Below are 71,436 nucleotides of genomic sequence, written 5' to 3' on the forward strand. Positions count from 1 at the left end.
CAACTCCTAGCCATGAATTTTCAAAAGGTGAATCCCAAAACCTAATTAAGAATGGCAAAACATTATTATAGCGCTGACACACATGAGTTGATACAAAAAAAAGAATGTGATTCATTTACATGCAAAGTCATGTCCTGAAAGTTAGAACTTATACTGGAAAATAACATGAATATTATACAAAACCCTGAATGTTTAGAAAATCTATTGAATGAATCCAGCTTTAACTCTAGCAGGGGGTTGTTTCCACTCTTGCTTTATTGATTATATATGGTAATTCGGGTTTTTCAATGTCACTGTTATTCTGAAAAAAAATTCTATATATAAAAACCCCTCTAAAAAATTTGATAAACACAACCCCCCCCATTAAGTCATAAACTTTGATGTATGTAGTACTGGGAAAAAAGTTACTAGAATTGTCCAATTGGTGTCAGGTTGCATGCAACTATACATTACAATCTTCCCTCCCAAGATGACAATCATTTCTGTCTTTATGTGGAAGTGAAGAAACTTCACATAGACTACAAGATTGACATTTCTTTTTGCAATGCATAACCAAACTTAGAAAGATAATTGATGCAAAGTGTAGTAAAACCTAACAACATATTCAAAAACCAATAAGCAAAATATATCTTAGAAATATTGACTTCTCAAGAGGATAATAGCAAAATGGCAAGGAAAAGGAAGTTAAAACAGTAGCACTTCCATGTTATGAAACATAATTTTCAACTTGCCAAATTTCTCTTCAATAACAGAGCTCATACTATAGTTACAAAGATCTATTACCCCAAAAAAGAAAAATAAATGATTAATAGTATTACCAAAGCAACATTTTGGTTGTCAATGATCATTTCGACTTTCCATAAGGTATATTATAGAAAAACTTTTTTTTTTCTATTGTAGCCATAACAAAGGCAAAACATTATTATTTGCATTGGCATGCATGGGGAGATACAAAATACAGAATGTGATTCATTTACATGCATAAGTCATGTATTGAAAGTTAAAACTTATACGGGAAAGTAGCATGAATATTATACAATAGGTATTATGAACTGCAGTGAAACATGTATTGATGTACTAAATGTTTGAAAATCTATTGAATAAATCATTTTCTTATGATTCAACTCTGATAGGGGGTGTTTCTACTATTGTTTTATTCATTATACTTGGTAATTCGGGTTTTTCAATGTCACTGTGATTTTGGGAAAAATTCTTGATATTCTAAACCCTCTGTATAAGTTGTTAGAATCAAAACTCTCTATAAAAGTATGTAAACTTCGAAATGTAATGTAAGTTCTATTTTCTGCAGCTTATCCCTTAGATAACTGGGTTTACCATTTAAGTTCTCAGACTTCAGACAAGTTATTCAAAATCTTTCACTGATCAACTCTAAAGGATCAATATTCTCCTTAAAATATGTATTCAAAATTTAGCGTATTAGTTTCTTATGTCAGTTGTAAGGAATCCAAAATACTATGTCTATTCTTTATGAATGTTTATAGAAAATAAGTTTATAACTGTGAACCTATTGGACAATTAATATTTCAAGATCCTTATCCATAGATTTTAGTTGATTGTAAAAAGTTACTAGAACGTTGAATATTTTATTCCAGTTAATGTTCATTCCATAGTCATTAAAATTAATATTTAAGTTTTGATTAGGAATTGATTCCAAAAGAATCAGTAAGCATAACAAATTCTAACCCATTTGAGCTCACAAAACTGATTCTCCTTGATCCCCCTCTGAAACTAGTAGGCCTAATAAAAATATTTAAAATAAAAAAATGTTGTATGCAATAAATCACTATGGTGACCAATAAATCATATATTGACATCCTTGTGTCACATAGAAAATGGTCAATGAAATAAGATGACATAGTGGAGAAGGAATGATAGCTTCTTAGTAATATCCCCTAATATTAAAGGGTTCATAACACAATCATATAAATGACAGTTTCTAGGCTCATAAGGAGAGAAAACATCATCTAGAGCAGCAACAACGCAAAGATCATGGTGGCATTGTAAAACAACATTCAATTGGTGAGTGGTAAAATAACATTCATTCATTCAATGTTAATAAGTCATAGTGCATGGTAGAATGGTCATGGGTTTGTGTCTCAAACAACATCTCCATGAAGCTGATGTCAGGTTACGTGCAACTATACATTATACATTACAACCCTCCCAAGACCAACATTGGTCGAAGCATTGTGCATTGAAAACCTCCCCTATCTATGGTGGATGATTAAAAATCCATAGTTAAAACTCACAAAACAAGATAGTAGTAAAAAAACCCAAGCAAAATCGAATTTTACATTACAACTATGTAGCTGCCTAAAGGAAAACACCATACATACTTTTGATTGTTCACCTTGCACAAAAAACCACCCTACATTTACTTCAAAGGTCCTTGAATTGAAAGTGATAGGCACAAGAAGTCAGTGAATTAGTTTGAGCCAAATAGATCCAACTTATCCTCAAAACAAATATTAATTAATAAATAGTAGGAAAAAATCTCAATTGCTTCACACTGCATTGTCATGGTGTAAAATTCTGATGCAGAAAACTATAAAAGTAAAATTTAATAAGCTAACAAAGTTTGATGTTTATTTGTCAATTCAACCTCCAAGAAACATAGTCTTAGCAAAAATGTTAGTAATAAACAATAGTCTTCACCATTATAGAGCATGATTCAAACAAATATCTATAAGCTACCAAATAGGCAAAGATCCAAGAACAAGAACTAATAGTGTTCAGAGAGGAGCTGAGCACCATTATTTGCAAAATGTTAGAACTGAAGAGGAAAGAAATCATGCTTATAAAAATGGAGCACCCATTTCCCTTGATGTCACTCTCGCTGCCTTTAAACAACTTATTTGAAACAGTGAATATGGTAAAGCAACCACTTATAGACACTAAAAAAATCCAATGGTTGCTTCATATAATGTTCGGATCTACCTCTCTCCACCAATAAAATTTATAGTGATGTTCTTAGAAAAATGATACTTTCTAAACTGCAAGAAGCTGCATAATATGTGATACAAAAGAAAAATTTTCTAGCAGCCAAGAGTTGTATAACTTCTTAACTTTTCGTGAGGTTATGGAACTCAACCCATTTGGGATTCTATCCTCTTGCTTCCTCTTTAAACTTTAATAGAGTTGCCATCTTCTGAAGTTGCCTTACAACTATTAAAGGATTACAAAACATTTCCTAGAAATGTCCAAGTAGATGAAGAGCATAAACAATGGCGATAACCCTAATTCCGTCAAGCTGAAATAGAAAAAGTGAGAAACAAAAATAGAAGGTAAGAAATGTAAAAAACAACCAAACCCTAACCGCAAGGGATTTTGAGGGGGAAACGAGGGAGACTTGATGATGGAAGACAAGTCATGATAAAGAAACATTTATTAGATAATAGATGGGTTAATTGTATCTTATAACCCATATTTCTTGATAATATATGATTGCCATATAAATGTAGAGATATGTTACGAGTTGAAAATAGTAAAATATCTCTATAAGTATGTATACAAAGGGCATGATCGTGTTGCAATTTTTCTAGCATATAACACTAAGGAATATTTAATGGATGAAATAAAAAAATATATAGATGCAAGGTGAGTATCAACACAAGAAGCAATGTGGAGAATCTTCAAATACAATTTAAATGAGATGTTCACTTATGTGATAAACCTTCAATTGCATCTACCAAACAAACAACTCATTTGATACTGGAAGAATAGAGATCTAATTAATGTCATTCAGTCTGATAACATGACAAAAACAATGTTGACTGAATTCTTCATAATGAACACAACATGTGAAGATGCCAAAAATTATTTATACAAAGAATTCCCGGAGAATTTTGTATGGAATAATCAAACAAAATGTTGGACATGAAGAAAAATTAAAGAGATAGGCAATTGGAATAATCAACTTGGCTAACCCAATTGAAGGAGAGTCGATTTTATTTGAAACCATTACTGAACAATAACAAAGGCCCAACATCATTTGAGAATCTTACATATATAAATGAAGAACAATGCAATATTTTTCAAAAAGCAACAAGAAGGATATGACTACCTAAAAGTGACAATGCAATCTCTAAATGCTTAAGAGATGGAGCATTGTTCAACATGCCAATAATGGTCTAAAAGCTTTTTGCAACAATAATATTGGTTTATTGTGAACCGGTAGATGTTCGAAAGCTATGAGAAGAACACTTAGAAGCTTTATTTAAAAAAAAAAAAAAAAACTACATTCATAAGAGAGAAAACTAATGAAACATTGAAAAATGTTAATAACTTCTTACACTCAATGGGCCACATCATAGACCAATATGACCTCCCAAAGCTTGACGAACAAATGAATGAAACAACTGCAAATCGTCATAAGAAAATTCAAGATGAATATGCAATCCGAATTCCCAATGAAGACTATAAAGAACCAACTAGAATGAATGTTGAACAAAAAAACACATTCGACATGATTCTAGAAGTAGTTAAAGCAAACATAGGTGGTACATTTTTCATTGATGGACCAGGAGGAATTGGAAAAACATTTTTATACAAGGCAATACTGGCAACAATAACAGCAAAAAACCAAATTTCCATTGCAACAACATCTAGAGTTGCGGCTTCAATATTACTAGGAGGGAGAACAACACATTCAAGATTTTAAATTCCAGTTAATTAACATTGAAGATTCAAGTATTTGTAATTTCTCCAATCAAAGTGTGACAACAAAATTGATTCGAAAAACAAAGTTAATTATATGGGATGAAACACCAATAGCTAAAAGACAAGCAATTGAGGCAGTTGACATGACATTTCAATATATAATAGGTAATACAACAACCATTCGTAGGGAAATTTGTTGTCTTTGAGGGAAACGTCAAGCAAGTATTACCTATTGTACCTAGTAGAACTATAACCCAAACTCAGTGAAACCCAATTAGATGAGATCATACTTATGGCCAACCATACAAAAAATACAGCTAACAACAAATATGAGGGCCATAAATGATTCTAAATTCAACGAATACTTATTGAAGGTTGGAAATGGAGAAGAACCCCAGAAGAAGATGATATAATAAAAATACCAAATGAAATATTAATCAAAATGGAAGATGAAAAAAGAGGAAAAATAAGAATTAATAAATGAAATATTTCTAAAATAACAACAAGATGTCTATTCAGCAAAGAATATCATAGAAAGAGCAATTTTAACAACTAAAAATGAAATAGTTGACAATATAAATGAGATAATGATAGATCAATCCCAGGTGAATGTGTGACATATTAAAGCTAAGATTCAACAACAAATGATGCATATTCACAATATCCTGAGGAATTTCTTAATTCATTGGCACCAAATGGATTGTCACCTCACCAATTGATATTAAAAAGAATTGTCTTGTGATGCTCCTAAGAAACTTAAATCTTGCACAAGGAGAATGCAACAGAATAAGATTGGTTTGTTAACAACTTCAAAATAATGTCATCCTAGCTGAAATTGTAGTTGGTCAGTTTGGAGAAATTTAGTTCCAATACCAAGAATACCATTATGCCTAGCAAAGAATGAAGGATATCCCTTTTGTCTAAAAAGAAAGTAGTTCCCAATTCGATTGAGCTTTGCAATGACGATTAACAAATCACAAGGACAAACGATACCAAAAGTCAATATCTATTTGTCAGAACTAGTATTCTCACATGGACAACTATATGTTGCATTATCAAGAGGAATCTCAATGTCAACCACAAAAGTACTGATAAAAAAGAGAAACAAAACAACTAAAATAGAAAAGTACAAAAAGAATGTGGTCTACAAAGAAGTTCTCATTCAAAGGTAATACAAAGCATGGAATTTATATACAATACTAAAAATGTACCTACATATTACTCATGACATTCATCAAACAATTTATTACAGAATTACAAACCACTAATCAACACCGAATGAGTGAAAGAAGCAACAGAAAAATCCAAAACTACAACACTATTGCTACCTCAAAATAAACAAACATTTCTCATAATTTAGATAGATAGTGACTTACCTCAAAACTTCATTGCAGAACATGAAGAACTCAGAACATACAAGTCATGAATGCAGAAATAAACCGAAGAATTATTATACATAAATTTTTAACATGATAGAAAAACTAATTTAATTCAAACAACAGTTCTCTTTATTACAATTGTAAAATTAAACACATTTACTGCAAATCATGATTCCTCCCTGTTTTTCTTATTTAAACACATTTACTACAAATCACTTATTCTCAAGACAAAATTAAGCCAAAAAAAAAAAACAAAGCAAATGAATGGTATTACTTAAATTCAAATCCATTTATTATTATTCCAAAAAGAGAAACCTTAATCCACAAACAGCAAATTCCATAGCAAAGAAAAGAAGAATATCAAGCTACGATAAAGACAAAAAAATCAGAATAAAGGATAACACTACGTTTACGAACGAATGGTAATTGCACGTGAAAACACCACACGTGCATATGCACGTGCGTCCTTACTAGTAAAGATAAATATATCTTTTCCTATTTTAAATTATTTTAAAAATTATACCAAACCAATTTATTGGTGCAATGTGGTTGTGATTTGTGATAAATGCCAAAAGTTATGTGTATCTTTGTTTCCCATCCCCTCTTCAAGTTGGCGTGTGGATTCTTTAATCCTTTTGTCAAGCGTTAGCTTGAAAGTTATTTAATTTAGCAAGAGGGAAGTTGGATTTTAAATCCATGGGCCATGGTTTTTGGTATAATTTTTGAAGCATACAACTATACAAGAGCCTCATAACCAAAAACAATTACTAATTTATCAACTCTCTCAAATTTATATAAATGCGATTAAATAATTTCAAGGAAGTTGTTGCTTTATTTATAATGACATATAAATAAGAACACCAAAATATAAAATTAAACAATAAATAAGGTGTCCTACTCCATCATATGGGGACCCCTGTAACATCATTAATAGCTTAGTGTTTCCAATCCCTTAAGTACACACTACGGAAGGACATCTCTATACCAAACAGAACCTTAAAATTAATACAAGAGTGAATTTTGTGGGCACTTTTTGATTATTTGATCATAAATATATTGAAAACCATTTATGGCAACTTTTATTATTTTGTTCAAGTGATGAAAATATTATTGATAACATTAATTGTTTTACGCGTATATGTGTCTTGAGAAGGACCCACTGGTGTGTTTTGCTACAGTTCTAGCTAGATATCTGAAACTTTAAGTGTTCGTATGAAAATGGTTATATATTTATTCCAACCATTGGAGAGACAGTTTGTGTAGTTGATGTCTTTGGCAAGGGACAGTTTGGCAGTTAATGGGGTTGTTATATAGTTAAATCTTGGAGTTGCATGATGTATCCACCCTAATTATTCATCTTCTTTGCTACATCCATCTACTTTCTTAGGTGGCAAAACCTCACTCACTTGACCTGGTTATTTTGAGTTAATTTCTGGACGTGCTTCTTGGGCAGTGGTTGTAGCCTCATATGTAGAGATAGTAAGACCAAGGAGGTCTTGGATTCGAACTTCCGTACCTATACACTGTCAACCCTCGCCTTCCCATCCCCCAGATCTATTGGCCTCAGATCTTATAACCAATGAAAGATATTTCGTCCGGTTTGCCGGGTTCACTACCTAACGAACCGGGCGAAAGGGTGAAATATTGTCGAAATCTAGGGTGATATTTCGCCCCAAGTTGCATTTTAAACTTTAAAATAATATATAATCAATTATATATATAATTATTATAAATATGCAAACCTTAGTGTAAGAGATGTCAAGTGTCAACTGTCATGTTTTAAAATATAAAAAAATAATACCTAATAGTCAAATCATGTCTTCCACTCGTCAAGTAAGGTTAGAGATGTCTGTATTTTTTTTTTAAATTTTATGGTTTTACATAAACCACGTGTGTGGTTCACGTGGTTCAAAATGCATATATTGTTCATCTTCCTCCTCCATCTTTGCCTGAAAGTCGTTGATGTTTCATGGAAGGTGGTATTGCAACCTGCAAGTTGGCTTGCAACGGTTGTGTTATCGCCAGAAATTGCTGGTTCGGCGAGAAATCGGGATATCCCGCCGATACCGTTTCGCCCCTAGTTTCAGTTTTCGGGGTGAAATCACCCAAATTCGACAAAAAAAGGTTCCATGCTTATAACTGGGTTGATGATAACCAGAAAAAAACAAAGTCAAGCCATTTAAGAATCAGGGTCCTCTACCCTTGATGGTAGAACATAATACTACTCTAACGCTCTTATTATCAAACATTCATGGGAGAGAGAGAGGCATACCTTGTCAAAGTTTAGAAGTGTCTTTTCTGAATATATGGGGGAAGAAAAGTTAGAATAGAAAATTCAAACTGACTAGTAAATCTCTTAAATTTTTATCCTTTTTCAAAAACATATTAATGATTCTCAATAAGAGTTTATAGACTTGAATATACATTTATATTAAAAAGAACTTACTAACTGCCAATAACATTTATACGGTTTTTACTAAAAAAAAAAAAAAAAAAAAAAAAAAAAGCCTTCGTATGGTTTACGATCACTTCTCTTTTGCATAATTGTTCGATTTTTTTTTTTTCTTCATGTTTTTCATTCCATTCAATACCCTTAAAGGATTTTTTTTTGGAGTTTTATTAAAATCCTTAATTTCCCTTGTTGAAATGTTTTTTTTTGTAATTATCCTTAAATGATGTTTCAAGCCAAAATAATGTTCCTAATATGTTTATTGGCCTCAAATTAGGCTACACAAAAAATTCAAGCCAAAACGACCCTAAATACCCTGCAAAACCAGGGGTCGAATTTTCATCGACACTCTTGTCAAAAGTGGCCAACATGTTGGTGAAATATCGCTAGCCACCTACACGGTGACACTGTCCGACATTTCGGACCTTGATCCTAAAGTACACTTAAAGTACATTCCTTCTAAAATGAATTATGGAGAAAAATAGAAAATGGTATTCACCAACTAACTGTTAAATCACTGGCCCATTTGTTTCTTTGTCTCTCTTTGTCAGGACAAAAGGAATTCAAAGTTCCACCATGGAATTTTATTTTGAGGATTTGGACTTGGAGAAATTTTGGCTGATCTTTTTCCTTTTAGTTAGTGACAATTATATTGTGCTAAACTATAAAATGAAAATTTTCAAAACAAGTGATTTAGTTTTATAGGACACTTTAATTGTTCTGCTGCTAAAGCTATAATGATAATTAAAGTTAAAATTGTTAAAATTCTTTTTTTTTCCCCAGTATTTCTGTCTGATCGAAGCAATTGAAATATTAACTTCAGTGAAATTTTTATCAAAATTTAGTATTTTTTTCCTATCAAGTTTCTATGGATCATTTTGATGGTCAAATTAAGACATGAAACTTCATTGAAAGTCTATTTTTTAATATATCACGGATTTAAATGATCTTGATTTTTGTTTTGTGTTCACACCCGTAATTTGTAATCTACAATCAAAACCTCTTGTATTATCCATTTACGTATTTTTTAAAAGTTTTAAACAAGTAATGAAGTAATTCACTCAGACATAATGTCAAAAATCACATTATGTACATAATTATCAACACAACATTATAACATTAGTACTCTCTTTAATTCCGAAAACATTTGTTTAGTTTAATAGATACTAACGAGAACTACAATGTTGTGCGTTGTGCAAGACCAATCCCTCTGAAAGGCCTATGGAGCTGACATGCATTGTATTTGATTATCTATCCTAGGATATGAATGACCAAATTATAAAGAAATCACTGATCTACTCAGATTTGTATCATTGATATGATGCGTGATTTAAGTGTGAAGATGTCTTCCATGAAAGACAATTCGATACATCCCTTTGAGTAGAAGTCACACTTGATTATTAAAATTTGAGTTTTAATTAGTATTTCTGAAACTCCAAACTAAAATATTAAAATTTCAATTAAATTTTTTTTCCTTTTTTGGAGATTACATTCCATATATTTTTAATGAATTGAAATCTTTGAAATATTCAAAATCTATCTCAACTGGATCTCGTGAGTTTTGGAAACAAATTACTTTAATGATCTATATTTTGATAAATTGAATATGTAGATATATTACCTAATATTGATCTAGATCCTCTCCAGCTTAGGTGAAAGAAGATAATCAACTTTCTCTCTATTTTGTTTCCATTAGTGTACATACTATATAAATGCATGTTAATTATGCATCCATGATCATCACCATATAGCTAATGCAAATGGTTTAAAACACATTAAGAGAAATTTCTTAATCTTGAATCTAGTATAAAGATTAGCCATGCCAAGCGAGTGGGGGCGCTCCCCATTCTCACTTGATGAGCCTGTCTAGACTAGATCTGATCATATGGCCCTCTCCCTAAAGGTGGTTGAAGCCGGCGAAGCGCGCCGGGGGGGGCAGGGAGGGGGGGGGGGGGGGGGGGGGGGGGGGGGGGGGGGGGGGGGGGAAGGAAAAAAAAAGAATTCAAGTAATTGATCACATAGAATATGAATACTTATTACATAAAGCCTGCTTGAGGTGCTTATATAGCTTTAGATATCAGAGTTAGACTCCGAATATAACTCTAAGAAGAATTGTGTTAGGAAAGTAACTCTAGAAAGAATCTTTTACTTGACTTATCCTTTCTAGGAAGTTGGCAGATGATAGAAGTTTATCCTGATCGGGTACTCTTGACACGATGGTTGGACCGTCCATTAACACTATGGTTGAGACAATTGTATTGAACCCGTTGATCGGACCGATCAAGGGTTAATGACTATTTTTAGTCATTCTACAGCTCTTATGCCCTAATCCATGGTGACTTTAAGTCAATATGAAGCATAATTGGAACCCAAATGGAAATGTTATCAAACCTCCCTAAGGTCTAATGCATGCCAAATGTTTGTAAATTAGAGGAACCAGAGTAGTCGATCTGGGACCTTAAGAAAGCCCCAAGAGCCTCAAGGAGTTCTAGAAGTCACTGTTTAAGGCAAGGATGTGTATTTCCATGCAGTAGTAGAAAACGAGTATTAGAAATATAGATGGTGTGTATATACACTCTTTGGTGCATTACAAGATAGCAGATAAATCTGTAGTACATAAAGCTATAAATTTAAGACAACAATAAATCAACCTTATCATAATAAAGCGAGGTTCACTACATGCATGGTCTTTATTCTTTAATCAATTCTATTCAAAATCATACTTGATATAAATAAAGCTTAAATAATGCATGCCTTTTGTCGTTTCCGTAAGTGAAAATTAATTAAAGTGGCTTCTGGCTTACAATGTCTTGAGACATTTGGTCCATACCTGATGTAAGCTGAAAGAGACAGTGACACTTCAGTTCTTTCGAAATTGACTACTCATTTCAGACCCACCACAGAAGAAAAGAAAAAAAGAAAAGGAACTTGACTACTCATCGTCTCATCCATTCATCCATACATGAATAGCTCTACAAATGAATGGAAATAATTTTGAAGTTAACAATTTCTTTATGTGAACAATATCTGTGTAGTTAAAATACAAGGAAAAGATGTAATATAACAACTTATTAATAAGTCGCAATATACTAAGAATATTGAAGCTTAATTTTTTTTGGGGTAAGATTATTGAAGTTTAGTTGATATACATAATTCTTTTTTCATAGGTTAAATACCTAATGTATCATGTTTTTCTGTGTTAGATTCTAGTCAGCTTTCTATGCATGCAGGGAAATTCTCGAAGGAGGAAATCAATAAGATTGTGAAACAACTGGGTCTGTGGAAGCCTTTTTAGAGTGGGTAATGGAAGCCTAGTTATCTTTCAAATTATGTTTGCGGATGAAGTGGTTTTATTTGTGAAGGGCTCCCTTAACTAGTTGGAGGTGATTCTTGAGTGCTTGGAAAAGTTTTGTAATTCTTCGAGCAGCAAGGTGAGTATGGAGAAAACTTGAATCATCTTTTCAAACAATGTTACAAGAGGATGGTTAAAGACATCATCCAAAGTAGTAATTTTCCACAGATGGATGACATTGATTGTTGACCTTGGTGTTCCTATTTGGAATGGGAGAGTTAAGAACAATAAGTATGTTCTTAACACCCCCCAGAAAAAGAAAAAAAAAAAACCCTGGAGCCTTTGCCTTCCTAAGACGTGGGTGATTGGGGTTTAGACATTCGGTGAAGGTGAATGAAGCTTTTATTATCAACTAGTGTGGGGTTAACTTCATCAAATCTCTCTTTGGACAATCTGCTAGCAAACGACAGATGTGATTTTTTCTATTCATTCAGCACATAATTTTCTTGTCTCTTGGCCCTAAGTAATGTTGATCCTAAGCTGTGGAGGATGATTTGGTCTCTGAAATTCCTCTCCAGATCTACTCTCTACTTTGGTCGGTTTGTCATGACAAGATTCTTACAAACTCCAGAAACAAGAAATTAAATTGCTTGGACCATAAATCCTGCACCTCTTCCTTAAATGAGAAGGAGGACCGCATGCATGTTCTTAGAGGAGTTTGGGAGAAGTTGGTGCCAGTTTCTTATAAGGATTGGTTCTTCAATAATGGTGGTATACGTGTGCTAGGCTTATTTCAGAAATTAAAGCCTTGGGTGTTGTTGGGGGTTATTGTTTTGGCCATATTTATAAGATGGCCAGTTTTGCTTCCGAAATGTCGCTTTGGTGGATAACGTAAGACTCTCATTCAGGATTCTCAGAAAAATTTAGAAGAGATTCTCCAAGGTGATTTAGAGAGTTCCCTTCTATTTCTATATACCTATTGTTCTTGGGTAGCTGACCCCATTTTTGTACAAAAAAAAAAAAAAAAAAAAAAACTAATAGTACAATGCACATGTACTAGTGAAAAAAAAAGTCCATATCCGATATGCCACAAACTTTACCTCTCCATACCACTCCTATGGAGACCATTTGTTTGATGGAACTAAAATGGATTTCAGAATAAAGGGCGGGAAAGTGTATGCACAAATATCCTTCGTATTTTTGGTTCAACTTCAATGTTGCGTATTAATTGTGCTACAACTGGTCGATATCAAAATCTTGACCATCTGTCTTGCTTTCAACCACCTACAAGATGGACTATCAAGATTGAACTTGGTCGAGTTTTCGATTCGATCGTTGGTAGCAGGTGTTGTGCATTTAATGCGCAACATTCAAGTCTCGGCCTTGCATTTTTTTGTGTGATTTCGTGGAAAAGAAAGCAAGACTACTTTTAATTATAGAGCCCATGTATTCCACTTGTACCTTATTTTTCCTGCTTCCAATTTATCTCTTAATTACGTTAACAAGTTATTCAATTGGCAATGACCAATACCAATTTATCTCTTAGTTACGTTAACAGGTTATTCAATTGGCAATGACCAATACCTCTTAGATAAGAGGTCGTGGTTTGATTTTCTTGGGGTATATATAATATCCCCCACTCCACCCTGTGAGCCACTTGAACCAACCCCCGTTGGTTGTGAGCCCTTTAATATATATATAAAAGCATCCTTGAAAAATTAATCTCTTAATTTATTGGTTTCATAGTACCACCCCCTACTTTATATATATAAAAGCATCCTCAAAAAAATATCTCTTAATTTCTTGGTTTCATAGTATTTTTTGTTGAAATTATTAGACAATTAATAGACCCAAATGGAACCTTAATATATCTGGCTAATGTTAAGTGGAAAAAAAAAAGAAAATTGAAAAATAAGTAAACTAATAATAAAAGCCTGGGACAATTTGCCAAACATAATTGCAATCCAACATTCATAATAAGGTAGGACCAGAATTAGGATTATCCAAGATAAATTCATATGGTAGTTTTTTTTAAGTGTAAAAGAAAAAAAATAGTTGTACTCCTAAAAATCTATAGTAAACCCCATTGTATAATAAAAGAAATACATCACCAAGAACTTGAAATGGCTTCATATTCTTTGCGAAAGTAAATGATAGATATAGTGTAATACACTTATCTAGTAATCAAAATTGCCCACATTTGCTGCAAGCTTTACCACTAATATGTTTCTTGGTTTCATAATAACTTTTGCTGTAAATATAAGGATGAACTCTAAATTAAATCTTGACATATTAGATTAATGTGTAAACAAAATGATAAATGATAAATCAACAAGTTAATGTTAAAAGTCCAAACTATACTAATCATGTTGAAGTTTACCCATATTGTATTCTAGACTCAAATACCCGATACATAGTCTAGTACATCTATTCAATACTCACATTGTCCTACAGTGCCATGCTTAATTGCCACAACAGTTTACCTCTCTTGGTTCTTTTCTTGGTCTCATAGTTATTTTGATGGCAGCTGTTTTGTGATAAACTTGAAAAAACACTATTGAAAGAAAAATGATACCACCCAATTTCAATACCTAATACATAGTGAAATACACCTATACAATAATCAAAATGGCGATACTTTACCTCTCTTGGGTCTTTTCTTGGTTTCATAGTAATTGTATTCATAAATATCAGCCCCAGTTTGAATACTTAAGCTATTTTACTAAATGTAAAAATATAAAGAAGAGGAAAAACCAGTGAACTAATAACAGAACCTAAAATTACCTCTGATCGACTTGCCGCCATACATGCATTCAAAACTAGACAAGACTGATAGCATAAAAATGAATACTCATTGCTTACGTAATAGCCAAAACCAGTTTTTTGGAAATGAGGTTCATCCGGGCCAGCTTGCGCGCACCATGACTCATCCTCGAAGCTTATCCGGTATCTATTCATTTGGTAGTTTTAAGCGTGATGTATATGCCAAAGAAAATAGAGAGTTTCCAAAGATAATAACTTATTTCTTAAAGTACCCATACAATATGAAATACGAAAAAAGCTCAAGGTACAACCATGCTTCTTGTATAATCAAAATATGCTAATTGTGTTGAAATTTACCTAATATTTTCTTAGGTCAAATACTGAACACATAGTATAGTACACCTATCTAATAATTAAACTAGCCTAGAATACCAGCTTTGCCACAAATTTCACCAGTGACATCTATTCTTGGTTTCAATAATATTTGTTGCAATTAGTAGGCAATAAACCCTGAATGAAACCTCAATCTACTTGGTTAATTGGAAAAAAAAAAATCGATGAACTAATAGTAAAGCCTAATAAGTTCTATTCAAATATGTTTGAAACTTAGACTTGAAATAGTGTAGAGAGGCCGGCGGGGATGACGTAAGGGTATGCTCGTAGCTCACCTACCACTCAAAATCGGTTTTTAGAAAAAAATCACTCCGGGCTTTCCGTCCTTCCATTATTTGGTAGTTATTAACGAGAAAGATACATGTCTGGGTGACAAGAACTCTAAAGGCAAGAAGACCATCTTACTAAAAATAGCTGAATAGTTGAAAATATAAAGAAAAAACATAACGCCGCATAATTGAATTCATCGGAAAGTCTAAATATGCCCTTTCCAAAAAAATAACAAAGTCAAAACACGGTAAACTGTAACTTTTTGTCGGATCCAATACCGAACCGATACATAAGTCTAATACCTCTATCCAATAATTAAAATATCCGACAATAGAACACGGTCTCCAAAATTTGGCAAAACATCCGATAATGACACACATTCTCCAAAATTTGACGACTTTCAGCATTTTTTGTGTGCTTTCTAATACAAATGACCTTTTAGCAGAAAACCTTAAATCAATCTAGAAGAAAGATTTGAAATCAAATCACTATACTGAAAAGAAAAAAAGAGAAACCCATAAAGATTTTCCCAACCCGATTCCAACCCCAAAAAAAAAAGCGTGTTCCCACCTACCCCATGAAACGAGTCTCTCATATTTATTACACTTTGTAAAGCAGTAAGGAAAGGAGGATGAGCAAAACCAGGGAAGGTTGACTTTCACGCTGGAAAGCAAAAAAACGTTCACTGCCCTATTGAAGCCGTTCCACTTGTTAAAGAACAGCCCAGGCTGATTTACTGGCATTATCGGTTTCTTGGCCAACGCAGTTATAGTCTCACATAATCACATTTACCATGTTTACGGTAAAGAGTTTTTCGCCAGTATTCGAGTGGAGAGAGAAACTGTAGGCTTGTGTTTCTATGGTAAGAATCTATTTTCTCTCTCTCTCTCTCTCTCTCTCTGAAATCCAGCAAGCATAGAGGTAGAGAGAGCGTGTTGTTTTGTGTTGCCTATATAAACACTTACAGGTAGAGAAGAAGTCATGAAGAGAAGGAGTGAGTTCCAGAGAGAGAGAGAGAGAGAGTCTCGGATTTCTCCTTCCCTGAAAACAACGGGATAGAACTGACAGAGGTTAGTCTTCCCCACTGTCTCCTTCTGCTTCTTCCATTAATTAATTCTTCCTTTGTCGGTCTTTTCTTCTTTAAGATTTCTCTTTTTTATTTCTGGGTTTAAGCTTTTTCATGGAAGTTTTGATACTTATAGATCTTGAAATTTTGTTTCTTCTTTTTCAGGAAGACCCATTAGTCCTTTGAGGTACGGAGAGTCGGAGATAACCCTTTTGAAATTCCTCTCCATTTTCATTTACGGTTTCGTTATTAACTGTTACCTGATCACTCAAAAAAAAAAAAAAAAAAATAGTGCAGGTGAAGTGGAAGAAGAAACAGAAGTCAATGATGTATGTGGGAGATTGTCAAGTTATGCCATTCATGGGAGGAAGTCGAGTTCCATCTGAACCACTCTATCCATCTCCGATGCAAAACGCAAACCTTAATTACTTGCCCAACATTCCCTTTAATCCTTACCCTCCTCCTGCTATGATTCCAGTGAGTCTTCTTTACCAATTTAATCTACAGGTGTTGAGCGTGCTAAAATGCTTTATGGGTTATGAGAAACGCTCTCTTCTTTGTTGCAGAAGGATGAAAGTATGATGCAGTTGATGACAATGGTGAGGGGGAATAATGAAGAGATTGCGAGCCGCTCCGGCAGTGGCCATGCCGATGAAGTTTCTGGTGATGATGATCAAGAACAGGACGATGAGGAGGAACAACCAAAGCACAAGAGGAAGCGTTACCATCGTCACACTGCTAGACAGATACAGGAGATGGAAGCGTAAGCTAACGAACCTTCTTCTTCCTTTTCTCTGTAAATTTTTCTTTTGGGTGTAATCGACTTATTTTGGAGATTTCAGGCTGTTCAAGGAATGCCCGCACCCGGATGACAAGACGAGAATGAAACTCAGTCAGGAACTCGGTCTGAAGCCTCGTCAGGTCAAGTTTTGGTTTCAGAACAGGAGGACTCAAATGAAGGTGCGTATTTTAGTAATAACCCATTTTCTATTTTTAACCTACGCCTTCCCTCTTTTGACCCTTCAATGTCATTTTGACTATTTTGTCTCACAGGCTCAACAAGACAGAACTGATAATGTTCTCCTCAGACAAGAAAACGAAAATTTAAAAAAGGAGAATCTTCGCCTGCAACACTCGTTAAGGAACGTCGTCTGCCCTAACTGTAGTTCTCCGGGCATCTTTGGTGATATATCGTTTGATGAGCAGCAACTTCACCTTGAGAATGCCAGGCTCAAAGAGGAGGTATATTTGTACCAATACTGCTCTCTTCTTTTTAGAGTCTTTGCATGAATTTCTGTTGATTCAAGCCATCTTCATGGATATGGAATGTAGATTTTGTTAATCTCAGCTGTTCTACAAATGGGTGTTTAAGTTTGCATTGATTCTCTTCTTTTAATCTATTTTGCAATTAAGATATATATTGAAGTTGGTAATTAAAAGGGGAAGGTGCTTCACTTTTCCCTTGCACTTTTTTTTTTGATAAATTTTCTTTGCACTTCAATGCTTGGAAGATTTGTGTTTGTATTAGGATTTTGGGGAAGTGTTCCTGTGGGGAAATATGGACCTTGTGGGCCCGGAAAAATGGGAACGCAACGCACGTGGAAGCATCAACAGAAGTGGTCATTCCGCATTTATATGGAGTTCACCCGTAAATGTTGTGCTCTGGATAGAAACCGTTTTTTATATAACGCTCCACTATTTATCACTTGGTATACGAAATTAGTCCATGTTGTAGAGAAGTCGACAAAGCATTTCTTTTGTACAGTTTCATTTTTCTAATGTTCGAAATAACCGTTGTACTTTCATGTGGCAAATGGTAAAATATTAAAGTTTACAGGTATTAATGATATGAAAGTAGACCCCTTTTTTTTTGTTAATTCTATTGAATTTCTTCGCAGCTTGCACGTATCACTTGCATGGCAAGCCGAAGAGGTAGCGGCGGATCGATATTGGCACTGCACCCTCCAGCACAATCTTTTCCATCCCTGGACCTTGACATGGGGATCTACCCAAAGAATTTCCCTGAAACTATTGGAAGTTGCAGTCAGATGGTACCTGTCGCCCCATCACTGATGCCGGAGAACCCGTTTATCGCCGGAGGGGGATTGATTATGGATCAAGAAAGGCCTTTAGCTCTGGAACTAGCCGTGGCTGCTGTCAATGAAGTGATGAAGATGTGCACAACTGATGAACCCCTCTGGATCCTAAACAGCAATGGCACCAACCAAGTACTTAACCTGGAAGAGTATGCAAAGATGTTTCCATGTCCTATTACCTTCAACAGGCAATCAAGTGAATTGAGGACTGAAGCTAGCCGCGGTAGTGCACTTGTTATAATGAATAGCATTACCTTGGTGGAGTCATTCATGGATGCTGTAAGATCTTTATATGAGATTTCCCCCCTGCAATATTGCTTTATTTTATTATTATTTTAAATTTTTTTTTTTTTTTTAATTAAAGTTCCATGATCTTTCTGTCTGGGTGTTTCAGGATAGGTGGGTGGAGCTTTTTCCGTCCATTGTGTCCAGATCAAGAACTGTGCAAGTAATAACATCCGGGGTTTCAGCTGGAAATGCTAGTGGAACACTGCTACTGGTATTAATCTCAATTGATCAGTTCTACTTGATCTTTCGGTTCTTCTCTTTGTAATTCCACTTCTCAATCTATTTCTTTGAACAGATGTATGGAGAGTTTCAGGCCCTTTCACCATTGGTGCCTACGCGTGAGATTCTATTTCTTCGCTATTGCCACCAACATGAACATGAAGGAACTTGGGCAGTTGTTGATTTCCCAGTTGATGTCTTACATGAAAGTCATCATCAATTTGGCCTCCCTATATACAGAAGAAAACCTTCAGGCTGTATGATTCAAGATATGCCTAATGGATATTCAAGGGTAATGGTTGAAATTTTTGCTTTTCAATTGGGATTTCCTCTTAGTTTCATGTTGATGATTTTCTGGAGCCATTTCAACACAGGTGACATGGTTAGAACATTCAGAGATTGAGAACAAACCAGTGCACCAGGTTTTCAATGAATATGTTACTAGTGGAATTGCATTTGGGGCACAACGCTGGTTAGGGGTTTTACAAAGGCAATGTGAGAGGTTTGCAAGTCTTATGGCTAGAAACATACCTGACCTTGGAGGTACTTGTCCGCGATCCCTTTAACCATCCCTACTTGGTTCTATGCTTGATGATGTTTAATTGTGTTTTTATGATATAAACACAAAATGGTATCAAATGAAATGTCTGTGCACTGTTCATCTAGGAAGGTTGAAATATATATATATATATATATTTCCCAGTATTTACATTATGCATTTTTCATTAAAACCCTTGTTAGGATTCTTGTGATTTTTAATTACCTTCTACTAATGACATGATATTTGCAGTCATACCATCTCCAGAGGCAAGGAAGAACTTGATGAAACTGGCCCAGAGGATGACAAAAACATTTTGTGTCAACATTAGCACATCTGGAGGTCAAACATGGAAATCTCTATCTGAAGCTCCGGAAGACACTATTCGTATCACAACAAGGAAAAACACAGAACCTGGGCAACCCAATGGTCTGATCTTAACTGCTGTATCCACAACTTGGCTGCCATTTTCTCATCAGCTAGTCTTTGAACTCTTGAGGGATGAAAACCGCAGATCTCAGGTTTGTATACACAACCTCTTTAAAAAGTGGTTGGAACAAGAGAAATTCTCTAACATATCTCTAATTAATTAACTTTGATGTTTCATAGTTGGATGTTCTTTCAAGTGGGAATTCATTGCATGAGGTTGCCCACATTGCCAATGGCTCGCATCCTGGCAATTGTATTTCTCTTCTTCGCATCAATGTAAGTGCTTCTTTCTGGATAGTTTTTCTATAATAAAGAACCCTAGATGCCTGGCCCCATTACTGAATATCGGAAGAGGAAATAGCAGTTGCAACCCTCATGAAAGACAGAATTTTCATCCCCTTTGATGGTTATGTGCATTTGGGAATTGCATTTCTCTTCTTCGCATGTTTCCTACAAACATCTAAGACCAAGAACCTTGAAAGGCAACATGACCCTATTCCCAAATATGGGAAGTGGAAATAACAACCTCACACCCATTAAAGGCAGAAAGGCTTACCTTCATTGTAATCATAAATGCCCTACCTACCTTCTGCCTGTACTACGTATATGTTTGATATCTAGCTGCTTGATGAAATGTACTGTTTTTGTTCTATAACCCTATGGAGTCCGGGATCCTCTATCCTGACGGGTAAAGGTTTGTGCTCCTTTCATGTTTTTTCACCACACAATAGGGATGATGCTCACCTCCGACTACTGATAAAATAAATCAGTGGATCCCATCCCTATTCCGTCATTGAGAAATGTGAGGGGGAGCACAAATAGTTATCCTGAATGGTAGAGGATCCAGATTCTAACCTATGGCCCTAAATGGAGTACATGTCATCATCTTATCTGTGAGTGAAGTGTACATGAAGGTGTTGTTGATGTCGGCTTTGGATAACCTTTGAAACACTGACCCAACAACCTTGGATACAACCATGGCCAAGCTGAACCCAGTGTGTTTATATCTTATTACCTTATTATTGATTCTTTGTGGTATGAATTAATGCAGGCACCTAGCAACTCCTCTCAGAATGTAGAGCTGATTCTGCAGGAAAGCTATGTGGAACCAGGATATGGGCTAATCGTCTATACCACCATTGACGTTGATGGTGTGCAGCTCGCAATGAGTGGTGATGATCCATCTTACATCCCTGTCAACCCATTAGGCTTCGTTGTACAACCTGCAGCTCCTAATGGTAGTGATGGAAACCTAAGCAGCAAGAGTAACACCTTATCAGAAGACATCAGTGGGTTCTCTTCAGGCTGTTTACTCACTGTAGGCCTTCAAGTGTTGGCAAGCACCATCCCTACAGCAAAACTCAGCCTTTCAAACGTCACAGGCATAACCAACCACATCTGCAATGTTGTTCATCAAATCAACGCAACTCTCAGCACTAATTCAGCTAACAGCGGCAGCGGCAGTGGCAGTGGCAGTGGCAGCAGAAGTCGCAGCTGCAGCCGTGGTGGCTCTGGAAGTGGTAACGGTGGTGGCATGCCCACCACTGCATCAGAGTGATGGTATGAAGATCCCAGCGGAACTCAACCAGCAAAACTGATACAAGAGAGGATCATAGGAACCCTAGTGCTTAAAATGACCATAATGCCCTCTTCCAGAATTTAGAGCGGGTTTTTGTGTAATGGATGAAAAGGTGAGTGAAGGCTCCGGTGAATCCGCTGGAAATAGAGATAGAGATAGAGATAATAAATTTTCCTTTTCTTTGGGGAAACAAATAAATAAAATAAAATAAAATAAAAAAGACATTTAAAATAGTGAATTTTATAGCTAGGGAGCAAATGGGATTTTTAGATATTTAAGTTACTATGGAGGAAGTCAAGAACGCACCAGATGAAATCCTTACTTGTTGGTAGGGCTAGGGTTTCCCAGAGTTCTTGCCCACCACCATTAGTGGTGGTGGTGGGTGGGAAGCTAAACAGGCTTCATCTGTATGGTAGGATGGTGGTTCGGGAATTGACTTCCCCTTGTTGGGCTTTTTCTGGTTTTAAATTAATGAAATCCTATTGTTCGTACAAAATTAATACAAATGTTTCCCTGTCATTGTTGCCTTTAATATACCTGTGAATCTGCTTTGCTCCCTGTTGTGACGTATAGCATTTCTTCTCTTATCTTCTCTATTAAATGGTGCTTTGAATGAACAGAACTGCCTGAGCACACCTGCTACTTAGAAGTGGTTTCCCCGCGTTGCAGGGAAAAATAAATTGCAAATGAACTTTCAAATCTGTGGGGTCTTCTACCTATGAACCATCAATGAAGTTCTGAAACCTGGGGACAAGCACGGAAGGAAGGGAAAGCTACTTCCTTATGTAACCCGGCAGCCTAGGCTTTTAGAGAATTAACTAAACTTTTTGACATAGAAAACATTTCTTTTTTCTTGAACCAGACTTGTTTGTGCAAATATCACAAAGCTAGAACTTTGGATTTGATGATAGAATTTTTAGATAGATTTCTGGCCATTCTTTCATGGTTATTCATTAAGCCTTATAGCTGTTTACCAGGAGAACAAGAAAAAAAAAGAAAAAAAGAAAAATGCATTGTTGTTGTTTAACATTTTCGGAGTTAAGGTGTTCAAATTAGCTTACTTGCATCTCTTACTTATGATGGGTTAGTCATTTTCAATTATCCAACTTTAGAGGCGAGGTTGGATTTGGTTGGATCTTTAAAACCCTAACTCAACCATACTTCCCATCTCATCTTAGTTCTAACCTAGAGTTTGGATCTGCGTGGCATATCTTAGTCTAGGACCAGTTGGGCTCAACTCAAACCTGCATGGCCTTAATTGACCTTGATTAGAGCTAGGAAAGATTAAGTATTTCTTTTGAGCTGGCCCTAAGAGGGTGATGAATTAGTGTAGGCATACTCATTTCAATATTCACTAGTACGATAACATAGGCAAATAAAATATCTATCAAGCTTCCTACATCTATAAGGAACTCCCAGATGTTGGCCTTATATATTTCTCAATACAGTTTTCTAATGTAAATACACATAATAGTCTAAGAACACCAATTCCTGCTTTTATATATATACACCATGGACCAGGCTAAAATCCTGAATCCTAATAAGATCCAACCTGATAAGATTACAATAGGCCCACTCATGCTAAGTGTAGGAAACAAATATGTTTTGGCAATAGATTATGTATTATTGAAGAAGAGAAATGACAACTGCAGGGAGATGGGGAAGAGGGAAGTTATAGAAGGACCACGATAATGGCTAAGCACAAGCTAAGAGTCTAAACCCTAGATAACAGCAAGGTATCTAGTACTAAGGGAGTTTGAAATGTGGGTACGTAATCCTTGCCATGAAGCTGAACAGTTTTCTCTTTTGCCCATTTGTTACAAGGGTACATCAGCTCTAAAGCCCTATTTATTTGCATTCATAGTGGATAGTCTTACTAGAAACATGCAAGATGAGTACCTTGGTGTATGTTATTTGTTGATAATATTTATCGATAAGACTATAGAAGAGATATATTGATGCAAAGCTAGAGTTATGGAAATCAACTTTTAATCAACTGGTTTCAAGATAAATAGAACTTCAGTCAGACTGTGAGCAAAGTTCAAGTAATGTGACCTAAAGGTCAAGAGATAACGCAAAGTAAATGTCTTAGCTCCTTGAGCTCTACCATTAACAATGAGGGTGATATAAAAGATGACATTTCTCATAAGATTAAGGAAGGACCATTGAAGTGGAGAGGTGCTTTGGGTGTCTTTTTCTTATTATAACACCTCTTGCAATTGTGTATATCCCATCTCCTATTGTATAGTCCTCATTTGTGTGTATATATATATATATATATATATGATTAGAAAGTTCTATCCCAATTGTTGTATATTCTATCTCTGCAATAATCATATTAGGAAATTCCTTCTATATATATTGCCCATTGAGGCTTAATACAAAACTCACAGACGCATTGCATTAAATTTTCTAGTGTTAAACAAATGGAAGTGCAACTAGCAAGATTGAGTAATGGATTTCTAGAAATAAGGATGGAATGTGGAGAGTATATCGATCAAGTAGAAATATTCATGGAGAAGGAGCCAATAGTTGCTCACAACTTATCGAGATCCATGGAGGGACCAGGATTAAATGTCAAGCTGATACTATGTTAACAAAATAAACATAGGCAAGATTTGATGTAATGCATCTGTGTGGTTTGTATTGAGCTTTAATGGACAATTTATACAAAAATAACTTCAAATATGATTATTACATAGATTGAGTATACAATCATGAGGATAGAATTTCATAATCCTATATACACAAGTAAGGACTATACAATAGGAGATGGGATATATAAAATTGCATGAGGTCTCATGATAAGAGTTATGTGACAAATATGAGCCTATTAAGGTCAAAGAAAAATTCTATAAGACAGTTATGAGATCGACTATTAAGGGCCGGGCAAAATGTTATGCAACCAAGATGAGCCATATAATTAGAATTAGTGTAATAGAGATGAGGATGGTGAGGAGGATGTGTGGTAAGATTAGGAGAGATAGAGTAAGAAATAATATTAGATCCTGCTTTAAAATTACACCACTTTAAGACAAGCCGCTTGAGGTGGTATAGGCATGTTCAACAAAGACCACTAGAGGCACTTCTAAGGAAGAGTGATAAAATCCGAGTGAATGAAGCTAAAATTGGGTACGCCTAAATTGACTCTTGGAGAAGTAATAAGAAAGGATATGCATATGCTAAGATTAGAAATTGGGTACACCTAAAGTGACTTTTAGAGAAGTAGTAAGAAAGAATATGCATATGCTAAGATTAGAAGCACATAAGAGTGTTGATAGAGTTGCCTAGAAGACTAGAACCAAGCAGTTGATCTCATGTAAAGAGAAATATCTTGAATGCTACTTCAACTTTTTCAGCTACTAATCTTCATTTATGCTTAAAGCAGTTGATCTCATGTAGAAGCCAAAGTGATTCCATCTCTAATTGACTCAATTTCTGTAACTATGGCTGAAACAGTAGCACCATATGAAGCTTTTGCACCCAGATAATACACCCTTTTCCTGCGGAATTATCTCTTTTCTCCCATGCTCCATCAAAATAACAATGAAACACATCATCCAAATTTGCGAAAGCAACACCATTGACTCATAGAGATCAATAGCACTTGTAGAGAGATGGATGATATGAGAAGAAATAGCTTGTAATTTAACAACATGAAATGAAGCACTATTAATAATATGCCAAATAGATGAACCACTTTAAAGAGCTCCAAATAATATGTACAAATCTGATGCAACTTTCACTACTAAACTGGCATGGCTCATACATACCACCATACTCAAATATCACTGGCTATGAGTGATGTCATATAGTAATACAATACATGGACAACCAACCCTAAAACATATGTAGTTGTAGATCATATTGGTGGTCCATCTTCTAAAACCTTTAATTGGTAGTCTTAGGTGTATGATTGATTATTTCTATCTTCAACTAAAAAAAATATCTCATAAAGTACGTGAACATACTACACAATGTAAACATGCAATCTTTCTAGACATGTCTCCTAGAAATACGAAATGCACCATCGTTGCAGCTATAGTTAGTAAGTTTGCATGTGTATTAATGTCATACTAATAAGTGCTTCCAGGTTATATCAATGAAAAAGGAACTTCCACTGTATTTCATCTAGTATTCTGTTTCTATACACGACTTTAAAGCACCTTGTAGTAATCGTCATATTTTATGTGTTTTATTTTCTTTAGTATATCAAAATTTATTACAGTAAAAGAGTCAACCACAGATTGGTCAATTAGATTTCATATTTTATTTTTTTGGGTAGAATACATGATATTTAATCAATCTTTATAAATCAGCAACCATTGTTCTACTTCGATCTAGTATATCTTTCATATTGGTTGACATGTATTAGTTTTTAATAACCCATTACAACTACTAAGACAAGCAAAATGAATAATTTTTTTATGGGGTCTAAAGGGGGGAGGAGAGGAAGATTTACTAGGTGTAAGGATTGACCTTAAAAATCCGATCTTACACAATGGAGCCTTGCTTAGCGAAGCTACATGGAGACTATGGGGTGAACCTAAATTCTTTTGGGCCAAGTTTTATAAATGTATTTAAAACCCAACTTGAGATTTTTTTTGGATGTTTCTCAAGGTATGTACTCTCCTAGGGTTATGAAAAGCATTTAATAAGCCTCAAAATTTTGAAAGAAGGATTAATGTAGCAGATTGGAGAAGGAAGCAGGGTTAATGTATGGACTGATAAGTGGCTGCCCAAAAAAAAAACATTTTGGGTTAGGGTAGGGAGGCCAAGATGGTGTCCTTTGGAGACGGCTGGCCGACCTAATAGAGGATGGAACAAGAAATTTGGAACATCGAATTATTGAAGGTATAGGTGGTTTACTCTATTGGATAGTAGGGCTATTCCATGAGTGAGGCTGGCTACACATCAAGGAGAAGATAGAATTATTTGGGGTGCATCAAAGAATGGGATGTTTTTGACAAAATCTGCATCTCATTTATTGGTAAATCTCTAAGATGCGAAGATGGCCGGTGGTGCAACCTTTGTCCATGAGAGTAAAGGAGTGGGAGACAGTCTCCAAAAGTGTACGAAAGCGGACTAGCATTATAATATCTTCTAAAAAATCCAAAATTTTATGTGGTGTGCATGTGCTGATGTCATCATAATTGGACATGCGTTTAGAAGAAGAGAAGAGAGAAGGCAATTGTCTATGAATATCTTGCTATTTAGCGGGTTTTTTGTAGCAACTCTCATTCTCATTCTCATTTTCAGACTTTTTTTTTATGTGTTTGATATTCATTTTAAATTCTATTTTTGTTTAAAAGAATAGAAACCCACCCCCACCCCCCCACCCCTCAAAAAAAAACCCACCCAAAAAAAAAAATCATAACAAATTTGTTATCTATAATAGATTTTGAGTTAAAAACTCATTCTATTTATTTTTGTGCAAACCACTTAAAATCCAAATACAAATTGAATATATAATAACAAACATACATTCCATTGAAAACCCTACTGTTTCACCTTTTTTTCTCACACCCAACAATCCATTCTAAATTTTCATCATCATTTTTATTAATTTTTCATTTTGACATATCAACCTTTTTTTGTTTCATAATTTACTCTACACAACAATTATCCAATTGTTTTTTCAATTTTCGACTAAAATGAATTCTTGTATTCATTTATTTTAGGAAAATTTTCAAAGACACTCTGAAATGTATGACGATAAAATATAGGCACCTTAGAATTAATGCCAAATTGGCATTGACACCAAAAATATTACTTGAAATTGCAAAATAATACATTTTGTGTACCCCCAATGAAATCATTTAAAAGAAAAAAAAGGGAATCTTTTTGTTTCTCTAGGAAGGTTGTAATCAGGGGGCCCGTCCACAGGAAGTAGACCTATTGGTAGAGAGAGAGAGAGAAATGCTAACTTTTTGGTTAATTATTTTTAAGACTTTAAAAGCAAGAAACACGAGGTGGGTTGATGAAACCATGGGCCTGACCCACCAATAAAAAAGGACCCCAATGCTCCTTCCTTTCCGGCTTTCCCAACTGTAGAAAAAAAGACCTTTCAACAAGACCTTAATCATTTTCTAATGTATTATTATTCTATTCATTCTCTCTCTCTCTCCCTCTCTCTAAGGCATTTTCTTATCTACCTTGTTAATAGATTTTCACACTTTCATTTTTTATTATATGTCTCGGTAATCTGAATATGACTAAGAGGTTGGCATGGCAAATAATTAAAAAAAGAATCTCAAAAATATTCCGGGTATAATTTTGATTGCTTCGAGGAAGTATTCTTACAATCCAATGGTCACAGTTTCTTATTATTATTATTATTATTATTATTTCAATGCAGATATGATGAATAAATTTAATGTTTGTTCTTGATTCTTATATATTCTAAAAAATGTCTAACTTAAAACCTTGAGAATGGATTAAGATTGAGATTTTGTGATTCTGGGTTAGGATTGGCTAGTATGTATTAGGGTTAAGGTCTGAAACAAAGCTTTAATGCCATCTCTTACCTCTTTCTTTTCGTCTGTCTTCTTATTTGTCTTTTCACCTTGTCATTTCTTTTTCCTTCCCTAAATCCAAGCATAGTCCTTGTATTTCTTTTTCATTGTATCTTAGTTAAAGCGAATTAAGGTTAGTGCAGACCTAATATTGAGCTTGAGGGCTTATCTAATTTTGAATCAAAGCAAGACCGTGTTGATCCCAATCAAGGGCACTTGAGTTGATTTTAACAACCATTGCCCAACCTAATCCAGTTGCAACTCAAGAATATGGTTCTTCAATTCAATGTTGTGTCTAAGACACCTACCCTGTAATACAGTTCGATGTAAGAATCACACGACTAGCTAGCACTCATTTTCGCATCCCTTTTAACATTCTTGAAATGGAATAGTGGTGTTGGTTTGTAATTAAAAAAATGTATATTGAAATTGAAACTATACAAAAGAATATTATGGGTAAATTGACATCAAGATGACATGTTCATAATTTTAGAATTATATATATAAATAGAGTACAACACACTTATACATTTATAATTTAGCAATGGATTAGGTAAAAAGCCATACTCCATGATTAATGTTGTTTAGGTATCTACAATTACAAAATTTTGTGTACTATTTGAATAAAATAAATCAAAATGTAGAAAGAGAAAATTAATTTCTTGGGTCCAAATGGTCTATAGTCCTAGTGAAATTCTAATCTAATAATTATTCACTTATGAAATTTAAAGTTATCCAATAAATCCACGGGACACCACGAGAAAAAGATCATTTTGATAGCAAACTTCTTAGCATAGATCAGAAAGATTTTATCAATACTAACATAATTGTAGCAATCATTTTGATGGTGTCATTTCAGAATGATATCGACATTCAATACAAACCCAAATTCATTTGTTTCGTGCCGTTACTATACTAAGTATCAAGCAATAGGTATGGAATGCCATTGAAAACCGATATATTATGATTCATTTATATAATTTTCTTCATAACAATACGACACCTTATACCAAATCAATTTTGATAAACGATACATGTTATCAAGGATTAAAGTATCTCATAGTATGATACTAGTGGACATGTATCCGTATTGTATCCAATTGATACAATACATATCAATACTTTCCTTTTTTTTTCTTTTCAAAAACATATATTAAGAAGTACTAAAATGTATTGACGGATACAATACTCGCCATAATTAAGATGGATAAAGTTCTTAAAATTACCTGACAGATACGATACTTACATCTTAAATGTTACGAACTTAAATCAATGCCCAATGCCCAAGAAAGGTTCATTGCTGGCAAAGCAGTTTTTATTTTTTATTTTTTTCCTTGAAAAGAAAGTTAATTAGGTAGAAATAATGATCACCCACTTGTGATTATTAAATAAGCAATCTCTTTTTGTTCAAAATTTTTTACCAATCCACGCCAACCAAAGTCGACTCTCCACCATCACCACCTTCCCCTTATTTTCCTTTTTCTTTTTCAAATCTCACAAAAACCCTCTCCCCCAGAAACTCATCTCTATATAAACCCTCCTCCTTCCCACATCCATTTCTCTCTCTCCCTCTCCTTGGTTCTCTCTTTCTCTTTCTCTTTCTAGCTTTCAATCTCTTTCTCTCTCTAGATTTCTATCTCTTTCTCTTGTTGCATCACCAATGGCGCAAGCAAACGGAGATGCGAAAGTCAACCTGATCGTGAGCTTCGGAGAGATGCTAATCGATTTCGTCCCCACCGTTTCCGGCGTTTCACTGGCGGAGGCACCAGGTTTCTTAAAAGCCCCAGGCGGAGCTCCGGCGAACGTGGCAATCGCGGTTTCACGACTCGGTGGTAAATCGGCTTTCATGGGGAAACTCGGTGACGACGATTTCGGCCGGATGTTGGTTGGTATATTGAAAGATAACGCCGTGAATGTTGACGGCGTCTTATACGATCAAGGTGCAAGAACAGCACTAGCTTTCGTGACACTTAAAGCCGACGGTGATCGAGAATTCATGTTTTACAGACACCCGAGTGCCGATATGCTCTTGACTCCGGCTGAACTCAATCTCAATGTTCTTAAATCGGTTCGTAACTCGCTTTCTTTCTTTCTTTCTTTCGTTTTTCATTATCTGGATCTACGAAAGTCTTCTCTTTTCGGTATTTTTGATGATTCTCCCAGATCTGAAATGATTAAAATGGTATGTCGTTCCAACTGTTTGGGACCCACTATATTTAGACTCCCGGATCAACCACCCGATCTATATGTCGGTTTGGTCTATTATGACTTGACTATTTAGATCGACCGGCCGGTCTAGAAGTTGGTTCCTGTTTGGGTGGACCAGATGGTCTGGTTTCACCGAATTTGGATTAGATGTCTTTTTCATCTAGCTGGATGATTGATCGTACACGTTATAAAGTCATTTGGACAAAATGGTATATCGCCACATCTTCTGGAGTGGATAGAACCCTTTTACACTTTGCGCTTCAATGACTTTTAAGTTGCCACCTAGGTATACATTTGCCCTTAGTTGGCAATAAAATTTGGTTGACACTTTTACCCTTCATACCTAACCATTTATCATTTATGATCTAGCCTAGGATGTCGATGGTTCGGTCTAATTCAATTTTTAAGTTGAATTTTTTCAGTTTTGGCTTAAAGGCACCAAACCCCGACATAGACCATTAGCAAAAATTCAATTTTAAAAATATTAAAAAAAAAAAAAGACTATAACGGGTTGAGTTTTTTAATGGTTGGATTTCATTTTTGGTCCAAAACTAATAAGACTTTCAATTCCCAATTTGCATCCGGTCCAATTACTCTCCGATCTTAAGAATTCAATTTGATTGGCCATTCCAAGAAGAAGGTGATTTTTGGTAATTTTAAACAAAGCCAAGAGAATTGACTATTACTGTAAATTCATCGTAAAATACCATGTCTTGTGTTCATCAGTACACTTTTATGTCAAACAAGTAATTGAGAAAATTTAAAAATCTTGAAAAATATTGAAATTTTTAATTTAAGATTAAAACTTTAATCACAGCTTTCTAAAGGAATTTTTTTTCTTTCTATTCATGGATAACATGTCTCATTTGAAATATTATTTTTTCCTTTCCTATCTATCTACTTCATTATTTTAATGATAAATAAATAAGACAATTTGTAATTAAATATTAATGCTTTTAGAAAAAGAATGCTGACCGTGTGGTCCTCGTGCGGGCATGTTGATTTATTTTTTGGTATTTAATAAAAATTTCCGTATATTCCCATGCGTGCTTCTCTATGTTGGTACAGGTGGCACGCAATCAGATAGACAATCTCTTACCGTTGATTTGTTTTTTTTATGCTTGATGACAGGCCAAGATCTTCCACTTTGGATCGATTAGTTTAATCACAGATCCATGCAGATCCGCACATCTGAAAGCCATGGAAGTAGCGAAGGAAGCAGGTGCGTTGCTATCGTACGATCCGAATCTGAGAATTCCATTGTGGCCATCACCAGAGGATGCACGTGAACAAATCATGAGCATCTGGGAGAAAGCTGACATCATCAAAGTGAGTGACGTGGAGTTTGAATTCTTGACTGGGCGTGAAACCGTCGATGATGAAACGGCGAAGAATCTTATGCATCCAGGTTTGAAGCTTTTGCTAGTAACTCTTGGAGAGAAGGGTTGCAGATACTACACTAAGGTACGCTAATTTTCTTCAATTAATTCATTCATTAATTAATAAAAATTGTCTTAAATGGGTGGGCTCCACTAGAAGGCCCAAGCCCATCATAAATGAATGCAATCGGGGACTTTTGAATTCCAACCGTTTTTTTAGGAACTGAGGTTCGTTTGGACCAGCTTATGTGCACCTGACTGCATTCTCAGGGGAATAGCTTTTTACCTATAATTTTAATATAAGCACCCTGGCCTCGAGGAAATTCCAACCCTTGACCTATGGGTATTCTAGTATCTAAGTTTGAGGACAAGTACCTATCACCTGACCCTCTTGCTCTCGAAGAGATTATTGAAAATTTAGAAATAGATTTTTTCATAAACTTGTTATGAAAATATTCCCAATAGAACTGCCCGAATAAGGACACAAGGCAGGAGAGCAAGGTAAAAGGGTTTGTGAGTAGGAGTAGATGGTATTTGCTCCTTATTTTGGAGAGAATCTCCAGTTGTCCAATGAGTTATAGGATTTAGCCATGTGTAATATTCTAATCTAAGGACACTTGTTGGATTTAGCTTAATTCTTAAATTAGAAAATTATACGTGACTGAATTCTATAACTCATTGAGCACTCACTGGGAGAACCTCTTCAAGTAAACGATCCAAATTTGAGCTGATGGGTTGTTCTTGAGATACTTTCACTATTAATACCATCAAGTTTCAGTTCTCCCAAGAAAAATGTCTGGTATGTTTTCCAAAAATTGTTCTTTATATCAATTATTCATTTTGAAGGAACAAAAGAATAGTCTGGTTTAACCAAGGTTCGACATGTCGGCCCGTGTCGCCGTGTCGGACCCTGGCGACCCACGGCGACACGGGCGACATGTCGCCAGGAGTCGGTCGATATTTGCAAACCTAAATATCACAAAACTAATTCCCCCAACCTAAAGTCGGTCGGATTTCTCTCAGCTTTCTCCGTTACTCGTTTCTCTGCAACTCTCGCTCCTTCCCAGCGTTACTCGCCGTCAAACATGTTCGTCATCCCCAAACCACTTGATCTCCTCGGTCCTTGGCTGAGGCGAAGATAGCTCGAATTGCTAAAGGAGTGCGATTTTGGCTCGGATCTTGTGATTGGAGTCATCGACACCGCTGCGGGATGGAATCATGGAAGAGCTTCAACGATCGGGGTCGCGTTCTAGCGAGATGGAAGGGTGATTGTGTGGTTTCGCGGTTGGTGACCTAACACGAATACTGCGGTTATCGATCCCTCGCTCATCGTGCTAATGTGCTATCCTTTACGGTTGGACTGTTCTTCTCTTTCTTGTGATTTTCTTTAGCAAATTCCTCAGCAATCAGGGTGCCTTCGCTGGTTGGAGAATGATCGAATCGAATGGTCGAAGTGTTTCGTTTAGAGATCGCGACCGATCCGCAGGTGATTCATCTTCCTTGATGGCTGCTGGTTTGGCGGGGGGGGCTCTGGTTTGGGTGCCGGAGGTGGGGGTGGAGCGTGGAGGTGGTTCTCGCTTGGGTTCCGGCGGTGGGGTGGTCAGGTGTCGTCGAAAAAGTCGATGTCGGCCACATATCGCCGATAATCGGCGACATATCGCCGACTTAATGTTAAGTCGGTGTCGCTGGGGGGTATCGTGTCGCCCTCCAGCGACACCTCGAAATTTCGCCTCATGTCGATGTGGTACCCTGGTTTTAACAAGTACCTATGGCCCGGCCTCCTGCTCTTGAAGAACAAATGAACACCAAAACTATTCTCTAACAACTTTATCAAATACATCTAAGATGACTTGTCAAATTCATCTTTCCCATTAGTCAATTTTCCTATTAACTTATGAAAATTTGTGTTGAAACATAGGATTTCAATGGAGCTGTCGATAGCTTCGAGGTGAAAGCAGTAGATACAACTGGTGCAGGTGATTCATTTATTGGTGCCCTGCTCTGCAAGATTGTTGATGACCCATCAGTAATTGAAGTAAGTTTATTCTTTTATTTCTATTTTGTATTTCTTATCAATATTTTCTTATGACAATCATTTACATTATATAGATTTTAATTCATTTACCTCTAATTAAAACAGTGATAGAAAATAACTTAGAATTTTTTTTAAAAGATTTAATGTACTTGTTGAACAATGGTTGCAGGATGAAGTGAAGTTGGCAAAAATATTGAAGTTTGCAAATGCATGTGGAGCAATTACTACCACAAAGAAAGGAGCCATTCCAGCCCTTCCCACTGAATCTGAAGTTCTTGAGCTGCTAAAACAGTCATGAGCATTTTTCAAAGCTTTGCTTCAGATTTTTGTTTCCAAGTTTCAATTTTCGATGGTAGTTTCAAATTTAGGTGAAGCTGGTGATTGTATTTTGACTATTTTACTTATTTGTCATTCATCAAATAAAGTCGAAAAGACCTGTGTGTGTTCCAATTTGATGATTGAAAGTTGTTTGTATTTTTGCTTAATTGGAATGGTCCATCAAAAAAGATAGAACACCAAATAGAGGTGAATGCAACACCTTGTTAATATTTTTTTCTTTCTATAAAAAAAGTGGTTACAAGACCCAAAAAATAACCCAAGAAACTGAAGAACACTCAAAATGGCTATATCTGCATATACAAAACTAGTCAAAAAGTGATTTTATTTACAGATACATACTCTTCCTATAATCTTTTCGAAGAGAAAGTCAGCAAGCTTTGATTAGTTCTAAACCAAGAAATTTTGTCAAGTAAATTATTGGAAGATGTGATAGATTACCCTTAACTATCAATGTTCTTGATGGCCCAATGTCAACAAGAGAAACAGAAGGGGAATGGAAAAACGCTTTACGTGAAATCAAACAATTGTTCGAAGCCAAATTTAAAAAGTCAAAGAAATCATTAAAAACAAAAATTAAACTTCTTATGTTTAATTTCAAAAGGTTGAGTGGACTTAAAAATTCCTCTTCTTGTATTGTTATCTATTTTGTGAAAATGAAAAAATCCTGTAGAAAAAAATTATATAATTTTTACATTGATGAAAAAGCCCTATATAATAAAATACATACGCTTGATATTATGAGAAACAAAGTAATGTTTTAATTGAAAATCTTTGAAATTCATACATGCTTGAAGATGCAGGAAATGAAGTTGTTCGAATGGATGACAATATACGACGATACTTCAAATATTCCTGCAGCATATTGTGAATTCGAACATCTCCATCTTCTGCATTTACATGCATGAATAAATTTCAAAATTTTCAAACTAAAACATAACTTTGCTTCTCATAATATCACACAAGGCTTCTTCACCAATGTCAAAATTGTATAATTTTTGTCTCTGAATTTTTTCACCCTTACAAAATTGACAACAATACAAGAAGAGAGATTCTTCAAGTGCACCCAACATTCTAAAGCTAAACATAAGAAGTTAAAATAATAAAAAATTAAAAATTACCAAAAAAAAAAATTAAACACCTTCAAATTTGGCTTCTCACAATTGTTTAATTTCATATAAAGCATTCTTCCATTCCCTTCTGTTTTCCTTGTTGACATCGTGTCACCTAGAACCTTGATAGCCAACAGCAATCCATCGAAACTTCCAACAATCTCCCGAGCAATGAGCTTCATTCCTGGGTTAGAAGTAATAAAAGCCCGCCCGACTTTAACTTAGAGCACAACTGCTTGTGGGTAGCATTCACTAACATCCATCTGCAAAGACCTCCATGCGTACATGCATCTCTCAAACTTCATCAACATATGAGCAAGAAACTCAGCCGCCCATGTTTCATTTTTCCCTCCCATGCTCAGATCATAAGGCACTGAGAAGCTGTTCAGGCATGTAAAAATCATCAGGTTGTGCATTAAAAATAGATCCTTTCTATTTGGGTAGAAAAAGATAATGCACAAAAGTTAATGAAATGCAATATCATTACTGAAATTGGTTCTCTTCATTAATGAAATGCAACATCTATCAAAAGTAAGAAGTTGAAACAGATAAAAAGTAACAAGAGAAAGAAGAATAAAATAGGGAAAAGACAATCTACAAAGTATGAGAGAAAAAAAAAATGCTTGCTAATGAGGAAAGAAGGAAAAACCTCCACAACCATCACTTGACTTCACATACGGGCAAACAATAACCCAAATCAATTTTAGAATACTGGTTGGCAAAAGAAACATAAAAGTATTGGACCTCAAACTCATAATGCTATCCTCCTCATAATATACTAGTGGACCGTTTACTTTAGTCCACTATGAATTTTGGGACCTTCCCATATTGCTTCCATCTCCAGGTATCATTGGTGTGTGACATTTACTGATTGCCATTTTAGTACCTCTTGGATTTATTTGTTGCATCACAAAACTGATGTTTAACATCCTTCAAAGTGTAAACAATTGGGCAATCCTCAACAACTCTTAATTTGAAATGTTGAGGAAACACTATGCATAGTGTAGGACTAGTAACAATAAATTGAGCTGAATGGAGAGAAAGGATGTAGCAGACCGTATTTAGTGGCATAAGGCTTTAGCATTTTAGACAAAGCCACATGGCGGGAAAAAAAAAGGATCAAATCAACAGAGCCCATTTAGTTGGTATAAAGCTGAATCTAAGTTGAGTTGGAAAAGCAATGGAATTTGGCACTAACGGTTACCCAATAACCAGTACGAAAATTTTTCCAATATTGCAGCTACCAATTTGTCATAGCTGCAGACTCTGTTCAATTCCTTTAAATCTAATGCTGATTGACCAAAAATTTGGTCGGGATACTCCGTAAGGTGATGGATGGGTAAAGTGCTGTCAACCAAATACCATGCGCCGAAATCAGCTATGTTAATCCTAGTAACCAGGATTGTTGTGATGTGAAGGACTTGTGCAAACCCCACAAACCCCCCCCCCACCCCCAAAAAAAAGGCTCAAGCATTCCTACTAACATATTCATTGTCAACCAGTACCACTATTAAAAAAACATAAAAAATAGGAAATGGAGAGTAATAACTGTACTAGGGAACTACCTCATTAGTTCTTCTTCCTGAGATCCTTTACCAGAGACAGTGTTCCTGCAGGAGTTCAAAACTTCTCAATCAAATGGTCATTGTATAATATATGCTTCTCTATGGATAAGATTGTGCAAACAAACCTGCACACAGAAACCTTGTAGAGACGAAGAGACTTAGTGGACAAATTATAAATAGCATCTGGAATGTGATCCCTGTCAAAAAAGTATACTACTGGATACCCCAGAAGCCATCTGAAACAAATAGAATACTGGTTATTAATGTCATAGAAAAAATGAAACCCAGGCCAACAACATAAACAAAATGGTAAAAACTGCCATAAAATTTTTTTTTTTAAAGTGCCACTTGTACAATGGCTTACAACCTGGAAACTTAATTCACTTAAAGCACAGCTGACATGAGAAGATCAGTTTATTAGTTAGCTTGCAAACCAGCTAAAGTAAAATAAGGTAAAATGATGGACACCGAGTGGCTGCAAGGCACAAAATCCATGCTCAGAGACATAAAGCACCTTGGGTGCCTTGAAATTAAGGGTATCAGTCGGTTTGGTTCCTGGACTCATAGAGATCCAAATCCAACCCAAGAACCAAGCCACTTCAAGAATTAGATCTAAATCCGAACCCACATGGCTTTGGTCAAGTTATGGTTCCAGTTTGTTTCTAGAAACAGTTTTTAATTCAGTTCTACTGCTCAGCTCAAATTCCAAAAACATCAAACGACCCCAATGCTAAAAATTCTACAAATAGAAACAAAAAGAACAATAATACATCAAATAAAAAAAATATACCCATTTTCATGTAAGATTTTAGTTCGGATGAAATGCCAGGCAGACTTCACGTAGGAATAGTTCCTGAAGAATCCTTATTACATAAATTCTAATGTATGTAAACTCTGACGTTACATTAGAAAGAAGTTCCTATCATTTCCTTAGAAAGGACATAAATCTGCAACCAACTTAAACTAACTCTGGGAAGATACATATTTCCAATTTTCTTGGCCAATCCATGCATGATATACAACTAAGGTTTATATCCCCACAATCACCATATGTGTATGGGTGGTTAGGTCTATTTTGTATCACTAGCCATAGATGTAATGGGAGACATGATAAAGAGAGAAATTACCCATTTAAGGTAGGTATGGTGACGTTTGTTTCTTGCATGCAGTTACTGAGATCGATTAACTCTGAAGGTTGAGAAGCAATGACATCCCCAACTGGTGATTTACCATCCACTGGAGGAACTTCCCCAGCACATGGCAAGAGATATTCGTTCGTTCCATCATCTGGAAATACTGACAAGAAGAATTTCTGAATTTCTTTAAGTTCTGTTGCTACCAAACTTTGTTGTGTTTGTATAACCATCTGCACTAATGATGGAAAGAAATTCTTTACTCTTATAGAAGATGGTGATGCCATGTGAAGAAATCAACATCAAGATCCATAAAAAGATGAAAACCTTTAAAAAGAAATAACCTTTGGAGGATCCTGTTGGAGATCTACAAAGTGAATTTTTGACTCTGACTTTAGGCTTGATGCTACATACTCAGCAAGTTCTCTAACATGTATCAAATAAATCATATCTTCTATAACCATCACTCTCAAATTCTGCAAGATCATTGATTCCTGAAAGCCAAATAATATACTTAAGATAGTAGCCAACAGATTAACACTCCCATTGAACCAAACTGTGAACACAAGTAATTGATGCAACTCGAAATAACAGGAACCTCTCCCCTAACAGAATTGATAATCTTAGAACCAACAAAATCATTAACAAATCACATCAACAAGAGAGAATCTAACATTAATCCAGGGAAAAGTTGTATCATGGTCCCTTTAGTCTGCATCCAACCAACAAGATGTCAATTGCGTTGATTCCATTTGAAATTTTGAATATGATCAGTTACAAACACAGTTGACAAATGTGAATCTGAAATAGTTTGCAAAAAATTCATTTTGCCATTTATGAATTCGGCCAAAGTATCAAAGTTGACTATAAAATAATTTCAAATAATATGGGGATAAATTGTTTTTGTGTAAAAAATTCGGATATTGATTTTTAATAGTTCTTTTACTCATTATTTTTAACAATCATATATCATATCTGAATAACATAAAAATTATATACAAAGTTAAATATGCCTTATTACTCATGATAGTTCCCTAGAAATTACCACTGACTAGTTCTTGTGGGTTAAAGTTTGTTAACAATCTCTCTGCAAAGCAAGAGTAAAATTGCACACACTATGACCCTCCCTACACCATGCAGTGGTGGGAGCCTTGTTAACTGGGTAAACTCTATTTTGAGTACCCTTGAAATTGAGGTGACCGCAGGTAGTTTATCCACAAAAGAATTTAATACTATCTCGCCTGAACTGTATTGACAGTTCAAGTCAATTAAAATTCAGTCGATGGCCATTTTGTAATAAGTCAAGCAAAATTCAGCATACTGAAGAATAGAAAAAAGTCTATAAACAGCCTCTCTGCAAAGCGACACTGCAATGGTGTAGGCACTATTGCTGAAACACGAAATCTCTTATCTTGTGTCATGTGAGTGTTGTTAATCTAGTGTTTGATAATTTGCCTCAATTGTTTTCTCCCAATATTTGTTCAATTGTTGCTTGAGTGCTCATTTGACTGTCACATAATCATGTAAGGGAGTGGGCTCTACCCCCAACAATACCAACCGCAAAAACTTTAATAGCAAGATATTACTCAGCATCAAGATCAATCAAGTTGCTGCTCACTATTGATGTATTGACAGTTTCCATAAAACGAAGAACTGAACTTGGTTAAAGTAGAACCTTTTGACTAAGTTGTAGAACACTACAGAGTCGTTCCTGAAGTTCAGGCAATTTTCCACCATAGTCAATCATCACTACTGGCCTTAATCCTGTACACAAGGCTAAGATATCTGTCCAACAAATAACCACAAATTACAGTTACAGTATACTCAAAGAGAGAAACAAATGTATAGTCATGAAATCAGTAGAATTCCAACTTTAGCAGCAGATAACACGAATTTTATTTTGCAGTAGACCCAAATAAATTATAAGATGCAACACAAATTACAGCTTATAGAGGGGAAAAAACACAACATTTAAGCTAGACAAAAAGGATGCCATGATACCCTCGAATTAAGCATAAACCCTAGAATACAATACAAAAATCTCTTCAGAATTGAAGGTGTGAACGTTCCTCCCCCGAAAAAAAGAGAACATCAATTAGAGATAAACTCAGAAGCAGAGGATCGTCAACAAGCATGGAGAAACATATTTCACAAAATGGAAAATAGCACAAGACTAATACCTATGTCGAGTCGACGCTTAGCTGCTGGTTTCAGTTTCCATTTGATTTGAGAAATGGAAGATTGCACCACCTTCAATGCGTCGTCTAATTCTGAAACCTCCATTAGGAATAAAATAAAAAAAGGGTTGTGCAGCGTGCTCTCCCTATCTCTCCAGTTCCTCTTTACAATGCAAGAACTAGGGCTACCAAACCTTGAGTGCTTTGAATTGCTCTTTTTCTTTTCTTTTTATTTTATTTATTTTATTTTTATTATATACATATTCCAAACCCCCATTAGGGCAAGACTTTTTTTTTTGGGTAACCCAACATTCATTCAAAGGCAATAGTCGAAGCACTCTTACAATTGATTGCACCTCAGCAGAACCATTTTCACAACTGCCATTGAGCCAATCCATCAATGTAGCATTATCTGACCTAATATGCATGCTACCAATTCCTAGGGACAAGACTTGAACTCACAATCGGCAACCTCTCTTTTCTGTTTTGGCAAAAAAAAAAAAAAACAATCGGCAACTTCTTGACTGAGAAATGAAAACTATTCCACCAACCCTCCATTGGACAATTGAATTCTTACTTACTACCCAATTTAGAACAAAATCTCTTATCAACCTTTTTGTAGATTTACTCTATATCCAACGGCTGAAATCATAATGGCGGTATGTGTAAGTATAGGGGTGTCAATTTTCAACCCAAACCGAACCGGTCCGTAACCGAACCGGTCCGTTATCGACCTGAACGGTTTGTGTTTGGGCTGAAGACCCTCAGCCCAACGTTTCTTGGCGTCCCGCCGTGTAGCCCGCTAGCCCGAACCGGTAGGCCCGAACCCCAGCCCGTTAACCCGTTTGAATAAATAAAATTTTTAAAAAAAAAAACCCTTATTCCTTACGGTTATGGCACATTAACTCATTGTTCAACTTCAACCCACCCCACGTTTTATATTCTTGAGAATTTAAATTTTAAATTTCAAAATTTTCATTATTTTAATTTTTAAATTTTACCAAAACGGTAGCAAACCCTATTTGGCTATTTCATTTAATTTTAGAAACCTACCGCCTTAGTTTTCTACCAAAAACAAAAAAGAACCCAATGCCTTAATTCGTTAATCAGTTAATCCTTACCGTTTCTGCCTTTCTGGTTTCACTTTTAGTTGTAGAATTTCTTTCACTGTTTCGTAAAGGATTTTCACTTTTACAATTTTATTTTCTCTATTCAGCTACTTTCACATTTTACCACTCTCTAGCAAATCTATTTCTTATCACAAGTAATTTTAAGTTGAGCTTTCATATAAATCTAATTTCATTGGGTGAAGATTGTAAGGTTGACCTACACATGATAGAAGAATCTAAATTTTTTATTTTTTTGGGGTTGGGGGTATTTTTTTGGGGTTTGGGGTGTTTGGATCAAGGCATCAAGCTAATGCCATAACTAGATTTACTTGGAGTCTTCTTCCTCTCTCTATCGTAGTTTTTTGTGTGAAGAGTTGAGGAAAAATAAAAATAAGTTTCAATATTGATTTTTAATTTAATCCAAACCGTTAGCCCAAACCGCTAACCAACCCGAACCCAAACCGCACCAAACCGAAACCGCACCAAAACCGTTATCTTTTAAATGAGCTGTGTTTGGGCTGGGGAGTTTTCAGCCCGAAACCGCTCCAAACCGCACCATTGACACCCCTATGTAAGTATGAGATTTTTATTTTTCTTTTAATATTTTTCTAGCCAACTCAAGCTTGCATGGTAAGAGCTCAACCTCTCTTAGCGAAGAGATAATATTTTTCGCTGATTTTCTAGCTAAAGAACCCATATTTTCTTCCTTATTAGGTCTTCATGAAATATCTATTTCATCTATTTTGATGGTTGATGTTTTTTCTGTCGTCCAAGTTTTCCCACTTAAGACTTTAACTTTTATTTAATGAAATGCTTTCTGGTTCCCGGAGAAAAGAAAAAAAAAATGAAAAGGTCATGGATTAGTTTGCCTCCACTCCAATTTAAGTTGTCCCCTTGCAACTTTTGATTCTTGAATAAAGGAAATTGCCAAAGGCTTATCTCCAACTAAGATGACCAACATGAGGGGTCTTAGACTTTTGAGTCTGGTAGAGCCAAGGTTCTATCTTGAAAACTTAAAAAATATTAAACCTTTGAATGTAATAAACTCGAGAATATTCCTTTTAGACTACTATTTTGCTATCATACTTTTTCGAACCCACCCACCGCCTCTTCTTACATTGGCTATGATGTTTTTCTTTTGCCCTGACTTTAATGAATTCCGATCATCACACACCAGTCAAGGTGCATCACAAAATCGGTGGGTCCCATAACTGAAAAATATTTAAAAAAAAAAAAATTCCATCACCCATCCCCTGGCCCCTTGTAGAGCGTGTAACATGTGGAATTATAATGACACTTTTGTAGCAGCTCAAAGCAAATATGAACATAGTGCTTCGACAACTTTAGTTGAACTTGAAATCATTAGAGATACATTATTCTTGACTCTTCTTTATGGACAATTAATTTGCATATCAATTCGGACTATTTACTTGTTACTAATGCTCTCCAAAGTCTCTAATCATCTTTAAATTGGATATATCTCAATTTAATTATAATATTTTAAAACATTCTTCTTCTTCTAATTATATTCCAAACAATGATTTATTGATTTTATTATTAAAGGTACTTGTAGATTATCTTTAAATAAATTTTAGTGAATTATACCACATTTGTTTATAAGTATTTTGAGCTAAATTCTTTCATTTAATATCTTGTTGCCACTATGGCAAAAAAACAAATCCTCTTTTCATGAGATTTTCAGGCTCTTTAGCCTGCACGTACATGTAAGCTGTTCACTTTACACGTGTCCCTTATTTATAAATTGCCTTTTATTACAAGGCTCATAATTGGTATTCTATCCTTTAAAAAGAAATTGGTATTTTACCAAAAAGAATAAAATGCTCATAATCAGCATAAAATGCGGGACACGTGTCTTCAGCTGGTCATACCTCGATTCGAACAAAGTCGATTTCAATCCAACCATCAGTATCAACACAAAACTGTATTTATCTTTTGACGGTTTAGAGATTCCAATCGGACAACCGATATAGCTAGCATACAGACACAAAAAAAAATACAGTTACCGAACGCGGGAGGAGATTACCGTACATAAACGCTGGAATTTTCAAAAAGCAGTTGACGAAGTCGCCACTCTGTCTAGCAAGAAAGACGTGCTCTGTTCTCCACTCTTCTCTCTCTCACATCACGAATTTCTCGGCCCTTTCGGCGTAACTGTTACCAATAGATGTTAATCCAAGATAGTTTAAGAAATAGAAATTTAGGGTTTTCAGACATATCGCAATCGTTGAATCTGTGTTGTTATCATCTCTTTCGATTGTCAAATCGAGACATTAAAAACCATAATTTTCCAACAATTATTCTTCTTCTAAGGTTGATATCCAGGAAAAATTGTCTTTCTTCTTCTTCTTCTTCTTCATACATTGACCCTTTTATCGCTTCTGTCTTTTTCTTTTTCCTGCTGGTTCGCAAATTCGTTGTGGATCGGTTGGATCTCGGGAGATTCTGCAAAATTATTGGAGGTAAGGTTCGCCTAGAACATGATCTGAAGAGGTTGATTTGGTATTTGGATCTCAGAAGAAGACACAAACAAAAAAAGATCAGATCGGGCCTGATTTGATTACATTGTTTGCTCTTCCGTCTCTTCTTTTGTTGGATTTGTGATAGAGGAGGAGAGAGGTCCAGATCGAATTGGTGAATTTAGGTTAGTTTGACAAACAAGAGGGATTTGGTAAAGAATTCATCTTTTCTCTAATAGGTATAGGTTGATCAAAGTGATCAGAAATTGAGAGAGAGAAGGGGAGATCGGGAGAAGGAAGAATTACTCGAGGAAATGAGCGGGCACGAGCCGGTGAAGCTCGATGACGAGCAGATTGCGGAGTTAAGGGAGATATTCCGTTCTTTTGATCGGAACAATGACGGTAGCTTAACGCAGTTGGAACTTGGATCACTTTTGAGATCGCTTGGTCTCAAGCCGAGTCAGGAACAGCTTGAAGCTTTAATCCAGAAGGCGGATAAGAACAGCAATGGCCTTGTTGAATTCTCTGAATTCGTTGCCCTCGTAGCACCTGATCTCCTTCCGGCGAAATCACCCTATACAGAGGAACAACTTCGTCAGCTATTCGCGATATTCGATCGTGACGGAAATGGTTTCATCACAGCAGCAGAATTGGCTCACTCCATGGCTAAGCTTGGGCATGCATTGACGGCAAAAGAGCTCACAGGTATGATTAAAGAGGCAGACACGGATGGGGATGGTCGTATCAGTTTTGAGGAGTTCGCTCAGGCAATCACCTCAGCTGCATTTGATAACTCATGGACTTGATCAACGAATGATCTTCATTCTGTATGGTCAGACTTCTGGGTCTTCTCTGTTGTTCAACTTTTCATTTTCACACCAAAATTTCTATTTCTCTATAATTGATTCATTCTAGTTCATAAATCTTTTTTGGTTCTCTTCAAAATTGCCTGGAATCGGCCAATGGTCGATCGGTTGTTTGTGGAGAAGGGATTACAAGGGTTGAATGGATGTATTGATGATGGGTCTTGGTATTTGAGGTTGTCAATGTCTATAGTCAAGGTTTTCTGTATATATGTAGAGGAAGATCTTGGTGTGAATGTGAACCTGAATGTCCTAACATTACCAATTCAAGTTCTTGGTGTGAATGTGAACCTGAATGTCCTGACATTACCAATTCAAGTTGATACGTACGCTATTGATTGTGAAACTTCATGCTTTGATGCATTTGCACATTATAATTCTCCTCCAGACAGCAAATTACAGTCAATTTGATTAACTAGATTTCATTTTTTGATATATGTTTGGTTGTCCATGATGAACTAAATATTAACATAGCACACCAGATCAGAATGTGTAGGTCTTCCCAATTCCCATGATTGATATTCTCTAGTGTAGTTCAACTGTCTAGAATTACTAGGTTTTCTGATGGACAAACACTTCAATAGGTTGATTTTTCTGACAAAATTAATGGCAACTCCATGAAATGATCCCCTGTTTGCTTCATCACTTCATTGATGGTCATACAAAGTGAAGGCTAACACCAGATGCACGATTCTTCAATTCTCTTTGGGGTAACATAGAATTGAGGAACTCTTTTTCCCTTGATTCTGTTTTACTAGCCGATATGTGACATGGTTATGAACTTCTGGTAACTCCAAAACAAGAAGGTTTGGCCTTCACAGCTTATTTTTTGCGTTTGATATCAATGCAATCACTCCAACTGATTCCTTTCATTATGCCAGAAGAAATTGATGTGCCATGGTTATGGACCTTATGGTAACTCCAGAACAACAGGGTTTGGCCTTCACTGCTTCTTTTCTTACATTTGGTATCACTGCAATCTCTTAAGCTGATAACTTCTGCGCTTGAAGAAAATGATGCGCCATGGTTACGGCAACACCAAAACAACAGGTTTTGGCCTTCACTGCTTCTTTTTTGCATTTGACATGAATACAGCATAACTGATTCCTAGCTTTCTTTGTTCTTTTCAGAAGTAGAATCTCCTTTATGTCTATGGCAGTCAGTATGAGAGCGATGTTTTCTGTAGCTATATCTATAGATATAAATTGTTAATTGTAGATGTTTCTGCATCTAATTTTAGCTATACATATTGGAGAGACGGATGTTTTCATTGTTATATATCCTCTAACTGAGAATGTTTCTGCGGCTAACTTATAGTTATGAAAAATATAATATTGGCTGCTAGCATCTAACTTCTAGCTATTTATATTATAACAGGATGATTTCGCAACTATATATCCTTTAGCTGTTGAAAGTATATTTGCAATTTTTTAGTGGTTACCAAATATCAACAAAAATATAACTGCCATCTAACTTCTAGCTACACATTTTAACGACAAATAGCATATGTCTGTGTATGTTGACATTTCGAGATATTTTTAACAAATGTCACCATTGGTGCTTAATGATGGCATTCAGAAATCATTCATAAATGCCATTGTATTAGTTAAAAGGTAGTTATATTGTTTATTTATTTGTGACATTTGTTAGTAAATGTCACCAGATATTTGTAATCGTCCTGAAAAATATCACACACGTTAGCAACATTTGTTCAATAATGCCGTTTGTAATGAGTACATTTTTTTTAATCATTTTATATTTAATCAAAAACCTATTTAATTGAATACAAATAATGCATCCATTTCATCTGAAGCATTTTATACAAATCAACATCTAAAGTTCTAGTTGATGCTTACACAGTTTCTGTACCACCTTTATTTAGAGTTTCAATAAATATACAAAATCCGAAACATCAATATGAACATATTACAATACACCCTTATCCAATCAAATTTTCCCATGCCTATGGGAAAACATTGAATGGTGAAAAAAAGGGTTTTCAAATGATGAAATTGTCAATGAGGGCAGAAGAATGTTGCCACTACAACTCAAGCTGCAGAGCTAATTAAACATCGTTCACTCTTAATAGATCGAGCCAAATTCAGGGGTGGGACTCTCAAGTGAAAATAGATTTGTCCAGTTTTCCTCCTCTTAGCTTCTGGACTATTATGAGAAGAATTTGCTCATGACCCAATTCTTACTTTTGACTAGTACATCTAGCATTGCAGATCCAGTTCCCCGTTGGCATTTATGGCATCGATAGAATTGAAGTAGTTGTTGCACCAACTTTAACTGAACCATTAACCATTGACACATCTTTGATTAGTTCAAGTCATTTCAACAACTTTTCTTACAAACAAAACACAAAAGCAACTCACTCACTTAAAATGGTTCAATTGGCTTTTTAATAAAGGAGACTAAAACTGGTAACAAGAACTTATGTAACCAAAAAAACTCATGTATTATTTTCCTTGTCAATGTCCACGGTTTTGCTTTCTGATCATACTGAAATTGCTGTTTCTGGTGCAATCTCTGTATGACCTGTAATCTAAGGAACCAATTTTTGCATTAATTTTCAAACCCAAACTCTGGTTTGAAATTTCCTCAGTTTTATATTTTTTAATATAGTATAACGAAGATGTTAAGAGAGGGACTTGAGTAAAGGAAAACAGACAGATAGAAACCTAATTGTGCTTAAGCTCAATTGAACTGCTCGAGAGGTAGCCATGGGTAATAGTGATCTTGAGATGTTGATCTTGGATAGCATTGTTTGCTGTCATAGTCACTAGTAGAAAAGAAGTATATCATTCCTTCTCTAACAAGAAAAGTTTTCAGATGTTAATGTTCCTTGGTCAGTTTTGATCAAGTCTGAGTTATTTTGGGATGTTTCTAGATGTCTTTGATATCGGTTTTGATAATACTTAGTGTGCTCACAAGTTTTTCATCTTGAGATACCAGTGAGATGGGTACATTAGAGACAACAATGGAGGGGTCTGAGATGTTTCAAAACCGGCGTTTTGATACAAACTTTCCGCCCACCAGAAACAGGGGAAGGCCCCAAAGTTTACTAGTTCAAAGCTCAGCACCCCAATCAAAAAAAAAACTTCTTCAAAATTGGGAGACCCGGCCCGAACCCGCAAGTCACACCCATAAAAAACTGTCGTTCAATAATTCGCCAAACATAAAAATTTATGGAGGTTGTACCTTAGTTTTATACAAGATGAAAATGATGTGCCATGGTTATGATAACTCCAAAGCAACAGGATTTGACCTTCAACGCTTCATTTTTTTTTTTTTTGGCATTTGATATCAATGCAACTACTCTACCTGATTCCTTCTTTAATGCCACAAGAAAATGATGTGCCATATGGTTATGCTAACTCCAGACCAATAAGGTTTGGCCTTGACAGTGTTATTTTTTTTTGGGTTTTGTGCCTGATATCAATGTAATGTCTCTATCTGATTCTTCTTTTATGTCAAAGAAAATGATGAGCTATGCACCTATGGTAATGGTAACTTTTTTTTTATTTTGGGTAATCTATGGTTATAGTAACTTGAAAACAATGTGGTTTGGCCTTTGCTGTTTCTTTGTGTGTTTGATATGAATGCAAGCTTTCTACTTGATTCCTATTATTATGTATTAAGAAAATAATGTGCCATGGTTATGATAACTCCAAGCTTGTAGGGTTTGGCTTTCACCCTTTTCTTTTTTATTTTTAAATCAATGCAATCTCTCTAGCTGATTCTTTCTTTTATGTCAAAAGACAATGATGTGCCATGGTAAATGATGGTAGCTCAAGAACAATAGGGTTTCACCGTTTGTTGTTTTTTTTTTTTTTTTTTTTTTTTTGGCATTTGACATGAATGCAATCTCTCTAGCTGATTCCTAGCCTTCTTTTTTCTGTTTCGAATTAGAAACTCTTTTATGTTTAAGCTAATTATTAGCATGAGTCCGATAATTCTCTATGATTAGTTGTTTGGTGAAACGTCGAGGAATTGCTTATCTGGTAAAAGAGTAACATCTTATAGTATGAGGTTCAGAGTTCAAATTCTTTTGGGACCATGGGAAAAACTTTGCCTTATATTTAAATTATGTATGTAAAAGCTATCCTTAGGATGTAATCACGATATGCTTAAGTTGACCTGAACAAACCTTAATTTAAAGAAAAAAACAATATTATGTAATCAAATAGATAACCCTTTATGACTAGATTGGTTTTAAATTGTTTGCTAAATAGATTTTCAGAATTCATGATAGCCTTGAAGTCATAAAATATGATAGTGATTGAAAAGAAGACTAACGGAAAACAAATATTAGAATCAGGCTCTAACAACATGATAGAGGTCCACCAAAGAAGCCACGAAGATCCTTGAGATAGTTTTGTATTTAATGCTTAACAAAATAGTTGAAAAAACATTAAAAGAGAGTATAAATACGGTGGTTCATCTAGTTAAGATTGCCACCACCATTTCACGTGTGATGCATTCCAAGAGTTATTGTAAGAGATTCAAATGGTGAACTTCAAATAACGAAAGAGAACCAATTAAAGAGCTGTTAATTGTATTTAATTCTTATGTGTACAAATCTAATCAATGGCTAACACAATGTTATTACTGTATTAAGAAGGAATAATATGTTGAAACTTGCTAATTGATAAGATCAACCCCTCTTAGTAAAGAGATCGTGGGTTTGACAATTGCTGGTGAAATATATAATGTCCCCATCCCCTAATATATAAAAAATGCCTTTATATCAAAAAAATAATACGTTTATTAATGAGGTATGTATAAACCTAGAGAGACAAAGATACATGAAATGACATAACCTCTAAACAGCCGACACCTTTGGCAATGCCTTTAGAGCATTTTTTGTTTCTGTTATTCTCAATTCATTCTAATTATAATTAAATGAGGATTGTCAACCCTTGAGATCGATAATCCTTCGGCCACTTTTGAGCATTGACAAGAGGTGAATTCCCCTTCAGCGTTTAATGACAGAATGTCAAGAAAGAATTACCCTCGACTGGACTCTGACGTTATAACACACATTAATGCCTTACATTAGGTTTTGGTCCACCAAGTCCTTCCTCTTGCAACCACAGCTCCACTCTGAAAACGCAGTAAGTGGAAGCTCTCAGAACCACCAGAACTTATGAAGCCATGATCAATTGCTTCGTGACAACCAGAAGTTAGAGACTGAAGCCTGTCACCCATTGCACATTCTTTTCTATACTCCAAATTGACACCAGAAAGCTCATGGGTCTCCATGAATGACGTGGGAACACTCTGCAACCATCACCATTAATACCTTTCTCAGTCTACAAATAAATGAGGTAGGCCAATAAAGCAGAAGAAAAGCATACTAGAAATGAAGATCAAACCTCAAGCATCAACCCTATGTATTTAACGTTGTTCACATGCTGATTGGCATCCAAATCATTCCATCGAGGCTGCAGATCAGTGTGTTAATCTCAAGTAAAAAACACTGAAGTTGTGTTAGCAAAATGGAGCAAAAGCACACACAAGACTAAATGGTTCGACAGAGATGGCTGAGTTTCACTATATATGAAGAACTGAATGCAAGCTAGCTAGTTTTTACCCTTCTCAACTCGTTAGAGACTTGTATTATAGAACAGGTGAAAACCCAATTTCAAGGAAGAAGATCATTATGTTCTCATAGCCGAAATGCCCCGAACAGCAGGACAAGAATTCTAAACAGCTTGGGGTCCACATTGAATCATTTTGAAGAACTCAAAAATTTAAGCAAGACCCATAGCCTGCCTGACGGTGCCCAACTTAAAAAATGTTCATCCAGGTTCGTTTAGGCCCCAAAACAGGCCTGAGAACATTTTTCATGGTGAAAAATCAGGGTTCATGTACCACAAGTTTTAGTTGAACTATACAGAAATGTATCTTACTTACAGTTAAACCTGTTCGGACATATTCCAGATTTTTGTGATCAAGCTCTCGAAGTGTACTGCTGTTCTCATTCAGGATTGGAGGGCACTCTATGTAGTGACGTTCCATTTCTCTTATGACCTCTTCTGGCATTTTAGATAATTTTCTTGTGGCTTTATTCATCGTCAAGAACTTGCTGCATAAGGTCAGATAAGATAATTAAGAACAAGAAGGCTATCAAACTGCAGTAGCATAGTTCTTAGTTCACGAAGACTGCTCATCCAATCCAAACCTGGTGGCTCGTGTGAGGGTTTTACCAGTTGAAGGATCACATATAACCCATTCAGTACATTGACCATTCTTCCCAGATGGAATAAACCAATTATCTACTCGAACTTCATCATTCCTTCATGGGAGGGGAAGAAATCTGTTAGCTAGTGTTTGGTTCACAAACCTGGACATACAAATTATGGAAATTTCAGGGTTGCATGAAAGTTGCTTACCAAGAAGGGTAGTGATCAACTACAATATGGATCCTAGAGAGCACCCATATTAAATTCCTTCCACTCATCTCTGGTGTTGAACCTAATCCATCCCTTAGAAGCCCTAGACTCCTCAAATGGTTAAGAGCTGTTTCCTGAAATTGATAAATCACCGTCCATGAGTGATTCTGCATAAATGGTAAAATGGGAACTGAAAAGCAATTACTAAGGTTCTAGGTTGTCAATTAAGAATAGAAGAGAAGAACTTGAGAATCCAACAAACAATGCATTTCAAGGAATCAAACCTGCAAAAGATTCATCAATGTCTCCATGGTTGCAGTTTGATGAGGGCCCATGTCATATGATCTAATCGTATAGTTTTGAGAGAAAATGCGCCTGTCCATCACTACCTTCTGGAAAGACAATGATTTGGCAACTGCATCGTTTTCCTTCTCCATTCTGTAAGCATCCTTCAATAACTTCTCACCAGACATCTTCAAGATTATGTTACTACCATTGACTGAGTATGCTGCTTGTAAATTTGAGTTGAGTAGCAAATTTCGACCAGAAGAAAGAGCAAATGGTTTAGAGTAGATTCCTAGTCTAACCCACGACATTGGATCTCTTCCAAGCATCACGGTGCCAGCCATGACTAATCTAAGCTATAGAAGCTAAAATAGAACTGCTAATGTTTCAGTTGCAACAAATGAGCAAGAGTAAGGAAGAAACAAACTAGTTTTTGGAGCTGACTGTATTAGTAATTGCATAAAGGAAAACTGCAAGTCACTCTTTATATGACTTGTTAACAGATCTCAACTATTGGATGTGAGACGCGGCTTTAGGAGCTCATACTTTAGGTCCCTTTATCACACATTTAGGAAGGGATCCACCTATGAGTATTTATACAATCATATATTTCAAAAGATAAATGATCCCAACTTAGAAAATTGTTTGGGTGCTGGGCATTAATTAGGTAGCATTGAAGTCGAACCCCCCAACTCAAGGACTGATATCTAGTCTATTTTTGACAAGGAAATGGACCATCTATTTCTTTGTAAATGTGTGACAAGTGTCTAACTTCACATCCAATAGTTGAGATCTGTTAACAAGTCATATAATTTTTTTTAAAAAAAATTTAATTACAATCTTTTGATGTAATTTACAAATGAATATCAAATAATTGATGTGATGTTATGACACATGTCATACATCTACAAATAAATAGATAGTCCATTCCTGTAATGACTAGATAAATTTCCCCCAACTCTACTGAACACATTACCCTTTATACACATTTGAATTATAGGATTTCCATTTTCTTTGTTGAGGCTTGTTTGTGCTCTTTTTTACAAATGAATTTAATGCATTAAAGGTTACATGCATTAATGTCACAACTCACAACTGCTAACAATAATGATGTAGAAACTTCACAAATTGGGCTGACAACTTGGTTAGATATTAGGTTTTGACCTGGATGAGTCATTCGAGTCAGGACAAAAATTTTAAAAATCTAGTCAAGACTCTTATAGACTAGTCAAAATTTGAACATGATCCAATTCGGTCTTGGACATTCTGATTTTGCTATGAATCGGAAACTTCAGCCGAAGTGAAGGAAAAACCACCGAGCTGGGTCATCTATCTTTTAGATTTCATGGGTTTGATCTCGAGAGTGTAAGAAAGTGAGTCACGATTTGTCTCATCATGTAATTTTTTTTCTTCTTTTTTTGGAACTAAGGTTCGTTAGGTCAGCTTAATTGCATGCTTCTTGACTAGTGTAATTTTTAGATATAATTTAAATATATGTAAGGTTTGGTGTAAGAAGATCTAAAGTCTTGAACTTACACTATAAGTCATTGGTGTTTTGCCAGCTGAACAACTCCGCAAAGTTTGATTTGTCTCTCTATATTTAAAAAAGACAAACATCCCAAGTGATTCAAGCTCCTGGAAGTTCAAACTCAAGAAGAACATGATGGTGCAAATGGGAGACTGTAGATCTCTTAATGGAGACGAAAATCACTTGTATGTAGAGTTAGTTAACAGAATTAATTACAAAATAACTGAAGTAATAAAATAGTAATAATAAGTAGAACGGTGAGGAGTCAATATCGGTGGACCTTGTCTCACAGTATGTGTTTCCATCTGATGTTGCGAAGATTATTCCCAGGCGATAATCATCACTTCTGAATGGCTTCGAAGAATTCCATTTTTTTCAGTTAGAGCAGAGATGGGAGCTCGTGAGTTAGCAGGGGCTTTGGGACTTCAAGACAGCAACAACACAGCACAGGAGCAGGATATGAGTACACCTAGCCATATTTATGGATGCACAGGAGCTGGAACAGTTGCAAGAAAGAACTAATGGAGCTATCCTAGCGCGTAGTGACCAACAGGTGTTGCCATGCATGAGTTTCTTCCCCAGCGTACCTAAATGGAACTGAAGGATGCTCTAGACCAAGGCCTGCATTGCATACACGTTGAGATAGATAACAAAATTGTAATGTCGTATCTGATGCATGGATGGGGTTCACTTCAGTACCCTTAGATGTTAAAGAGTATTTCAGATGGTGCATCTCAGCTTATTGAAGGGTTTTCGACTTTGTGGCTGACTCTTTGACAAGCAGGGTCTTATCGATTCCGTGCTCGACAATAACAATTAGAGAGTTCCACATATATAGATAGAGTTTAATCTAATCGACCCCTCGGATCAGGTCATATCTATGGAAGTAATGCTATGCTTTATTAGTTATGATATGGTGTATATATATAGGATGGATACATGACTAGTGTCATAATCATAACTCCCTAACATCCCCCGCCGAGATACAAGGTCAAATTTGGTACACAAAGATGAGAATTCCTTTTTAGGTAAGGGTTTGGTAAAAATATCAGCCAAATGATGTTTGGAGGAGACAAATTGAGTGATAAGATGACCCAACGCCACTTTTTTCTTTACAAAATGGTAATCCAACTCTATGTGCTTCATACGGGCATGGAATACAGGGTTCACCGACATATGCAAAGCACTCATATTATCACAAAATAACATATTAGGATGAGGCTGACAGATACCAAGATCTCATAGAAGGTAACCCAACCAAGTGAGTTCCGCTGTGGTAGAGGCCATAGCCCGATACTCAGTCTCTGTACTGGAGCGTGAGATTGTTGGCTGCTTCTTGGCACTCCAAGAAATACAATTGGTATCAAGAAAAGTACAAAACCCAATAGTCAAACGCCGTGTCATAGGTCAACCTGCCTAATCTGCAACAGAGAAGCCATAGAGTTGCATAGAACTCTCATGACAAATCCGAATACCATAATCCAAAGTACCCTTAATGTATCAAAGTATTCTCTTGACAGACATATAATCAGCCATAGTGGGAGCGGTCATAGATTGGCAAACAGTATTAACAGCAAAAGACAAGTTAGGTTGAGTCAAGTCAAATATTGAAGTCCCCCAACTATGCTTCAATATAGAGTGACATCATGAAATGGCCGAGAATCTACAACCCGAGAAGGATGAGACACCATAGGAGTGGAAACTAGTCTTCCTTCATGCATGCTAGCATGAAATAAAAGGTTAGATGCATACTTAGTTTGAGAAAGGAATAAACCATAGGAGGTGTGGGCCACTTCAATACCAAGAAAATAGTGTAGAAGGCTGAAGTCCTTCATAGCAAAAGTCTTCCCCAAAGTAGAGATAGACTCCAATAGAAAATCTTCATAATTCCCAATGAGCACAATGTCATCCACATAAAGTAGTAATGTCAAGACATGATCCCCACTTCGATAAACAAAGAGAGAGCTATCAAAGTGACTACAAATAAAACCATACGTAAGAGGGAACCCATTGAAGCGATCAAACCAAGCCCTCGGCGCTTGTTTCAAACCATATAGGGATTGATGAAGTTTACACACATCATTTGGTCGAGTTGCATCAACAAAGCCAGGCAATTGTGTCACGTAAACAGGGGTGTCTAAATAACCATGGAGGAAGGCATTTTTGACATCCAACTGGCAATGAATGGGCCAACCCAAATGGTGGCAACACTCAAAACTGAGGGACCGGTTTGATCCGGTTTGAGCTAATAGATCCGGTTTAATCACATGACTAAAAGTCACAAAGAAATCAATACCCTCTTGTTGAATATAACCAAGGGCCACAAGTCTAGCCTTAAGGCATTCCAATGAACCATCAGCCTTTAATTTGGTTTCGAAAATCCATTTACAACTCACAAGATTCATGTCGGGTGTATGAGGGACCAAAGACCAAGTATGCATGATTGGCCGCAAGGGCATCCATTTCCTCTTGCATTGCACCACGCCAACTAGGGTGGGCCAGGGCCGATTTTACAAATCGTGGCTCGGGGCGGGGGGGAATAGTAGATATGACGTAAGCATACTTGGGATTGGGTTTTCTTATACCAACACTTTATCGCGTAATCATCCCACGAGTTTTAGAAACTAAACTGGTGGAACCAACCAAACTAGATGGACCCAAAATACGTGAACCATAATCAACAACAGAATAATCCATTGGAGATTTATTAATGGTAGCTAATCTCCCACTAGTAGAAGCAACCAAAGGGCTAGATGTAGAATTAACTAGCAGCCCATTTGCAGAAGTATCTAATAGCTCAGTTGCAGAATTAAAACCACCGGAGGTGGTGGTCTAGTGGTCCCAAGCTCACTCACAAGTGGTTTGGTAAACCTCATGTCCCATGTTCAAATCCCCTCAACTCCTCTGTTTCTTGCATTGGACAGTTGTGTACTCTTTGGCCTGGGCATGAGTGCTACCGGTGGACTACACTAGGCCTCCTAGAAATATAAACTCTTCTACTAGGTAGCTGAAGACATCGGTATCCCTTATGTCAATCACTATAACCCATGAAAACACAAGGAAGACATAATATCTGTATTTCTGCACACTAGCTACAAGAGTCTTGTCGCACAAATCACAATGAATTCTTTCTAAAGGAGCAGGCACGGAAATGATGTAGAAAGGAGATGAGTACTCTGCAAGTTGACAAACAACCAACGGCCGCAAGTAACATGAATGAAACCATGAGAGTCAAAAATGTGTAACCCAAATAGGGAGACCCCGGCCATGATCTTTAGAGACAACAACTTGTCTTGATGTGGAAAGGCACAACCATTTAGCCGATCGGTCTTCGCAACAAAATCTAAAACATAAAGACAATGAATTCTTGTCTTGTCGCACAAATCACAATGAATTCTTTCTAAAGGAGCATAATTAAGATGAGGGATTATGATTCAATTGTATCAAAGGTGAAAGTGAGATTGACAGGCTGGAAGACTAGCTGCCTTTCTCTAGCGGGGCGTGTGACATTAACCAGGTCAGTCTTGATGACTATCCCTCTTTACACCATGCAATCCTATTTGATCCCTCGAGATATTTTACATGAAGTGGAGAGAGTCACTCATGGTTTTATTTGGGGAGAGTATGGATCCGTTAAAAAGGCTCACTTGGTTAGTTGGGATGTGGTTAGCCAACCCAAGATGAAGGGTGGACTAGGATTTAGAAAGCTGGCTCTAGTAAATGATGCTTTCATGATGAAGGTGGCTTGGGGTTTTTTAAAACAAACTCGCTTTGGGCGTCTGTTCTTAAAGCTAAGTATGGATCCTCTAGAAGGAAGGGAGTTTTTATAGTTTCGGCCCTAGATTCCCCTTTGTGGAGAGCAGTTTATAAGGTAGCTCCGTTGGTTGTTTCAAACTGCAGTTATATTTTGGGTGATGGCACCTCTATCTATTTTTGGCTTGATGATTGGATGCAATCTTGAGGAGGCTACAGTTCAATAGGTCCCTAATAATTTGAAATGGGAGGTAGTGGCAAAGTTTTTCAATTCGGAGGGTGAATGGAGGAGAGAGATTCTTGATAATTATCTTGATGCTCTATCAATGGAGAGGATTTCTGCTACTATTCCTCTTTTGGTGATTGGAGGTTGTGATGTGGTTGCTTGGAAGCCAACGGAGGATGGCATTTTTATTCTTCGGTTAGCTTATGACATCCTAGCGGGAGATGGCCAAGTGGGGAGAAGTGTGGGAGATGATCAACTATGGGAAGTTGTCTGGAAGCTTCAAGTGCCTATGAGGATTTCCTATTTCCTCTGGTTAGCTATTAATGGTAGGCTCCTTACTAAAACTCAGTTAAAATACTTGCATCTTTCTTCATGTGATAGGTGTAGTTTTTGCATGGTTGGCGTTGAAGATACTCTACATGTTTTATGAGATTGTGGTTTTGCTAAAGCTGTGTGGTGGGAGATGTTATCGAAGGCACAAAGGGTTTTTTTTTAGTGTTAATTTTGAAGAATGGATTACTTTCAATCTTGTTGGTGCGATGGCACGAGCTATAGATGGTTGGGATCGTCTTTTTGCTTGCACAATGTCATTGCTTTGGTTTTGGAGGAATAAATACTTTCATGAACATGACTTTATTAGGCCGGTTAATGGGTGATGGTTGGCTTTAGATTATGGGGCATCTGTGATGGAGGCTTGGGACACATGCTCTCGGACTAGATGGATCAAATGTGCTATTGTGAAAGGGAGGTGGCGTCCACCACCAGCTGGGTGGATAAAATTAAATGTTGATGCTGCTATGAGTAAGAGGGCAGGCAACGGAATGGTGGGAGGTGTTTTCCGTAATTCACAAAGTCAATTCATGGAGGGTTTGTTAGATGGGTAAATTCCCCCTGGGAGTGTTCTTGAGTTGGAGTTGAGAGCTTTTTGGGTTGGCTTGTGTGTAGCTAAGGAAATGAGTTTCATGCCTCTTCATTTGGAGTCGGACTCCTTGAAGGCTGTGAATCTTTTGGACTCTGGATGCGTGGATCGGTGTAGATTTGATAGGCTAATAGATGAGATTGGCCTGGCGCTTGATGGTGTGGATTGCATGAGATGTTGTCATGTGGGATGTGACGCAAATAAGGCTGACGATTGGATGTCTAAAATGACACTAAGTCCTGAGTGTTCTTAGATGTTCATTCAGAATGCTACCTCAGTTTTGGAGGAGAATCTCATGGTGGATCGTATTTCTTGTCGTTCTTAGTGCTCTTCTTGGGTCATTGACCCCGTTTAGTGTAACAAAAAAAAAAAAAAGTATAGTAACATCTACGAATAAAACTTTCTGTAGGATTTATTGTACATGAATAATTAAAAATCTTTTAAATCCCACTTGTACCTACCTACATCTGTACCATTTTTTATTTTTAAATACCTTTGAGCTGAGTAATGGCATGACTGAACATTAATGAGGTCGGTGAATGATTAATTAATGTTTTTTAGCTTGCAAATTGCCAAGTCACTGCACTTCCATAGTACTTAGATCAATGTATAGATCCCCTAACTTTCTATGTCGTTTTCGTCTGCTACCGACTTGTATTATCTTGCAATAAAATCATTCGTTATCCAGCTAGATTCCATTTGGGACCAGAAGGTTTAATTGGACGGTTTCTCTACATTCATGTCATTTCTCTTGTAAAACACGATTTTGAGATAAATAAAGGAGAGGATATAATTTGGAGATGATGTTTTTTGGGTCGACAGATTTTTTTTAATACAAGAAACCCAAGACGTCATGATTACAAGCTACTCCTCCATTGGCGGGTCGACAGATTTTTAATTGAAAGGTGGGCAAGAAAAACCCAAGACGTTTTTAATACAAGCTTCAAGAAGTCAAGGAGGCCAAACAGTCCTATTTTGGTGATTTTGACGTGTGAAGAGATGAAGAAAAACTCGAAGAAGTAGCCTAAAAGCAAGATTTGTGTGGAGAAGAAACTTAGAGGTATATTTTGATGAAAATATTGAAGAAAATATGTGATTCTTTTTGTAAGCTCTCTTATTTGAATAGTATTACCTCTCAAGTAGATATTTGTTTGGTATGAGTTATTAAAAGTTATAACCTCTTTTTCTCATAGATGCAAGAGTTCATGTTAGAGTGACTGTTCTATGTATTGAATGTATTGAGTCTGTGTGTTTTATATTTGATTGGTATGGGTTGTTTGAGATTGTAACTTCTTTTTTTATAATCAGTAATGTGATCAAATTTTTTTTTTGTAGGAGAGTGTTGATTAATAAATATTGAATACTTTCTCCACACCCTCAAAATAAAATAAAATAAAAACTAAACAAATTTCTTTTTTTATTGTAGGTTGTAGTCTCTTTTACAATATTGAATGCATACTTTCTTGGCATTACTCCGTAGATGATGTAGATAATTTGTTGAACCACATATATGTTGTGTTCTTTGAATGCCTATTTTTTTTTTGGGGGTTTGGTAATTTTTTGGTTACCCCCCCCCCCCCCCCCCCCCCCCCCCCTATATTGACATAAGTCATTGGATTGATTATGATCTACCAATATGGTGGGTTGTTAAATAAAAAATAAAAAAAAAAAAAAGGAAAGAAAGAAAGCAATAGGGTGGGCTTTATGAGAGAGTATTAACTATGTCTGTAATTGATGTAATTTTGGTAAAATTACAATAGTTTTATTTAAACATTCAAAATTTTTATTTTGTTAAATGGTTAGACTTTTTTTAATGGACACCTAAATGGCCAACAAGTACATTTTGGAAGGCAAATTTTAAGGAAAGAGACATGTTTTTGAGGAAAACCCTAAGAGGAGGTGTCTTTTACTCACATTCTTTTACTCACCTATATAAATGTGAGAAGGGTTGTTTGTTTTTGTATGCAAGCCTCATTTTTAGAAATTGCTTTAAACTGTTTCATATATACCAAAGTGGTGAATGTAACTCTATGAATCCCTTAGTCCATCAATTACGAAGTGCACCGTTTGCGATGGAGGGTTGACTGATCTTGGGGGTGAAAACGCATTCAAGACCCATGTGCACTATTCGGGGCGTTTAAATACTTTAAAGAAAGTGTAGGCCACTACCGACACGTTTCAACTTTGTCAATTTTTCGTGTATCACTAGATGGATATGCATAACCATGTTTCGTCAAGGAGATCATTCATGACAGATAAATACTTAAACTTGTATTTTTGTTCTATGTCATTTTATCTTATATCATTGCCTTATGACATAAATACTAGCTTGAAATAACGGTTTGGTTATTCCAAATTAACTAGATACTCAAAATATAATGAATCAAGTAGAAAAAGTAAACTACTTTGATTTTTATTTCTAGGGTTAAAAAGACTTTGAGAGGAGAGAGCTGCAGAGATACATATAACTGATTCTTTTCCTGATTGCTAAACATTACCTAATGTTTAAACCAATTGAAGAAGGGACTAAACATCACAGAGAAACCATCGGAGCATTAATGAATAGACTTCTCTTTAAGTTATTCTAACTTCCAACCAACTCTTGTTGCAGTTCCCTTCTGTCACTTCGGTATTAAACCTATGAGGACGTGAGTGATACGCAAAAGGTATAAGGTCCCAACCAAAATGCTAATTGACAAAAACTGTAGGCAGGCATTAATGGAATCAGTTCATGGTTCCAGTTTGGATGTTACACCGAAAGAGAGAGACATGAGTAAGGAACTTCATTAACACTCAACCTATATTAGATCAGTGGATTGGGTTGGGTTCTGAAAATAGAGATGAGTGGAAGGAGGTTGAACTGGGTGATTATCTATGAGATTCTTTGATCACTCAACCAACATTGGTCATTTATATTAATAAAAAGCCAAAAAAATATAGTGCATGAAAAGCTTAATAAATATAGTACATGAAAAGCTTATAGACTTTTGAGGGTTTTTTTTTTTATATATAATATAGAGAATGATAATATTATATATGTGAATCCATGATCTTTTCACTAAGAGGTATTGGTCATTACCAATCAATCAATCTTATAATGGTCAATTTTTTTCCAGATGCAATCGTTAAGGTTGAACCACATAATCAATTAAAGATCCAATGGTTTAGAATCAAATACGAAAGTATATGTTTAAATAATGGTTTTTGGGCTTTTGATTTTCTAAATTTACATTTTCAAACCCATAGTAGCGCTCTTCATTTCTCTTCTTTTATCCTATCCTCTCTTCTCCATGTAAATCTGCAAATATCAGATTTACATTTTGAGGTTTTTGATTTTTATGATGGTGCCTTTAGCTGATTTTTTTTTGAATACTATAGAAGAGACAAATATGAAAGTAATAGTTTCATTACTATGGTTTCAAAAATGGCGAATGCCGCTTCTTTGGATAAATTCAGGCCTATTTGCATGAGCAATTTTTTTAGTAAAGTTGTGTCAAAATGCATGGTTTCCCGTCTCAGTTTTCTTCTTTCCAAATTGATTTCTAACGAACAAGGAGCTTTTCAGAAAGATAAGTTTATTTCAAAAAGTATTTCTGTTGCTTCGGAGCTTACCAATATGTTGTTTTCATCTGTTAGGGGAGGTGGTTAATTTGGGTCTTAAAATTGATATCTAGAAAGCTTATGATATTTTACCTTGGGAGTTTCTCTTTGCTACTTTGAAAAAAATTGGATTTTTTAATATTTGAGTTGGGTGGATTCATGAGATGTTGTATTCTTCTAAAATTTCTATTCCATTGAATAGGGTCCAATGGGATTTTTTGGTGTTGAGAAGGGGTTGCATCATGGTGATCCCATCTCCTCTCTTCTCTTTTTTTTAGCAGAAGAAGTGTTGTGTAGAGGTCTTCGCATGATGATGAAGTAGGGGCAACTTAAGGCTTTGCATGGTCTTAGGGATTTGGAAGTACCATCCTTTATATTATATGTTAATGTTATTTTTATTTTTGCTAATGCTTCTTTGCAATATGTCAAAGGATTAGTGAACTTTTTGAAAAAATATCAAGATTTATTTGGTCAACATATCAACTTTGAAAAACGTAAACTTTTTATTGGCAAAGTTGCTCCTCATAGGAGGCAAAAAATTTCTAGAACTTTTTCATGTTTCAACAACTTCTTTCCTTACAAAGTATCTTGGTGTTGATATTTTTAAAGAGAAAGTGACTCAATCTAGGCTGCTGCCCGTGGTTGATAAAATTAAAAGTCGTCTTCTTGGTTGGAAAGGGAAGCTCCTACCTATGGTAGGAAGAGTGGAACTTGTTTGCTCTGTAGTCTCTAGTATGCCCATTTATAATTTTTCAATGTACTGGTGGCCATGAACTATTATAAAGCAAGCTGAAGCATGGATGCGTAATTTATCTGGACTGGTAATATAAAGTCAGTAAAGAAAATCATTGTCAAATGGGAGTTTGTGTGTGCTCCGAAGTGTGAAGGCGGGTTGGGTCTTCATCGTTTGTGAGATGTCAATTTTGTTTGTCTTCGTCGGTTAGCCTGTCAAATAAAACATAGTAATTCTTTCTTTTCAAGATTTTTGAGAGGAAAGTTGATTGATGATAAGGAAAATTTGCGGAATTATTTTTTGTCTGAAAAAGGTTGGGCATTTTGTTGCTTCTTATGAGAGATGGACATTGAGCGATGGTAAATTTTTAGAAGGATCGTTGGTTAGGAGATTTTACTGTTGCTACTCATTTGGAGATTCTTCTCATTTTGGCGGACAATTTGAATCTTAAAGTGGTGGACTGCTTTCTGATCGACAATTGTGTTTTATGGGGGTGCAATCTCCTCGTTTAAAAGAAATTTTGGAGTGTATCAATCTTATCCATCTTTTTGCTGGTTTTTATGAAGATATTGTCATTGGATTGATATTGTTCAAAGAGAGTTCTCAATGAAATCAACTTGGGATATGCAAAGGAAAAAGAGTGCGGTTGTAGATTGGGCAAAGAAGATTTGAAAATTGAAGTTATTTCCTAGGCAGCAAGATTTTTTGTTGGTGGGTTTTCCATTGGAAGATCCCTGTTGATGCAATTGTTATGTCCACAAAGGAATCACTTTAGTGTTTCATGATGTGGTATGTGTCTAGAGGTTTCTGAAGATATTCCTCATTTTTTTCTTCTTTGCTGTTTTACTCGCAGCTGTTGGGAGGCTTTGTGTTCAATTGGAAGCCTTCCTTTTCTCTTCAAGATAGTTATAAGTGGTGGTGTCTGCAGGTAAGTCTTTGTCTTTGAGTAATATGTGGTTTCATGGCTGCTTCTTGCTATTATATTATATGTGGTTTACTTGTAACAAAATATTGATATGAAGAGGTGCGTCTGTCTAAATATTGGGTTTTGCATCAAATCTTTTTTGATTATGTTGTATGACCTATGCTTAAAATAGAAGGGTAATACCTCTCACCCTTCATATTATTATCGATAATAGACTCAATTGGGTTTTTTGTTGTCATACATATTTATGTTGGCCAATGCAAGGTTGGTAGAATGGTAGAGATTCATACTTCTTAGTTTAGAGGTCTTAGGTTTGACCCTTGCAAACAATGTCTCCCCCTCGAGGATGTAATCAAGGTGAGCGCAAGGTGGTGCCCGGATGAACCTCAGCTTCAAAAAAAAGAAAGAAAAAAAGATTAGGATAAATAAATTTATTTGTGCTCCCCCCACACCTCCTCACTACATTTTAGGGAGGAGAGCCCACCTATAATTTTTTTTGTTTTTTAAAAAGGTACAAGAGGAGCACAGACTAGATAAAATAAGGAAGAGAGAATACTAGGATTCTTAGAATACGTGGAGAATATGCTTAGACTTCACCACACAATATAGATGGGGCCAACTGAGGGTTTCACATTTGATTCATTTTGTCAATGCTAGAGATAGCTGCTATCTTTGACTCATTTTGTTAATGCTCTGAAGTGGATCCTATCCATATCTTATGATAGTTTTTCCTTTTTCATATATCATACCCATTATATATATTCACCCACACCTCTCAGTGAGAAGTCTGAGTTTGATCATGTTTGATAGTATATTATGTAATATCTCTATCATCCCTAATATATAAAAAATTACAAATATCATATAATTCCAAGATTCTTTCTACATTTTTGCAAGAAAATTGGTTGGGAAAATTTTTGGATTATTAAAATGATAAATGTCCATGGTGTATACATGTCTATACATTTTTAAAGGATGGGAACATATCACTGCTTACAATGTGAATAGTTTACTTAAAAAAAAAATTAGGGCTTTTTCTTTGGTACAATAAACAAATTAAGACTACACATGAATGTATTGATCGAATTTTCATAGATCCCAGGCAAAACTTGTTTGGTTGCACAACTCTGCTTACCACGTTGGTAAGTAGTGCATCTCATTCAACCTCTTAATCCAACTTCTTTCATTATATCAATCAATTGTAACAGACTCTACCCTATTTAATATTTTCAAAAGCAATGATCTAAATTACTTGCAGCTACCACCTTACAGTTTGAGAGTCCGGATCTTCACTCCTGACAGGGAGCACTCTATGCTCTCCATTGCTTGTACTGTTCCATCCTTAAGTGCTCCATTTGATATTAGCATTTGAGAAGGTCCACGATATTTTAGTGGTTCTAAATAATAAGTTTTAACCATATAATGTAAACTGGCGTGTATTTAAAAATATCTAAGAAAGAAGAAGAGGGAGAGTGTACTTCTTTGGAGGAATTAGATTTGCAAGTTTGAGTAGCTAAATAGAATTGAAGTGAATTAAAAAAAAAAAAAATGTAAGGGAGTGATAGAAATTTGTTCTTGCGTAAATAAATGAATCTACCTACCACACGTTGACAAGCAGTTCACCTTATTCAACTCTTTCAGATTCTATAGTGGTGCATAGGTTGGAATAAACAAAAATGTTTGTCCATTAAGAAATCATAAAAAAATTAGAAGAAATGTTTTTTATAGGAGTGTATCCGATGTGCCCAAATACATAAATTAAGAAGGCACAAAATGACCATCTTGACCACATGACTACTTCTCAATATTGTCATGTATATGTATTAAGGATATGTTTGAAAAATCAATTAACATTCTAGCCGTCACTTTATCTAAAGCATATGTGGCTAGGATTGCTTCCTAAGAGTTCCACTGCTGTTAGAAGTTCTATAGCTAATCAAACATTTAAGAGTTTTATTATTGTTAGAAGTCCTACAGTTGATCAAACACCAGTTATTACATACAAGAAAAACTCGACAATTGGTACTCATAAAGACACTAGGCAACCCAAAGGAGAGTTTGATACTGATTGGTATAAACTTCTAATCAATATTTTATGTAATTTAAAACACTAGAGTCCTAGCACCACAACTACAAGACTCGTACAACTATATAGAGGACTCCAATAACACTATGAAGAAGGATTTTGTTTCTATATAAAGCTATATACTAATTCATTGTAAACTAATGTGATTATTATTTTCTGTGTTCTCTCATACACAGACTTAGACTCTCTCTCTCTCCTCAACATCTCCCTCTCTCTTCTTCTCTCTTGCTCTCTTCAACTATTATTATTTTCAACAATATGAAAGCGATATGATGCATCCTTTTTTCAAATAAGGGTGCATTACATGGGAGACAACAACAGTATTTCATATTGAAAAATGAGAGATAGACACTTGGTGCATCAGATGGTTTTCTTATACTGGATACAAGGAGAAGAAACTGCCGAGTCCTGACTTCTTCAGGCGCCAAGAAAGACGAGCAAAGAGTTCAAAAATGTGGAATTTGTTCGTCAAAACTGTGGTTTCAATTAATTATTTAGACTCGAAACAAAGACTTTCAGTTCAAGTTTAGTTAGGTGATTTCCATCTTCCAAGTCCTAAATCATTTCAAAATGACCGGCAAACATTCTCTTGGAAGTCATATGTGGAAAATGTGAGTATACTGCTTCATCTATAAGTTTGCCATTTCAATCAATTTAACAACAGTAAGAGATCGATAAGTCCTGCAACAACCCATGAAGCAGCAGAGCCCTCCATTTTGGAGAAGATGAAAGAGAGAGAGAGAGAGAGTTGATCAGTTACTCATTCCTTATTTACGGATGAGTGAGCCAATCTTAAAAATCAACAACCTGAACAATCCAAAGGGATATTTGACTAAGAAGAGCTACAGACGAAAGCCTAGCCCAAAGGTCCATTCAAATTAACACATGTTTGGTCCATGGACATTTGAAAAACCGGTGAGAGGTAGTATCCATATCAGTAAAACGATTACAACACCTACCATCAAACGAGCTCCAGTGAACAATATTCCCTTTGACTAGGGCTGCAACAGGGACAGCTGAGCCGGACTTTTCCAATCCAAATCCTTGTCCATCACATCCTTAGCTAAGTCCATTCTTGCCCTGACCTTGATTCAATGCTTAAGAATATTGTCCTTGTTCCCAAGTCCTAACGGGCTGAGCCAAGCCCCCATTAACGCCATGATTGTCTCTGATAGGGTTGATCCAGGACATGTTGGCCCCGTCCTAATGGCCTTGGCTTTTGTCTCTATCCTTGCCCCTGATGGCCCTCTCCCTATCGCTGTGGCCCTACCCTCATCCCTGATTTACCCTAGCCTTGTCTGTATCCTTGATTGGTCATGTCTATGATCAAACCTAGATCATATATAATCTATATGAAACCGATAAAATGTATAATCTAACATTTTGTTAATTTTGAATCTAACCTGTGGTTCAATTTGAATAATGTAATATATAAAAATATTAGTTTAATACAACCATATTACATTGCTAAGTTACTAACAAACAAAATTTGATGTAAATGTTTATAAACTTATATTTTTATCATTATTCTAATATTAATATATGTCAAATCAACATATGAGACTATTAAAAAAGAATTATCTAAAGGGGTGTAAAAAGAAAATTTCTATATTAGATTTATATCATAGAGACAAATTATCAATAGCACTTTATGACTTATCTTCTAATATTAATGTTATCAATTTATCACAAAACAAATAAAAATATCACTTGTACCTTTAGTAGCCTTCACAAACATAATGGTTTTTAAAAGACAAAAACCTCTCCGACGTGAAACATCCATCTTAATTATAAAACAATCAATTATTTGTACCCAGGAGAAAGTAGAAATATAAATAATATTTACCTTAAAACAAGGTTAGTATAACTTTATTCTTTTGAATTGAATTTTTTTAATACTACCAATAATTTTGGAAAATTTTTAAAATTTGAGATATGATTCTCATTTAAAAAAAATATTAATTAAATTCTAATAATGATTCAATTCTCAACCTCTTCCATAAAAATTAAAAAAAAAAAATAAATTCAAGCCTATGTGCAAATTGATTTTATTTCAAGATATATATATATATATATATATATATATATATATATATATATATATATATATATATATATATATATATATATATATATATATATATATATATATATATATATATATATATATATATATATTGAAAAAGAAAACTAATCAAGCATGCAAATCTTATACACCAGGAGGATCTCCTCTAATTCTTGGAATGGATCCAGAAAGAATCACGAAAGTTACTCTAAAGAAGTCGGTCTCTTGTATAGGATCTCCTCCAATTCTTGGAATGGATCCAGAAAGAATCGTGAAGGTTACTCTAAAGAAGTCGGTCTCTTCGAGATCCAGTCAGCAGCGTAGTTGGAACTCCCGGTACACATGTTGAAATCTAATTCCTTCATAGCTTCCCACTTCTTCCTTTATTGCATGAACCACTTTTGCTACTTTCCCTTGTATTCTTGCATTAGGCTTTAACTAATCAATAGCTTTGAGAGAGTTTGATTTCACATATAAAGGCATGAAATTCTTTTCGTGTGCAATGTTAATTCCTTCATAGATCGCATGCAATTCAGCTTCTAAAATATTCATCTTCATTTTTCTCTTCACGAATCCTCCAAGAAAGCTGCCTTTTGTGTTGCGAATTACACCTCCTATCTGACTGTATTCTCCTTTGCATAGTGATGCATCTACATTTATTTTGAACCATCATTTCTCAGGATTAAGCCATCCACCAGAACTTCTAAGGCATTTAGGTTTTATTGTTTCCTCTCTATTCGTTCCCCAAATCGATCTAACTTGGTTGAAGAGGTCTAAACAAAGCTTTGCAACGTTTTCTGGTTTGGTGAAGATTTCTTTATGGCTTTCTTTATTTCTCCAGCAGCAAATTTTATACACCACAATACAACTGAACTTTATTGCCCAATCTGGGGACCAACCTTGACTTTTTTCCACATAGATTGAGCGTTAGCTAGTCCTTTTGATTACTCCTAAAGAACCATGTTTGCATTGACTTCGGCAATAGCCTATTCCAAATGCCAAAAGCAAATGAACAATCTCTAAAAATGTGAAGTGTACTCTCTAATTCACATAAACAGAATCTACATGATACATGAGATTGAAGCTTCATTTTTCTTATATTAGACGCATTTTTAGGATACTTTACATCAAAGTAAAAGTTTCATATTTATTGATTCGGACTGATATACAATTTTTATTTTTATTTATATGTGGACATAAATAGAGCAAAATAGTAAATTAAATTAGACGCATTTATTGTTAAAATCTCCAAGAGTTAGGATTTGACTATTTGCTTATCAGCCTCCACTTGGTCCTCCCTCTTGCAACTACATCTCCATTTTCTGAACGCAGTAAGTGTAAGCACTCATGATGACTTGCAGCATCAGTTGACTCCTGATTACAAATAGAAGTCAGAGACTGGAGTGCATCATCTACTCCACATTCCCTCTTGTACTCTACGCTGATTTCAGAAATCTCATGCTTCTCTAAGATTGAGCTGGGAACACTCTGCAATATCACCATCAATCTTAAAAATAAGAGCATGGCTTTATACTCTTCTGTTGGAGTTAAAATAAAAATGTGTATTGATAAACCAGGTAGGAAAGAAACCCAGTATATAAACTACCACAGACAATAGAACCTCAGATAGCTAGAGAACTTGCTAAATGCCGCAGCCTTTTATACTACCACAATTTTTTAATGCAGAGTAAGAACTGTTACATTCTCTTCTTTGATGCTAGTTTTTAGTGATAGATTTCTGTCAAACTCAATTCCAATCTGAATTGACTTATTCGCGGATCTTATTCCCAGTTCTTAACATCATGCTTGCGTCATTATAAAGTTCAAAAACAAAGTCAAAGAAATGTACAAAAAAGAAGAATTCAACCTCAAGCATCATCCCGATGTATTTCACATTGTTTACATGGTGATTAGCATCCAAATCGCTCCAACGAGGCTGCAAATTAGGAGTTTAAAAGTAATTATTAGAAAAGGAAAAAAAAAAAATCCATAAACATGGATTATATCCACATAGTCTGTATATGAGCCTTGCTTCAATCCTATGCATTAAATATGCAAAATTGTCAAACAAAACATTTTCAGCCGCCGGATTGAAATTTGGGTCTAGATTTCGATCTGGGCCATTGATATTCAATGGTCGAGATCGAAATCTCGATTGAAATTTCGGATCCGACAATCCAAAATTTCGCTTGACAATCTTGCGCAGGACTGAAGCAATTTCCTTTGTATATATACTTACTATTAGTCCACTTCGAACATAATCCATTTGGTTGTAATCAAACTTTCCTATTTTACTGCAATCTTTATCTGCAATAGGGTGAGGAATATGGTCTACATAATGAGTTTCCATTTCTCTTTTGACCTCTTCTGGCATTTTAGATAGTCTTCTTGTCTCTTTATTCATCATCACGAACACACTGTAAGTTAAACATCAAATAAGAAGAGTCCAATTGATTAAGCAATTATCAAATTATTTCATGCCATTAAAATATAAATCTATGAGATAGAAAATACTAATATTCCAAACCTGGCAGCTCGTGTGAGAGTTTTCCCAGTCCGGCTATCACAGATTATCCAATCAGAACCCTGCCCATTCTTCACAAATGGGGTCAACCAGTTATCTACTTGGACATCATCACCCCTACAAGAAAATTCAAAATGGTGAATATGATCGATGTATTGAAATAAATAAGGTACGAGTCTAGACACAATGGATAGTAGATTGCATTTGTAGTCTGAGATCAAGACAATGAAATATTCTCTCAACAAAAATTCTTAAACTAGTAAGACTACATAGGAAAAGTGCCCCCTCCCCTTTGCCCCCAGACTTGTAGAAGCTTTCATTAGTATTGTTGTCTTTTGCAGACACCCTACCAACCCAAAAATAATATTCAATAAGATTTTTTCAAATTTCTACAAATTTTTTCTTCCAAATACATGGAAAGTAACAGGAAGTGGAAGGAATATTCAGTCAATATTGACCTGAAGAAAGTGATGTTATTCTTTTCTCATTCACTAATTTGGTTCTGTTTAATTTTTAATATCAACTTGACCGAAATTTAATTTGATTGTCAAAATCATCCCATGTTTTAGAACCTTGATTATTATATTAAATTATGAAATTTTCATGTTATTTGTGACAAAGCTTAGTTACCTTAGTGAAAGCATTTTCATGGAGAACTGAATTTTAATATTTAATAAATCATAATTAGTTAGGTAATAATTAAAAGAGATATTAGTCATAGCCCTTTATTCCCTTTGAAGTAAGAATTTACCTAAAATAGACTTTACTGATAGGACATTGAATTAAGAAGGGTAAAATATCTTCCACCATGACTCAGATTATAGTAGGAAAAATTATAATAGTGATGTGAACCAAAAACATGTAAAAAATTATAGGAAGAAAAATAATAATAGTGGTGTGAAATAAAAACATGTAAAAAATTATAGGAGGAAAAATTATACTTAGTAGTGTGAACCAAAAAACATGTAAAGATTAGAGCAGAAAATTTTGTTATGAAAATATTATCATTTACCTCGTTAAAAGAAATTATACACATCATACTGAGACAAAATTGATAGAAAAATTTATATTCATAAATCCCTTCAATATAGCTTGACTTGTATATCTATACTTTGTAGTGCTTTGAGAACGAAGGTAGGTGTTTACCAAAAAAAGAAAAAATGAATGAAGGTTGGAGCTTACCAAGAAGGATATTGATCCACAGCAACATGCATCTTACAGAGCACCCATATCAAATTCCTTCCACTCATTGCTGGTGTTGAACCCAGTCCGTCTTTCTGAATCCCCATACTTCTGATATGATTTAGAGCCGTTTCCTGCACATTTGTATCAATTTAGAAAGAGGGAACTCATTTTAGAAAAACCTGTGGAGTTTGGCCTCCCTCCTAAATGTAAATGTAAGGTGGAGACATACAAGAATAAGGCAATCTTCTACCTGCGAGAATAGAGATTCTGGACTAGAATCTGTATCCCATTGTGCTTCTGGGGGGGAAAGTGACAACCTAATAAGTATTCAATAATGTGAATTCTAGAACATACCTGCAAAAGATTCATCAAAGTCTCTATTGATGCCATTCGGTTAGGCCCCATATGATAAGATCTAATGGTGAAGTTCTCACAGAAAACACGGCTGTCCTTCACAACCATTCCAAGACCAAATGGGTCTGCAACCACATGTTGTTGATCTTCCCTCTCCCTTCTCTCAAGTAGCTTTTCCCATTGCTTCTCTTCTGCTGACTTCAAGATTGTCCCAACCCCATTCGCCTTAAGTGGTGAAATACCTTTAGAAGAAGAATCAGATCTTCCAAGAATCATCCTCGTAGTTCTCTTTGCCGGAGCAGGTGATGATCGAAAGGGAAAAAGCAATGTGATGCCAGAGATAGTAGCAGCCATGAGTGACCTAATGGTGTAATAAACTTAACTAAAACACTATCTTTAACTATTCTGCAAACCCAGAACCGGGAAATAAGAGAAAACAAACTACAGTGCTATCAGCAAAGATACAAAGCTATTGAGTTCAAAAATTCCCTTTTCTGAACTT

The 71,436-nt window shown here is 35.6% G+C and overlaps 6 protein-coding genes across 8 annotated transcripts; 3 read left to right on the plus strand and 3 right to left on the minus strand.

Moving 5' to 3' along the window:
* Positions 1 to 16,220: 16,220 nt before the first annotated feature.
* On the plus strand, positions 16,221 to 21,687 carry LOC149000210 (homeobox-leucine zipper protein HDG5-like). Its single transcript, XM_089140600.1, has 13 exons — positions 16,221 to 16,296; positions 16,458 to 16,479; positions 16,585 to 16,769; positions 16,859 to 17,055; positions 17,135 to 17,252; positions 17,346 to 17,534; positions 18,191 to 18,667; positions 18,783 to 18,887; positions 18,972 to 19,187; positions 19,270 to 19,438; positions 19,686 to 19,954; positions 20,043 to 20,138; positions 20,914 to 21,687. The coding sequence occupies exons 3-13, from the start codon at positions 16,617 to 16,619 to the stop codon at positions 21,418 to 21,420; spliced, it is 2,496 nt and encodes an 831-aa protein (XP_088996726.1). The 5' UTR covers positions 16,221 to 16,296; positions 16,458 to 16,479; positions 16,585 to 16,616; the 3' UTR covers positions 21,421 to 21,687.
* Positions 21,688 to 29,506: 7,819 nt separating this feature from the next.
* On the plus strand, positions 29,507 to 34,034 carry LOC149000211 (putative fructokinase-4). The gene is made up of 4 exons (XM_089139610.1): positions 29,507 to 30,024; positions 31,296 to 31,628; positions 33,462 to 33,578; positions 33,748 to 34,034. Exons 1-4 carry the CDS (start codon positions 29,617 to 29,619, stop codon positions 33,874 to 33,876), a joined length of 987 nt encoding a protein of 328 aa, XP_088995736.1. The 5' UTR covers positions 29,507 to 29,616; the 3' UTR covers positions 33,877 to 34,034.
* Positions 33,922 to 40,102, minus strand: LOC149000212 (uncharacterized). Its single transcript, XM_089139611.1, has 7 exons — positions 39,905 to 40,102; positions 39,400 to 39,509; positions 38,069 to 38,218; positions 37,719 to 37,957; positions 36,717 to 36,827; positions 36,592 to 36,636; positions 33,922 to 35,407 (listed from the first exon to the last, which is right to left on the minus strand). Exons 1-7 carry the CDS (start codon positions 40,005 to 40,007, stop codon positions 35,248 to 35,250), a joined length of 918 nt encoding a protein of 305 aa, XP_088995737.1. The 5' UTR covers positions 40,008 to 40,102; the 3' UTR covers positions 33,922 to 35,247.
* A 3,018-nt stretch (positions 40,103 to 43,120) lies between these two features.
* Positions 43,121 to 45,869, plus strand: LOC149000213 (putative calcium-binding protein CML18). Of its 3 annotated transcripts, none has more exons than XR_016170862.1 (2): positions 43,121 to 45,400; positions 45,481 to 45,869. XR_016170862.1 is itself a non-coding variant. In XM_089141023.1 (2 exons), exon 1 carries the CDS (start codon positions 43,802 to 43,804, stop codon positions 44,291 to 44,293), a length of 492 nt encoding a protein of 163 aa, XP_088997149.1. In that variant the 5' UTR covers positions 43,121 to 43,801; the 3' UTR covers positions 44,294 to 44,319; positions 45,235 to 45,866. The 3 variants fall into 3 exon arrangements, 2 of the variants coding, with proteins under 2 accessions (XP_088997149.1, XP_088997148.1); XM_089141023.1 differs by having other exon boundaries at positions 43,121 to 44,319; positions 45,235 to 45,866; XM_089141022.1 differs by having other exon boundaries at positions 43,121 to 44,319; positions 45,232 to 45,864.
* Positions 45,870 to 49,068: 3,199 nt separating this feature from the next.
* LOC149000214 (palmitoyl-acyl carrier protein thioesterase, chloroplastic-like) lies at positions 49,069 to 51,561 on the minus strand. The gene is made up of 6 exons (XM_089140495.1): positions 51,036 to 51,561; positions 50,752 to 50,885; positions 50,541 to 50,654; positions 50,273 to 50,444; positions 49,732 to 49,800; positions 49,069 to 49,636 (listed from the first exon to the last, which is right to left on the minus strand). Exons 1-6 carry the CDS (start codon positions 51,378 to 51,380, stop codon positions 49,412 to 49,414), a joined length of 1,059 nt encoding a protein of 352 aa, XP_088996621.1. The 5' UTR covers positions 51,381 to 51,561; the 3' UTR covers positions 49,069 to 49,411.
* Positions 51,562 to 68,137: 16,576 nt separating this feature from the next.
* Positions 68,138 to 71,288, minus strand: LOC149000215 (palmitoyl-acyl carrier protein thioesterase, chloroplastic-like). Its single transcript, XM_089139138.1, has 6 exons — positions 70,935 to 71,288; positions 70,578 to 70,711; positions 69,399 to 69,512; positions 69,111 to 69,288; positions 68,739 to 68,807; positions 68,138 to 68,359 (listed from the first exon to the last, which is right to left on the minus strand). Exons 1-6 carry the CDS (start codon positions 71,286 to 71,288, stop codon positions 68,138 to 68,140), a joined length of 1,071 nt encoding a protein of 356 aa, XP_088995264.1.
* Positions 71,289 to 71,436: the final 148 nt, after the last annotated feature.

Source organism: Hakea prostrata, chromosome 11 (genome assembly GCF_041222555.1).
Source record: "Hakea prostrata isolate BN-2017 chromosome 11, UWA_Hpros_2, whole genome shotgun sequence".
In the NCBI taxonomy this organism is placed as follows: domain Eukaryota; kingdom Viridiplantae; phylum Streptophyta; class Magnoliopsida; order Proteales; family Proteaceae; genus Hakea; species Hakea prostrata.

Excerpts from the sequence above, each read along its gene's own strand:
- LOC149000210 (XM_089140600.1), top strand. The coding sequence starts at position 16,617 with ATGATGTATGTGGGAGATTGTCAAGTTATGCCATTCATGGGAGGAAGT. Across the intron at positions 16,770-16,858 it reads CTCCTCCTGCTATGATTCCA|AAGGATGAAAGTATGATGCA; the intron begins GTGAGTCTTCTT and ends TCTTTGTTGCAG. Across the intron at positions 17,056-17,134 it reads CAGATACAGGAGATGGAAGC|GCTGTTCAAGGAATGCCCGC; the intron begins GTAAGCTAACGA and ends TGGAGATTTCAG.
- LOC149000211 (XM_089139610.1), top strand. The coding sequence starts at position 29,617 with ATGGCGCAAGCAAACGGAGATGCGAAAGTCAACCTGATCGTGAGCTTC. Across the intron at positions 31,629-33,461 it reads GTTGCAGATACTACACTAAG|GATTTCAATGGAGCTGTCGA; the intron begins GTACGCTAATTT and ends GTTGAAACATAG. Across the intron at positions 33,579-33,747 it reads ATGACCCATCAGTAATTGAA|GATGAAGTGAAGTTGGCAAA; the intron begins GTAAGTTTATTC and ends CAATGGTTGCAG.
- LOC149000212 (XM_089139611.1), bottom strand. The coding sequence starts at position 40,007 with ATGGAGGTTTCAGAATTAGACGACGCATTGAAGGTGGTGCAATCTTCC. Across the intron at positions 39,510-39,904 it reads TAAGCGTCGACTCGACATAG|ATATCTTAGCCTTGTGTACA; the intron begins GTATTAGTCTTG and ends TTTGTTGGACAG. Across the intron at positions 38,219-39,399 it reads TTCTACAACTTAGTCAAAAG|GAATCAATGATCTTGCAGAA; the intron begins GTTCTACTTTAA and ends TTTGGCTTTCAG.
- LOC149000213 (XM_089141023.1), top strand. The coding sequence starts at position 43,802 with ATGAGCGGGCACGAGCCGGTGAAGCTCGATGACGAGCAGATTGCGGAG.
- LOC149000214 (XM_089140495.1), bottom strand. The coding sequence starts at position 51,380 with ATGGCTGGCACCGTGATGCTTGGAAGAGATCCAATGTCGTGGGTTAGA. Across the intron at positions 50,655-50,751 it reads GTTGATCACTACCCTTCTTG|GAATGATGAAGTTCGAGTAG; the intron begins GTAAGCAACTTT and ends CCTCCCATGAAG. Across the intron at positions 50,445-50,540 it reads ACCCTCACACGAGCCACCAG|CAAGTTCTTGACGATGAATA; the intron begins GTTTGGATTGGA and ends GACCTTATGCAG.
- LOC149000215 (XM_089139138.1), bottom strand. The coding sequence starts at position 71,288 with ATGGCTGCTACTATCTCTGGCATCACATTGCTTTTTCCCTTTCGATCA. Across the intron at positions 69,513-70,577 it reads GTGGATCAATATCCTTCTTG|GGGTGATGATGTCCAAGTAG; the intron begins GTAAGCTCCAAC and ends ATTTTCTTGTAG. Across the intron at positions 68,808-69,110 it reads ATGTTCGAAGTGGACTAATA|CCTCGTTGGAGCGATTTGGA; the intron begins GTAAGTATATAT and ends CCTAATTTGCAG.